Below are 72089 nucleotides of genomic sequence, written 5' to 3'. Positions count from 1 at the left end.
GCAGTTGGGTGACGACATACTAGATGGCGCTGTCCCATAGAGATAGAATAAATAAATAAATAAATAAATAAATAAATAAATAAATAAATAAATAAATAAATAAATAAATATAAATAAAAATATAAAAATTTAAAAGAAAAGAAAAATAAAACAAAGAAGGAAAAACGGAAAAGGGAAAAATAATCAAAGCGGCGTATCGCTTTGATTACTGCTGGGCGAAACCACTGAACATTTCACGGTGTACACATGATTGCTTCAGGAGTTTCGCCCAAGCTCTTCATCATTCACCCGTGGATATGCTGTAATTTTTTTTGTATTTCGCGGGCATCTGTAGTATGCATAAAAACAATAATACGTAATAGATAGAAAGTTCGAAAGTTTCTAATCGGACGTCTTGCAAACCGATCTACAACTTTCTAATTGGAATTTATTGCCCTGCTTTGTCGCTTCAAAATGTAATTAAAAATGCCTAATTAGGCAATCAAGAAGAAAACTAAAAGTACTGTGACTTACTCCATGCAATAGTCAGCAACACGCATTTGGTCGTGACATTATAGAGTGCGTCCGCATATTTTTAAAATCTGGCTAGAGATAGCTGGGGCACCCTGTATATGGCTGCCGTGTTTCGCTGCTGAGCTTGAATAACGGGTGCCGCATTTCCATGTGGACGTATAGTGCAAAAACGTTATTTAGCTTTGCATCAAGTCATGGAACCCAAAGTGGTGCGAACTAATCCAGAGCTCCCCACTGCGGCGTGCGTTGTACTCGGACTGTGGTTTTGGCGGCCAATTCCCTAGCGTCCGCATTCGCAAAAGCTTCATCTTAAATTGTTCGAAAAAGGGAGTTTCAAGCAATCGTTATGCTGGATATATGATTAGCAAAGCCTGCTGGCCAATGGCAGAGGGTACTTACGAACGAAAAGCTTTGTCAGTACGGCCTCGGAACCTTCTTTATACGGCAACAACGAGAACTCTACATTTTCTGATATCAGTCGTGGCCGCTTTTGAAACGCGTCTGACTGTATTTTATTTCTGCAGTTCGTTGTCTGCAGGTGACGTCAGGGTTGTATAAATGGTGTTCTCATTCGGGGCGATTTCAATGCTCTGCCCACGTATTGGGACTACGAGGATGACTCGAAGAGAATATGCAAATCTGCTACGTTTGCACTGAAATAACTTTCGCTTTTATGTATCACCCATAACGCATACCACTTACCAGGTCAGCTTGACGTCGCACACCGGAAGTTACATGATGCCCTATAACCCGGATCTCCTACGTGGGCAGTCGAGCCCGACGCATGGAAGTGTGGCCGCCATGCCGTACTTATTGACGTACCTACGAAATTTATCAACACAGTTAGTGTCAATCAATCTGTTCATTCGACAATAAGGGAGAGCAATATTATTTATCGTAACGACAGATAGGTCGGCTTGGGTCCTCTGGCATACTGCTTTGTCCTGGGCCAGATCAAAGGAGAGAAAACGTATGTTGACAGATGAGGATGGCGAGGAGGCAGGAAATGAAGGCGTATGTACGTACATTCCCCAGTAGCCACACTGAAGGCTCGCGTTCAGTGTTGTGGCATGCAGGAATTCCAATAACGCTATTGGTGTTGACCTCGAATAGGGCCCTGCAACAATCGTTCTGGGAAAAGAAAACCAGATAATTTGAGAAGGCCGGCTACGAAAGTACCAGCGCTTCCAATATCATGAAGTTATCAATGAATAGGGTTTTATTGGAAAGGAGATGGCTCTCCGCGCTGTATTGGGGTGCTTGAGGATGTACAGGGTAAGGAGAAGAGGAGGCGAGTATAACGTACACCAGCATGTATTCTTGCAGTATGTCCACCAGGCTTTGTCGACACATGAAGAATATGGCGTTTAATCAACGACAGTCATCTTTACCGTTTGTCGACACGGTGTATATGTACAATAACGGCATGAGACGCACTGAGGACGCTGTTGAGGTGCCATTCGATTACTTTGTTTCCACGTCAATGGGCTTCATATATTAACGCGATAGCGTTAAAGAGCTCGTATCGCAGAAATTCCGCCGTCGGCGTCGGCACCATTGGTTGTGAGCGAAAAATCATCATCTTGTCCGTGACCGAAAAATCGAAAAAGCTGCAAATAAAATAAATAATAAAAATGTTGGGTCCGAGTGAGAATCGAACCCAGGCCGTCTGCGTGGCAAGCAGGTGTTCTGCCACACAGCCACGCCTCTGCTTAGAGCCGCACTGAATGTCCCGAAAATACGCGTCCTGTATGCAGGTGTCACAGTACGAGATGTAATATCGCAGTAATATTGCGTGGTACAAGCGTACATTGCCATCGGGCGTCACACCAAGTCATTATCATAACGACTTTATGGTTTAAAGAGAGCCACCCATTACAGAAGGCACATTACTGCGCGTATTCCTTTAAGACCACGTAGTGGGTGCATCGCAACTTCGAAAAAGCTTCTCACGCATAATTGCCCCTGGTTTAAAGCATGCTACCCATTACATAAGGCACACACTTTAGTGCGCGCATTCTGTTAAACACTCGTAGTGTTCGAAGTGCGCACTAGGGGCAGGTTATCCCTATCGCGTTCAACTCTTAAAGGCGAAGCTTAAGCGTCCCCCCAATTTTTAATTTTCATCGCTAATAACACCTTAACTCGTGCTTTGTTCCTCAGCAAGCTATGATCCAGCTAAATCTAGCTGTTTATTTACATCACTGCTTATATATAAGCAGTGATGTAAATAAACAGCTATGTAGCAGACGCTATAGGATCTGCTACATGGAGTAACCATCACAACATCAGTTCGTGGGTGTTGTGTCTATACGTAGGCTTTAGGTGGGGAAGCAATACGTTATGGACGTATTGCTTCCACAGGCCTCCGCAACTCAGTCCGAGTTGCGGAGGCCTGTGTTTATCACGTATATCTGACTCGTACGCTCGCACTAAGCTACACGTGGGAGGCTTTTGGAAACAAAACACCGGTCATCTTTTTTCCTAAAAGCAACCTCCTGATACTTACCTTTCGACTCACTTAATACGAGTCAAATGGTGACGGCATATGGTGGGTAGCTAAAGTGTGCAATAATCGCGAGCACGCTACTACACTACAAAACATGCAAAACCACGCTTCTGTTTCGTGATATTCATTGAAAAAGTAGAGACGCAGTCAGTTAATTTTAGTGTGTAAAATTTGGCACAACTTCAAGCCTGAGGGTACGCTGTAGGGTGCGGGTAAGAGAAAAAAAAAACCGTTGTTTGTTTTTTCTCCAGCCGCGAGCAAGAGCGTAGCTGTTATCAGCTTCGTCGAAGCAGCTTGATGTCTCACATCCACTTAGCAACGTCACAACGATGCGCGCCGGTAGTCCAGCTGCTGTCGTACAGCGCTGCTAAGGTCCCACGGTGTTTTTTGATGGGGACGAAACGCGCTCGCGAGTTAAGTACGCGAGTTAAGTATATACTAGCATGAAAGAGTGTATGCTTGGGCATGTTGAAATATGTACTCGCATATATATAAGTGAGATATATACTCGCATGCTTAGCCTTAGTTGCACGTTAAAAGTTGGCAAAAAATAATCAGGAGTCCCTGCACTACGGCGTGCCCCACACTGTGATGCTGGTTTCGGCACGCGAAATCAAAGTACTTATTTTGGTTAAAGTCACAATGGCGGCTTGACGCTGCGTGAAAATTCATTCCCCTCAACGCGAAGCTACCTACGCGCCAAATTCGAGGCGGGATATTTCAGAACAGAAGCGCTCCATGACTGCGACAGAACAAAGATTAAGAAATTCGTATCTTTTTTTCATGACAATTCTGTCACTTACAACGCGCAAAAAACACTGGCGCCAGCAGCTTTGCACAGCTAGCATGATGGTTCTGCTGAAATCGTCGTTATCAGTTGAAGCATTCAAAACATACGAAGAAATCTGAAAAACGCGAAATATAATATGTATAATGTGCCTTTAAGTTTTAAAACTAGTTAAAACATTTTGCAGCCATATACCCTCATAATTTTTAAAGACTCGTCCCGCTCCCGTATACCGTATTGCGCCCGTCAGCTAATAATGCCGCTCCACATCTCTCCCCATGCAGTAAAAATGTTTTAAATTACCTGGCCACATAACATTCGCGAATATTATTAACTTTCTCGAAGACATTCTTTACGTCAGCCCAGCATATATTTACTAAAACATCTCCTATGAAAATAGCTAGCTATATATTTACGCAAAAATTTAACCCCACCCCCTATTATTCATCACTCCTTGACTGCATTTTGTGCACTTTTTGCAAAAGAATTTGACCAAGCATGCCATAAAATCTTACTTTACAACCTAAATCAACGAAGCTTCGACAGTGTTATCCTGATGTAGACTGAATTCTTTTACGCAAATTGTTGCTATAAGTGGCTATAACTCCCCGTTGATTACGAAATGGCGTGCCACATAGTTCAGTGCCAGGGCATTTATGAGCCTTTGTTTTTAATAGGATATAAATCTTCCTCGCTTCTGACCTTTCTGTCTTCCTCGGTCTTCAGCATTAATGTATTTTTGTTCATATTAGTGCGTTATCTTTCGGGAAAACATAACTGCCCGTGACTCCAAATTGCCTACAGCCTGGCCTCAAAACCATAGCTAACTAATGCTAAGACTGGTTAATTGGAACTGAACGTTAACAAGCGCAAATGACTGCGATCATCTTGAGCGAATAATATAATACGTATATATTATTCACTTATGTTGACTTGGAATTTAACAACGCTTATGAATCTAACTTATTGCAGAAGGTCCATGTCATCCAAGTAACTAACAATGTTAACCGCATGCTATAGGCTACCGACGTTACAACTTTTTAACCATCCTTTTGACTCAGAAAGTGTACTTATATGTTGGATACTAATATGTTTTAGCTGTAGTACGTAAGCGCTGTGTGGGATTCGGCACAGGTAAAGGAAGTTTGCTCAGTTTGCTCAGTTTGCTCAATTTCGTGGAAATACAGTATAACTGCGAGTACATCTGCTGTGAAAACAAACTTACGCTGCTATTATATCGTCGAATGGTCCCACGTTCACTGTTTTGAATACGCTATATGCGATGGTTAGTCTCTGCACGACGCATCTCCTGAAAATGATCATAGTTCTGAGGTACTACGTCTCGAACAATGTCCCTCCCATCACTTTTTCTTTTTGAGTCCTTTTTGTCGCGCTCATTATTCACTCGAACCATCTTGCAGAAAAAGAAGAATATGATGATGAGATGATGTTGTATAAAGAAGTGCTAAACGACTATTTGAAACCGCTTCAGGTAACGCTGTACAAGCAGAAACTTCTGTAACTTAATTTCTAGCTTAGTCCAATCTTTAATGAATTAGACCCTGAACTAATAAATAAATAAATAAATAAATAAATAAATAAATAAATAAATAAATAAATAAATAAAAAGGGCCCAGTTTACCATTCAGATGAAGACGCCCTGAATTTCCGTAATGTTAATTCTTTTCACTGAGCAACTCAGTGGAATGATGCGTCTCGTACAAGTCATGTGCCGTACATACGCTACGCGTAAGTGAACATATTCATCGTATTAATTACTGCGTCTGCACCAATTAGACACTGATGTCTACTTTCGAATTGTTACACTGGGGACGGGGCTTATTCAAGCCCGGCCTCTTGTCCAGTTTTTTTTTTTTTTTTCGACACCAACTTTCTCTTCTTGAGATGAAATAAAGTTCGGTTTGAATTGGTTTCGATTAAGGTCCACCAGCTGAAGGCGCATGGTTATAGGACCACTACGGTAATCATAGGGACCGCAATTTTTTTGCGCTTCAACCCCTAGAACTCCTCCACTCATATTGTCACGTGGTAGTCACGTAGACGAAGACAGCAGTCAGCACGTCCGAGATGAAACTGTTTATTTGGCCGAACTTGTGGCCGGGAAACTGAAATTCACAGTACAGCAATACGCTGATAGCGGCGAACAGAGCGTCGACCGTCGATCAACTAACTAGCGGTGAAGCGCGTCGGCATTTAAACATGTGCCGTCGAATATTCCAGCGTTATCGCTGGCTATCGTGCAATTTCTAGAATAAGCTCGAGTGTGCGCGTCTTGCGCGCAATCTTAACAAAACGATCTACAATGATCGTGAAGGTTCTCGAACAATGAGGCGCGGTTCGCGCTGAGCGTTGCTGGCAGTCTTTGTGGCCGAAAACCGAATATAGCAAAAGTGATAAAGAAACGCACGTGGCAATGCCCCCCTCTGAAAGAGCATCGTCCCGATGCTTAAAACATGACACGGGGAGGGGGGGGGGGGTGGCCAATACATGCAACAATAAATAACAAGAATAAAGCAAGAAAGAACAATAAACAATAAGCAAAAGTACAGTCCTCAGATTCACTAACGCGCGTAATATGGCTTGAGGCGCACGACATGGACGACTTCAGGTCGCGCACGGCGCCGCTGAGAGTTCGTAATGCCGTCATGGACAACCTCGTAGTCGAGTGCGCCGAGGCGTCGAAGTACCCTGTACGGTCCGAAGTATCGTCGCAGAAGCTTCTCACTAAGTCCCCGTCGGCGTATTGGCGTCCATACCCATACACGGTCACCGGGTTGGTATTCCATGTGGCGTCGTCGAAGGTTGTAGCGGCGGCTGTCAGTCGTCTGCTGGTTCTTAATCCGTAGGCGGGCGAGCTGTCGTGCTTCTTCGGCGCGCTGTAGGTAGGTGGTCACGTCGATGTTTTCCTCGTCGGTCACGTTTGGTAACATGGCGTCGAGCGTCGTTGCCGGGCTCCGTCCGTAGACCAACTTGTATGGCGTCATCTGTGTCGTTTCTTGTACGGCCGTGTTGTACGCGAAGGTCACGTACGGAAGGATGGCGCCCCATGTCTTGTGTTCGACGTCGACGTACATGGCCAGCATGTCGGCGATGGTCTTATTTAGACGCTCGGTGAGGCCATTGGTCTGCGGGTGGTAAGCGGTGGTGCGGCGGTGGCTCGTCTCGCTGTACTTGAAGATCGCCTGAGTTAGGTCCGCAGTAAAGGCGGTACCTCTGTCTGTTATGAGGACCTCTGGGGCGCCATGACGCAAGACGATGTGCTCCACGAAGAACTTGGCTACCTCGGCGGCACTGCTTTTGGGCAAGGCCTTTGTCTCGGCGTAGCGGGTGAGGTAGTCAGTCGCCACGACGATCCACTTGTTTCCGGTATTGGACGTCGGGAACGGGCCCAGTAAGTCCATCCCGATTTGCTGGAACGGCCGTCGAGGTGGCTCGATAGGCTGTAGAAGTCCGGCTGGCCTAGTGGGCGGTGTCTTGCGTCGCTGGCAGTCCCGGCAGGTCTTTACGTAACGGGTGACGTCGGCGGAAAGGCGCGGCCAGTAGTACTTCTCCTGTATTCTTGCTAGCGTGCGAGAAACACCCAGGTGTCCAGACGTCGGGTCGTCGTGTAGAGCCTGGAGGACTTCTGGCCGCAATGTCGAGGGTACCACGAGAAGGCAATCGGCTCGAAGCGGTGAGAAGTTCTTCTTTAGGAGAACACCGTTGCGCAAGAAAAACGACGTCCGTCCCCGCGTGAATACCTTCGGAACGACGCTGGTCCTGCCCTCGAGATAATCCACAAGGCCCTTCAGCTCCGGGTCGGCTCGCTGTCGTTCGGCGAGGTCGTCGGCACTTATGGCTCCCAAGAAGCTGTCCTCATCCGGGTCGTCGGGCGGTGGTGGGCCGACAGGGGCACGAGACAGGCAGTCGGCGTCGGAGTGTTTCCTTCCGGACTTGTACACGACGGTAATGTCAAACTCTTGAAGTCTTAGGCTCCACCGTGCGAGGCGACCTGAAGGGTCCTTCAAGTTAGCTAGCCAACACAAGGCGTGATGGTCGCTCACAACTTTGAAGGGCCTGCCGTAGAGGTAGGGGCGAAACTTTGACGTAGCCCAGATGATGGCGAGGCACTCCTTTTCTGTTGTGGAATAGTTCGCCTGTGCCTTAGACAGCGACCGGCTAGCATAACTGATAACCCTTTCCAGTCCACCCGTCCGCTGCACAAGGACGGCGCCGAGTCCTACGCTGCTTGTATCGGTGTGAATCTCCGTATCGGCGTATTCATCGAAATGCGCAAGTATCGGAGGTGTCTGCAGGCGTCGTTTGAGTTCATGAAATGCTTCGACTTGCGCTGTTTGCCACCTGAATTCGACGTTAGTCTTCGTGAGAAGCGTCAGTGGTTCGGCGATCCGTGAAAAGTTTTGACGAATCGTCTGTAATATGCACATAAGCCGAGAAATCGGCGCACGGCCTTCTTGTCGGTGGGTGAGGCGAAGTCGGCGATGGCAGCTGTTTTCCGCGGGTCTGGGCGCACTCCAGACTTGCTGATCACATGACCCAGAAACAGGAGCTCGTCGTACGCGAATCGGCACTTTTCTGGCTTCAGGGTCAGTCCAGAGGTCTTGATTGCTTGAAGTACTGCCTCAAGCCGCCGGAGATGCTCGTCGAAGGTCGAGGAGAACACGACGATGTCGTCCAAATACACAAGGCACGTCTGCCACTTTAATCCGGCCAGTACGGTGTCCATGACGCGCTGGAACGTCGCAGGTGCCGAGCAAAGACCGAAAGGCATGACCTTGAACTCAAAGAGGCCATCGGGTGTTATAAAAGCGGTCTTTTCTCGGTCTCTTTCGTCTACTTCGATCTGCCAATAACCGGTCTTGAGGTCCATCGACGAAAAGTACGTCGCGTTGTGAAGTCGATCCAGGGTGTCGTCTATCCGTGGGAGGGGGTACACGTCCTTCTTCGTGATTTTATTCAGGCGCCGATAATCAACGCAGAAGCGCAGTGTCCCGTCCTTCTTCTTCACTAACACCACGGGTGACGCCCACGGACTCTTTGAAGGCTGGATGATGTCGTCGCGTAGCATTTCGTCGACTTGTTTCTTTATGGCCTCACGTTCTCGCGTCGAAACTCTGTAGGGGCTCTGACGAAGTGGTCGAGAATTTTTTTCTGTTATAATGCGGTGCTTAGCAAGGGGCGTTTGTCGGACCCGCGATGACGACGAGAAACAGTCCTTGTATTGCAGGAGCAGGTTTTTGAGCTGGTCTTGCTTGACCTTCGGAATGCTCGGGTTGACGTCAAAATCCGGTTCGGGGCCTCTATTCGTCGAGGCAGGTTCGGCAGCATCGAAGAGGGCGAAAGCACTGCTGGCGGCTACACATTCGTCGATGTAGGCAACCGTCGTACCAATGTTGAGGTGCCGATATTCGTGGCTGAAGTTCGTCAGCACTGCCTTTGCTTTACCGTCACGCAGCTCGGCTATACCTCGTGCGACGCATATTTGACGGTTCAGGAGTAGGTGCTGATCGCCCTCGATGACGCCTTCAAGGTTCGCAGGTTTTTCGGTGCCGACGGAGATAATGACGCTGGAGCGTGGCGGAACGGTCACCTGCTCTTCTATCACATTCAATGCATGCTTCCCTGGCGTCGCATGGGGCGGGAGCGCTTTGTCTGAGGTTAGTGTTATCGACTCAGACCTCAGGTCGATGACGGCGCCATGGTCACTTAGGAAGTCCATTCCAAGTATCACATCCCTGGAGCAGTTCTGTAGGATTACAAAGCTCGCAGGATAAGTCCGGTTTTTGATGGTGACTCTCACCGTGCAGACACCAATCGGCGTTATCAGATGGCCTCCAGCGGTCCGGATCTCGGGGCCTTCCCAAGCAGTCCTAACTTTCTTCAACTTTGCTGCGAACGGCCCACTGATGACGGAATAGTCGGCTCCAGTGTCGACGAGAGCGGTGACGTTGTGGCCGTCGACCAGAACGTCGAGGTCGCTAGTCCGCCGTCTTGCGTTGCGGTTACGTCGTGGCGTCGGGTCCCGGCTACGTCGGTTTGCACCGCTGTTTCCGCGTTGCGTCGTCAGGTCTCCTTCCGGTCGCAAAGCTTCGTCTTCAGGACGTCGTTCGGCGTGCGGCGGGGGCTCGGAACTTCGTCGCGGCGTCGTCGTCGACGGCGGAGGATCTTCACCATTTCGTCGTTCAGCAACCGCACCTCCATCGGTTGCTGCCCTTAGTTTTCCGGATACGGGCTAGGCGACCGGCCCCGGTTTGGGCCAGTGTACTGCCGACGGTGCGGTGACATGTAGCGGTCGGGCGACGGCGAGCGGGAAGGTCGTCGTCCTTGCCACTGTGTTCCGGTGAGGTAGTCGTCGATGTCGCGAGGCCGTTCGCCTGGCTGCGGGCGCGGCGCGTTGACGGCGAATCCGCGTAGCCCCATATGTCGGTACTGGCAGCGGCGGTACGTGTGGCCGGCCTCCCCGCAGTGGTAGCAGAGCGGGCGGTTGTCAGGGGTACGCCAAACGTCGGTCTTTCGGGGGGCACAGCGTTGTCCTGTCGGCGGGCGGTATGGCGTCGGTTGTGGTGGCGGCGGTGCCTGGCGGCGAAACTCCTGCGGCGGCGCGGCGTCTTGACGTGGGCGAGGAGGAGGGGCGTTGCGTCGGGCTGCAGCAGCATAGTTCATGACTTCCGGCTGAGCCTGCGGTGCTTCGGGAATTCCAAGCGATTGCCGGACTTCCTCGCGGACAACGTCGGCGATTAAATCCACTTGATGCTGTGGCGAAGGTAACAGTTTGCGCAGCTCCTCCCGCACAATCGCTCTGATGGTTTCACGCAAATTGTCGGTGGCCAGCGAGTGCACTTCGGAATAGGTTGCAGACAGCGGAGAGCGGTTGTATTGTTTCGTCCGCATGTCAAGTGTCTTTTCGATAGTTGTGGCCTCGGTGAGGAATTCGGTGACTGTTTTCGGGGGGTTCCGCACCAATCCTGCGAAGAGGTCTTGTTTCACTCCCCGCATAAGGAAGCGGACCTTTTTTTCCTCAGGCATGGCAGCGTCGGCCAGGCGGAAAAGTCGCGTCATCTCTTCCGTGTAAATGGTTACGCTCTCATTCGGTAGCTGCGCTCTTGTCTCCAGCAAAGCAGCAGCCTTTTCTTTGCGGACGATGCTCGCGAATGTATTAAGGAACGTCGTCCGAAAGAGGTCCCAGGTTTGAAGGCTCGATTCACGGTTCTCGAACCACGTCTTCGCGGCATCTTCTAGGTAGAAGAAGACGTGGCGCAGCTTCTCTTCAGAGTCCCAGTGATTGAAGGTGGCGACTCGCTCGTACGTCTCCAGCCAGCTCTCCGGGTCTTCAAACGACGATCCACGGAAAGTCGGTGGCTCCTTTGGCTGTTGCATCACGACCGTTGTAGGCGGCATGGGGGCTGTCATCGTCTCGGCGGTCGATGTGACGGTCTTGGGCTGCCTGGTGTTTTCAGGAAGGAGCCCGTACTCTGGGTACAGTCCCTTCTGCCGGCGGCTGGTACGACGATCCGGGTTGTCTGTAGCGTCGTCTTCTCCGCGGCTTGGGCTTGGGTCAGCGCTCCGCGGTGGCGTCCGGATCATGAAGCAGCACCTCCACCAGATGTCACGTGGTAGTCACGTAGACGAAGACAGCAGTCAGCACGTCCGAGATGAAACTGTTTATTTGGCCGAACTTGTGGCCGGGAAACTGAAATTCACAGTACAGCAATACGCTGATAGCGGCGAACAGAGCGTCGACCGTCGATCAACTAACTAGCGGTGAAGCGCGTCGGCATTTAAACATGTGCCGTCGAATATTCCAGCGTTATCGCTGGCTATCGTGCAATTTCTAGAATAAGCTCGAGTGTGCGCGTCTTGCGCGCAATCTTAACAAAACGATCTACAATGATCGTGAAGGTTCTCGAACAATGAGGCGCGGTTCGCGCTGAGCGTTGCTGGCAGTCTTTGTGGCCGAAAACCGAATATAGCAAAAGTGATAAAGAAACGCACGTGGCAATATTCCTCGTCCTTCTGACGCATGCTTGTTGTCCACACAACCCTCCTGCTGAAGATGCGCAGTGTATGCACAGTCGTCGCTCTTCCATGAAGCTCCTGATTAGTTGATGTGGGAAACCGTGGGGCTTCACGGCCGTAACAAAGCAAAAAAAAAGTTACAAGATTTTTTTTTCAGCTATAGTAGTTTCCTGACTGTTACATGATCGCAGGGAATGACGCAGTCAGAGCTGCTAGAACATGCCTTACAGACGGCCGTGGAATGAGTTCCGTTTCCACTATTTAGGACAGACTCTGTGAGGCAGCTGCGCCATTTAACACGCTCCACTGATTAGCTGAGCTGAATACACCACAAACAAGACGCACCATAGGCAGGCACGAACTGATAAACCCTTTGTTGCGACTCCGACCTTCGTTCATACTAAACCGATGCGAGGTATGTATATTCTCCCGGTTATAGTTGCCCTTCGCCAGAGCTTATACGACTTTAATTGAAACGACTGACAGTATCATCCGCGGCGGCGAAGTAAGCATAGACCACTAGCCTAATGTACCGCTGCCTTCGATTTGATAATCAACAAAACTTAAGGCCTAATGCGTTATGGCGACTACGTTATCATCTAATACCATTGTAGCCCATATACCGGAACACCGGTCCCACTAATTTCGGTCTACGAGGCAGTGAAGGCTCTTTTGCGTTCTTTGAGAACAAACTGACATCAGCTGACCTAGAGCGTCTGACTGCGCGAAGCTGTCCGTGCTCGTGCAAGCATTCACCTCGCCTTTTCCTTCTCTCGCTCCCCGTTTCCCAAGGAACGTCTTCCCAACTTCCTCCCGGGCCCTGTATCTGCTCGCGTCCCCACAGTCTTTCTTTAGTGGTGGAAGTTCATGCCAGTTGACATTGTGCTGTCTATTGGTCGTTACATCTACCGTCACATTTACGAGTACAGTAATACAACAATGCAAAATCCATATCTGATCCATATCTGCTGTGGGAAGCGTTGGGGCCTTTTTGTATAGAGAATGCTCCTCATCTGCTTTGCGCATGCCCCTGCCCGCATGCTGTCCATGCGAAAGACAGTTAGCTGTCAGTTTATATGCTGGCTGGTTTGCGTAATTTAACGTCCCAAATCGACTCAGGCTATGAGAGACGCCGTAGTAAATGGCTCCGGATAATTTCGGCCATCCGGGGTTCTTCAACTTGCACTGATATCGCACACTACACGGGCCTTCAGCATTTCGCCTCCATATAAATGCGACAGCCACTGCCGGGATCGAACCAGCGTCTCCGGGGTCAGCAGCCGAGCACCGCAATCACTGGGCTGGGCCACCGTGGCCGAGTTTGTAAGCTGAATAACCTGAATGCTATAAACGTTGGCTAGCGGCCATCATTCGTAGGTGACACGAATTTGCATGACACCACACTAAAATGTACGCTATACGGTATAATGTGCGTCAATTAGGTGGAAAAAAAGACACCTCTAGAGCCATCCATAACGCTATCTGCTAAGAGGAATTGAAGAAGTCACGTTGAGCGCTTGTAAGCCGTAGGCCACGTGTTGGCTCAGAACGCCGTTAGGCATTTCAAATTGCACTGGGGATGATGTTGCAAGGCAAGGAGCACACAAAACGCACAAGTTTATGCATTTCTACGCTTAGGTCACTTCATTTGTAGCCCATTAAAATGCAGTAATACCTACAAGTTGTGTCACCTGACATGCACAGTCTTACAAAAAAAAAACAAAAAACAACTAATGGAAACGATGGGGACACCTTTCACTTGCGCCTGTGTCTGCACGTTCACTTTTTTCGATAACAAAAAAAAGCAAGCTGGGTAAGTTTGACGTGTATATCTGTCTTATTGTACAAACATGAAAGAAAAGCTAGCAACCATCTAAATATGCATGTGGTATTTTTATACCATTTTAAAGTGAGTAGTGGGAAGTAAATTTCTCATTAATTTTACAGCGAATATTAATATGACATAATTTTGAGCATATTTGAAAAAAAAAATCTCTTTACATTTTTTCTTGCACGCTGCCTTTGGCATGTTGTTTGTTTTTTCTAGCTTTTACAAAGAGCGGGCGTGGGGTTAAAGAACAAACAGAAATGTCCCAACGCTAGTTGGCCCAAAGCACTGTTTCTCTAAAAACGCTACGAACGAATGTCTTCCTTTCGATGGCTAGTATCCCTCATAAATACGATATGTCTCTTTCCTTCGAAGGTGGCCGCTGCATTAGTGCGACTGTTTGGGTTGGCCTGGCACAGCGAATCGATAGCCTGCGCTGTCTTTTGCGATAACATCGATTTTGTAGGATGTTTACCGGCTGTCTCGTACTGTCCTCCGCTAAGGATATAGCTGAAGCTCGCAGCTAATAGAAATTTAGCATGATAAATGCTTTATAAAACCGATGTAACCGATTGGTTAGAGTGGGGAGGCCATCTGTTTGGTTCAAAGCGTGTTTGAGTGTAACGATGTTGTGACACGGAAGTGGGAGCCAGCGTCAGTGTTGCTGCAAGTTTTGGAGGATTTTCTTCATCGCGGGCTGGGTGCGACAGCACGTCGCGCCAAGCTGAAATTGACGCTTTCGAACGAGCCCGAAAAAACCTCCACCCCTCCCCCCTTCCCCCCTCCTCCTCCCGTTTACATAGTGTCAGCTATACAAGAGGTAATACAAAACATAACATAACAAAGTACAAAACATACGAACATAACAGCGCAGAGTTGGCTTCATTAACGTTAACGGCCTCACTTTCGTTAAGAATTTAGTACTTGTTAGCTGGGTTACCTGTACTGCGCGACAGTAAAGTAGGGTATGTTTTTTTTTTAATTTTCAGTCATTTATATTTTATTTACATGGCCTCCTTCTCAAGTATACCTTGCCGACTATGTGGAAGCAGGAATTCTCTCATTGCTCCTACTATATTATTGCGAGCAGTCTTCCATTTTTTAGCGCAGACATTCCGTTGCCGCTTTTATATAGTGATTTCTTTTTATTACATCCTAGTAAGGCTTTCTGAGTGTCATTGTGAGATGGAGGAAAGAAGATGACTCTTAAGGGCTCGTTTTCTTTGTTAGACACAATAATAATGAGGGGATTCGTGTTTGAGTGATGTCATTGAAGTATTGGCCATTAAAGTATTGGCTTGGCTGACGGCATGGCTTGCAGCGAACTGGTGGCCAAAGCCTGATAAGCATGATTCATTCTAACACCTTGAACAATCTCAGCTTTGAAGTCATGTGTCTGTTACCTTTTGTGTTTGTTTCCAACACAACAGAGAGGGGAAGGAATGGAAAACCAATCTAAGGAAGCCTGTTTCCTCAGATAGATAACGCTTTATATGAGGTTACGGCGGAGCATCGAGACGCTTTGGAGGCCTCTATGATATTTGTTTATTTACCTCTTTACCTCACAAAACATCGCCATCACGCCACAGACGTGAACTCTCGTGAAAACTTCGTTTCGCGCCCTCGTGGTCCGTTAAGGTGGCCCTGGATACGCTCTTGGAGCGCAAGGGTTCGGTTGTCTATGCTATGCTCACGTTATAAAATGATACGTTGCCACTCCTTTTAAGTTATTTACCTGGATTTGCTCTTATTACTCGTACACAGCTTCGCTTGTAAAGTAAATCATGTCCTTGTATCGCTCTCGAGCGACGTCTATTTGTTGAGTACGCCTTGCGTAAACAATAAATGAAGAGCCATTTTAGCTTAGGCTTCCCAAGTTAAGTGTGTCACGCCTCTCACTGTCATTGATTTCCTTTTTCGCAGCTTGGATGCTTGGCTGGTTCATGTGCAAGACAGTGTCGTACCTTCAAGGCGTAGCAGTCAGTGCCTCCATCAACACGCTGGTAGCGATATCCATGGACAGGTAAGTGCCCTCGTTGTGAGGCGCTTTATTAAATAAAAAGGAAGGGCGGAGGGCAGTCACATGCTGTAGTGCTGCTCTTCCACATAGTTTTGTGCTCGTTAGACTTCTTAGGAAGACGCTAGAATGCAATTGCACTAAGTTCGAATTGGCAGTAACGCGTTTGTCTTGTGTCTCCCGTCAGCGACATATTTATGTACTTTTATTGCGATAGCAATGATATGGGCACTCTCGGCTCATTTTTGCCGTCGCCGTCGCCCTTGCCGTCGCCGTTATGCCCCGGATATGTATGTGTATGTATTATGGGAGCGTTCGGCGGCTGCGAGCGTTCATAGAAGAGAACGAGGATCACGTACGCACTCGCAGCTCGCACTCAGCAGCCTGCTGGCATTTAGCAGTTGCGGCCGGGCATCGGCGGAATAAAGATGGCCGCTGGTCTGTCTCGGTGTCTTCGCTGAGGGGTTCCGGGCTAGCCGCAGCCGAAACCCCTACATTAGGCGCCCAACGTGGGGCCTTTATTGCCCCAAGCGCCTTTATCTCCCATCTCTCCGGGACAATGACCCCCGACGAGCAGCGGCGTGTCATCATCGCCCTTGAGCACCTCTGTTCTTACTTCGGCGTCCCGCTGCTGCCCGCGCAGACCATGGAAGGCGTGGCGAGCTCGTGCGGCGGGCCGGCACCGCGGGACGACAAGCGACGCGGTGGCGACGCATCGTCCGCCAACGAGGGTGCAGAGAAGTGAACGGCGAGGAGTACACGGTGGTGGACGAGGAGATCGCCGAGGAAGAGGCCGAGAACCCCCAGAACGGCGAAAGAGAGTGCGACGGAAGAAACATAGAGGTCGGCGTCGAAGAGAACGCGCATGGCGCGTCCACTTCAGAGGGAGCGCGTCACGACACGGCACCGAAGGCGGACGAGGCGATTGATGAGGAAGGAGACCAGCAAGCTGACCACAAGGTGGGCGCTGGTTTTGTGCTGGTCGATTTCCGGGACGACGATGATGGCGTGAGGGAATTGGACGGTGGAAAACAGCAAGAGAAAAACTGCAGATGAACCGCCGCATGGTGACGAGGAAACCAGAGAGTACACGGACTGCGCAGAGGCCAAGGAGTCACGGCGCGGCCAGCGGAAGGTAGCCGGGGTCGTTAAGCAGGAGGAAGACGAGGAGAACGGGGGAGGCGAAGATTGCGCGGAGAGAGACGGCGCTGGAGGCTGGGGGGCAGCAGCCGGCGGCATGACCGGTGAAGCCGAACAGGATGTGGAGGACGTCGAGTATCACGCGGAGGGCGAAGGCACGGCCCAAGACGGCGAGTGGAACGAGAAGGTGGAGTGCGTGAACTCCGACGATGCAGAGGTCGTGGATGAAGTGAACGACGATACCGAACATGCTGAGGACGAGAAACCCGCCGAAGAAGCTTCGGACAAGAAGGCAGAGAAGCCCGAGAAAAGCGAGGGGGATAAACCTATAAAGCTCACTGAGAAACCCAGAAAGCTAGGGCTGGGACCGTCGGATACAGTGCTTTGGACCATCGCTGAGCCGACACCGGTGTACGCCGAGCGGTTCAACAACGGCAAGTACATGCACGAAGAGGAGGACCGAGACAACGTCCATGTGGAGATGCATCAAAGACGACCTGGTACCAACATCGGCGAGGGATGAGGAATGAGCGCCGGAGGGACAGGCAACCAAACCTTCTACGGGAACGTCGCGCCTCCATGGCTACCGAAGCCGCCAGCGTTCGAAGATTATACGCGGAGGAGTGGCCGCCACCTGGACGCGAATGGTCCGAGCGACTACTAGCGGCAAAACGCGACACAGCGGCACGTCTACTACGACAACAGCGCCATGCTACGACGTCCGCGCCAGGCGCCCTACTTTGACTACTCTGGGCCCGCTAGCTCGGTGGGACCGGCTCTGCACCAGAAGCGTCGGCGTCCCATCATGCTCCGACAACCCAGGAGGTCCCACAAGGAGTTGTGGATGGACAGCGCTGGCATGTGGTCGTGTGTGCTACGTGCGGTCCGCCGTGGCCAGGGCTAGTTGCTCCATCTCCGTGGCACCTCCTCCTCCCCTATTTCACCGGAGGGGAGGGGGCAGTATGGAATCGCTCGGCGGCTGCGAGCGCTCATAGAAGAGAACGAGGATCACGTGCGCGCTCGCAGCTCGCGCTCAGCAGCCGCTGGCAGCTAGCAGTTGCGGCTGAGCATAGGCGGAATAAAGATGGCCGCTGGTCTATCTCGGTGTCTTCCCTGAGGGGTTCCGGGCTAGCCGCAGCCGGAACCCCTACAGTATATATAAATAAACCAACAAAGAAAAATAAATATTCTCGAAGTGTGCCACCGGTATTCGAACTTGCGACCCCTCGCTCCTCAGCGCGCCGCTTTAAACAACTCGGCCACGTGACACCGGTTATGTGGAAAAATAACGGTGAGCTATTTATATGCACGATTTAACGCTGGCGGTATGCAGATGTCGGAGGTGCTTCCACGTGTGCAGTATCGCCCGCGAGATTGCCCGCAGGGTGCGCTTTAAAGCAATGATAGATCTTGCTTCTGTTTGAAAACTGCCCTTGAGACGTGCACTAAAAAGTGGCCCATTTCTGTACCAACACGCGATGTGGAACGCCGGGTAAACAATGCGTCGAACGCCACCGCGCGGCAGGAGGCGCGGAGGGGCCACTCCACGCACCTCAGTTTTTCAGAAAACTAAAATATCTAAGAGCGTTAGATCGTAGCGCGCCGCTCAAACACGAAGTAACTGGGACAATTGTTAGTTCGCGCTCGTCCTGTGTATACCTGTGCGTTCTTTTTGAGCGTCCTTCGTTGTGTTTGAGCAGCGTAGCGCGCTGAAAGTGTCGAGCTGTTACCGCTATTAGTTCGTGGTCATCCTGTGCGTGTTCTTTTCGTGAGTCCTTTGCGGTTGATGGGCGCGCTGAAAGTGCCGAGCTGCTTGGTGTTGTTCTTGTGAGTGTAATTTGTTGCTATCGCATTCATAGCTTCGGCTTTACGGTGAAACTGTGACTTTTCTATTATAAAGTGAAAACTGCGGTTGCAATGTGTCCGTGGACGTACAGTACTCACGGATGGAAACAGGACAATTTAGGGCTAAGTAACACACATACTTTCGTTCCCACCGTCGTCAGTTCGGCTAATATCAGCGTAACTTCGACTCGAACGTGTAGATCAGAGCCAACATTATCTTTAGAGACCAGATTCGTCGCCACATGACGTGCTTATCTCGAGTAATTGCGCATACCACTCGTTATACTGAAAAAGTTGATGTCCCGTTTGAATTCTTGAGTACTGTACATGTGCCCCTTCCACGGCATATGAGCGACGTTAGGATTCGGGAAAAATATTTGCCTAATTAAAAGTTCGCAGTGAAAACGTGCACGTCAGATGTACGCAATTACATGACTGTAAACGCAATACGCTTTCGAGGAGCACAGCTCTTATTTGTTTCACAGTATTCCTAAAGAGTATACCTTAACTTATACGTGAAACGAGTGTGGGCGTTCTGCAGCGAATGCAGTAGTTCCTGCAAAGCAGTACGGATAATTGTGAACGGACGCTAGGTAGCGGGGCATTCGAGCTCATTCATTCAGTTGCAATTGTGGTGAACGTAAATATCACGAATATGCTGTCAACATGAGCTTTCGGTATTCCGAAACATTAGGATATATCTAAACTATACAAAAAATGAGCTTTTTAAATGCCCTGTCGAAATTAACAGCATAGTAGCGTGCACTTTCTCTTGGGCGCCCGCTGTGATCGGGCGCCTAAGCTTGCACACAAAAGCACGGTGCATACCTCGGGACGCGGAAGATGTCCATTACGCGTAAATCCGACAGCTTTTCGAGGCAGAACAACGCTACTAATACTGCTCACAATTTTTCCTTACGCGTATGTGGCACGTGAAGATAAAATATTCTGGTATGGTGAACAAGGGCTTGCTAGGCCTGTATATGTGTACAAATGTTGGTGTAGACAACAATCTGCAACCGCAAGAAACATTCGCACATATTTAAACCTACTCGTACTTTATGTTTAGGCGATAACAGCTTTATATGTGGGGAAGGTAATAGCGCAGACTGCTCTCCTACTCTTCGCCAACCTTTGTCTCTATTATAGACTCTTTACGATATTATCACTGTGTACGCTGTTCCGCTGATTAACATAACTCGTAGAAGCAGTATGTCCAGTATCAAGTGTAAGCGACTGCCATCTTCACAACAAACCTTAGTGTTCCTGTCGCCGCGAGGCAAATATGAATCGCTCACTAATTTCGTCGAAGAATATATACGGTGGAATGTCCACCATATTGCTAGATTTAAGTCCTAGAATCACAAATTTTTTGTCATCTCGCCTTAGTAGTCAGGGTCACCATGAATAGGCTCGCTTCCACCTATGCACAAGCCTGACTACACACCGGTCGCCGTCTATATGCAACGCTGTTTTGATGATATGAAAATGAATGCTTCTCAATGCAGCTCGCACAAAAAGCTAGCGCAATAGTATTCCAAGATATATGAGGGGAGATAGACAATTGCTTTACGCGAAATATATGATATAGGCATAAAACTCCATCATGGGGGGACAGTGTAATTCCCGAGAAGCCAACGGGAAGCATCAAGGTGCGCGTCAGAAAGGAGCAAAATGGTGGGATCCGTTGGCGAAGGGAACTGTCAGAACCTCCGAGGAAAACGTCATCTTGCAGCTCCGACCACGCGGCACGGTTTCCTCCCGGGGCATCTCGTAACTGCCTTCCAGTCGACACAATGGACGCGCCTTATACGGGCCTCGTTTTCTTAGCTCTCCGCGGTGAAACTAAATTTGCTCCTTTATGTCTTTTATATCAGCTACTATAGCTGTCGCCTCCTTCCGCACGTTGAAGACCGTCTGTCGCTCCTCGATCGGCACCACGGCCCTGCTTCTTAAAAAAAAAGCGGTGGAAGGGAAAAAATCATTTCGCCATTATAGGTTTCCGTTTTTTCATTGGACAAGGCGTTGGGTCGAGCACGTTGGGAACCGGTCACACTGGCATGGTTTTCTTTGCCTTCTAGAGTTTGGTCGCGGACACTTTCCTCAACGTAAGCTTGACATCACTTTGATTTCTTTTTTCCCAGTTTTCTCGTTTATTTTCCATGCGACGTACGAGCAAGTTGCAATGCCGGCTTTTTCACACTCGACATCTAAACAACGTGCGTGATTACTTTATTCAGTCCTGGATGTACGCGCTATTGAAAAGTTGTAGATGTAGCTTTTCTCATAAGAAACGCGAAGCTTCTACTCATGCTGCTGTAGCTGGCTCCCAAGGATTTACATACATATCCGTTGCACTTTCCAGGAATAGAGTTCACCACCTTCCGCTGAATAACGCTGAGTAGGATGAACTCTGTTCCTGGAACTTTTTTAAAGCGCTTTTGAGTGCGGGTGAGACGCAATCCAAAACGGAGTCAAGACTCAGGAACAGCCACGACACGAAGATGCTATTGTGTACAATAAATTACAGCGTGAAATGTGCGTTTTCGTGCTTTCTATCTGCGCGTTCCATCTTTAAGGGCTTTTGCAATAATAAATATTATGGAACATGTAATTAACGAAGTCAAGAATCTGGGAACATGATAATCTTAAAGTAACAGTGTTTTTATAAACGATATCACGCTTATGAATTAGTACCCCTTCACAACGTTTACAGAAAAAATGTTTAGGTACACCTGCTCTATTTACAGTATATATAATACAAAAAAGACTATGTTGTCGCGAAAAGATATGTAATAGCAGCGCTAACTGCCTGCACTGCATCGCGAAAGACAACAAACGACAAGCAAAAAATACCGCGGCGGTGTCGTTTCTTTCCCCTAGTTTGCCCCCTACCTAAACTCACGCTTTCTAGTGTGCAATTTGCTAGAAGCAATTTCAACTCTGCGTGGAGTTTGCCTGTTAAGAATCAAACCCGTAGGTGCATCGTATGTCGTTCCTGCATATGGGTCGTAGCATAACAAAATGACCCTGGAATATAAGAACAGGTGGATATCTCAAACCCGATCCATACTGCTGCTCATTTACTCTCTGTATGCCTTTTTTTAGTTGATGGGTCTGTTCGGCTGGATGTCCTACTATAAACAGCGTGTTTATACAACAGTTTTTTTTTTGCGCTAACTAAATATTTTACCAGCGTAGGACGCAGCGCTTCTCAAGAATGTCGCTGATGGTTGCGAAATAACTCTAAACTCTTACTCGGTTTAGCGGGTCGCTTCCTTGTTCGAGTTATTATTTTTTTTTTTCACAATGGTATTGCGGAAAAAGACAAATCTGATGTTCGGAGGTATGCACTAATCTCACATCCGTTAAACTTCACAGCGGTAGCAAAAGTTGACGGCAAACGTGCACAACCACTTTCAATTGCTTTTGTTTCCACCTCATGTATTCTACGGGGTCGACAGATTTCACCTTGAGGAAGCTCCCTATTTTATTAGATAAGGACAAGGTCTTTATATACATAGGCCAGCTTAAATATTTAGGATGGGCCGTGGCCCTATCCACTTTGTCCTATATAAAACAGCGAAGGAGGAATCGAACTCTCTTTTGTCTTGCACGTGGCATTGCAGCGGAAGAAATGCTTGAATGAGTGCCTGCAGAAACATGAATTATGCGGGTGCACTTTCAACGCCTGCTAGAATAATGAATATCTCACAACGGACCATCACACCTTCTCGTATTGGGCGTCTGGTGAAGTGTCTTGGCGAAATATCGAAGGACGCACAGGCGTACCAATTCCTGACCTTGATCGCGAGGGTAACCACGCAGCCATCATCTGAGGTACGCCTAACGGAAGGGAAACTGAAACACTACCAAAATTAGGCGTATTCCACGGACGTCTTTTACAACATTCTATTTTTTAAAGTGAAGAGTAGTTTGCTTGGACGTAATATAGCGCGTTGAAACAAACAAAAAGTCATCACAACGAACCTACGAAATATGCAGTTTTTCAGGGCGCACTCGGATTCACGCTAGCAACTAATGTTATTCAGCCGGGCTCACTCGCACAGCGACTTGCGGAAGTTCAACTCATCCGTGAACAATCAGACTTATGCTCCCAACCAAGGACCCACTCGAGCTTACTCAGGTTCGCGAGTCGGTCTGAGTTGGTCTAAGTCAAAGACTGAGTGAGTTCTTAGTATTATTGGACCCGCGCTTAACGAAACCTGTTCGTGGAAAGGTGACGCTCCCTCATCAACGTAATTTTATGTGAGGTGTCATTGATCGTGTCAGATTAATACTATGATCCTCAACAAAAAAGTTTCTGACTTTTTGAGCTTCTCTTTAGAAGAGTTCAATCATATATACAGTGAAACCTCGGTGATACGATCACAGCTGATACGAATTTGGGGGTGATACGAATCTTTCGTTGGTCCCGGTCAAGGCCCATTGGCCTGCAATGTAATGGAGTACGGTTGTTGCGAACCGATTTTCACCCAGCGATGTTTGATACGAACTTACGCTACCGCCCAGGAACGAAGGGGGGCTGTCCGCGCTGTGGCGGAAGACGCGTCAAACATGTGCGAGCGCGGGAACGCACCGCCGAATTGTCATATTCACGGTGTAAGAAAAACACTTTTCTAAAGGTGGGCGAGGACCGAAAGAAGGCGAGGATGGTCTTGGCGAAGGAGTCAGGCCTCACAACGTCAGCATGCGCGACCGTTGAGGTCGCACTTGTGCGGGCACGGCCGTAAATCTCCAAAAAAACATCCCCAACACCTCAGCGGTAACAAAATCATAACACAGGACCGTGGTTCTGTAATTTTGTGGCCTTGATCCATCGTGTCAAAGCGCTTCTTTTGTTACTTTCGCTGCAGTACTCCGATGTCATGCAAAAAAGCGTACTAAAATTTCGAAGGGGCTACTGCTGTCACGGGTCAGAACGCACCTGGTTCATTAATTAAATACGCGCGTATGGACCATATATTTAACGAGTGCTGGTATGATTGCCGACACGTAAAAACTTAACTGAAAATTACTCAAGGTTCTTCCTGACGTTGCTGCGGCCCTGAAAAACAATAAATGAAAATGTACGCTAGCTTTCTTTTGTCGCATGCTAATTTTCCACGCTTTCTGGTGATACGAATTTCGGATGGTACGAATATTTTTGGCGGTCCCGTGAGATTCGTATCACCGAGGTTTCACTGTACTTCCCTTCTCGGCGCATAACCGTGTGACACAGTGGCAAGCGATTTATAACATCGTTCCCCGTGCTACAACATATAATATATCACAAGGTTTAGTTGACGAAAATCCTCCAGTTGGCTCTCAGAACGAAAAAATCAGTTTTTACACATTCATCGTAATAAAGTACAACCCACACGTTTTCAATCACGTATACACGTTGTTTTCAATGCGCACACAAAGGGTTAAACATTATGCTCTATAAAAACCAAGGCTGTTGTGCGAGAGCCATCAAGTGCTATGAGCATGCAGTGAAGTATGCCATGCCTGGAAAGTTGGACTATGAATAAGAAGTGACAAGGAACATTCGTCATATATATATATATATATATAATATATATATATATATATATATATATATATATATATATATATATATATATATATGTGTGTGTGTGTGTGTTTCTTTTAAGCATGAAGCATTCAAACGACTTGGACATTATTAATACATAACTAATATTAGTTCATAGGCAGTTACCTCCTTGTTTATTGGAATGCATCTTCTAGATATAAGCAAAACACAGGTTACCTCACCAAGTTACGGTTGGCAGATGATATTCCGCTTTTCATCAATAATGACCACAAATTACAACACATAAGTGAAGAGCTCAACTAAGAAAGTGCTTTAGTACGGTTGAAGGAAAATTAAAGAAAGAAGACAAAGATTACGCTCAACAGCCTGGCGAATTGACAAGAGTTCACGATAGGCAACCCGACCCTTGAATCTGTGCAAGATAATCTATACCTAGGTCAATTACTAACAGGGGACCCAAAAAAACTGCATCTAGGAATGAGGATTGGCTGGATCGCATACGGCAGGCATTCCCAAATCATGACTGGCAGTTTACTGTTTTCTCTACAGCGAAATGTGTACAACCATTGAATTTTGCGGCTACTACCATATGGGGTAGAAATTGCAAGGACAACAAGGCTTGGGATGCTTGGGACGAAGTTAAGGATTACGCAGAGTGCGAAGGTACAGAAAATGATAAGCGTAACATGAAGACAGAGGAGGACATCAACGTCGACCAGAGAATAAACAAGGGTAGCCGATACCCTAGTTTACATTGAGATAAGGAAATAGACCTGGGGTGCTATGCAGGATGGCCCGAGCTTCTCGGGCGCACGAGTTTGCTCCGAGCTCGCATTACGGCGGTCATGAAAGGAAGACAGTGCGGAGCACGCGCTAGCAGCGTTGATAAGAACGGCTACAAGAACGAGCATGGCGTCACAAACGCATGTGCGGCTTTTGCGGCAGTTTTCAAAAGGAACGCCGCGTGCGAACGTGTCAGCAGCGCCACTCAGTCAACATTTTGACAGGGCAGCGACGTCAGCGTGACTGTCGTGCTATCTTTTTGCCAACTGATCATCGCGCCTCCCAAGGGCTTCTTCGTGGGCGTTTGTCCTCTTTCAGAAAATTCTTTCGTTCCGCCTGCAGCATGGAAATTTCCACTCTCGAAGGCAACAAGGGCGCATACGCAGCACTCTGGTGCAGCTCGTTTCTCTTCTCTGGAATATTACGGATAAATAAATGGACAGGTTACTGCTATAATTACATTACACGTCTGAAGATTTTTCTCTGGTAACGAATCGGTAGAAAGAATGCCTCCACAAACAATTAAATATTAACATTTCTCGCCGCAAATCCCACCAGGGGCGCTTGCTTCGTGGCTGTGAGTGGTACGTCGTGAGCGCGATGAAATTGAATGCGAGACATCGTAGCCACGTGATGAGAGAGAGAACAAATTTATTGTGGTCCGTTGCAGACGTGGGGAAGATGATTTGGTTCTTCGTGCGTGTGTGCATAGTCTGTGCGATTAAGCTCATAGATGAATCGTGCCGCTCGCTGGCGTTTCGGCGTGAACGCTGCGCCTCGGCAAGAGGAAACGCGGTAGGCGTGCCCGATCCTTGCCGCGGACGTCTGTCAATCAAATTGATTGACCCGCGAACTCGGGCACAACCTCGTTGATTCTGAAAAGGCCCCAGTTCAACTCGTGACTGTCGTAATGCTGGTGTGCCTGTCAAGTGCTTCATGCGGTGGACGCTACTCAGCAGCTTCCTTGCATATAAAATAATTTGGTCAGCTTGCAGTACTTGTGCAAGGCTCGGGCCGTCGGAGGAGCTTGTGGTCACCTAGCTTCTTCCAGCTTATTACGTGGCTCGTCTATTCAGCATGCTTGGTCTGCTTCGGAGTAATGACCGTGTCAGTTCGGTCTCAATATTGGCGCCATTGATTAGCTAGGCGTTAAATAACATGGTAGTGAATAGCTATATCTTAATTGGTAATGATTTAATTAACACGCCATTAATTACTCAGACTGCATTACCAAGGGCCTAATTAGCACGAATGTACTTAACATAATGCTAATTAGCGCTATCCTGGTGTGAAAGTTGCTAATTAGCTTGGTCTGAATTAGCGTACTCCTAATTAGCGCCATGTTAATTAGCATGACCCTAATTAGCTCGGTCATAACTAACATGATATTGAATAGTCCTGTCTTGATTTTTAATGTTTTAATTACCACGACAATAATCACTCAGGTTCAATTCGCAAGGTCCTGAATAGTACAGAGGTAATTAGCGTAATCCTAATTAGCACTACCCTAATTAACATGATCTCTGTGAGTATGGTCTTGATTATCTCGGTTGTAATTACACATTCCTAATTAGTGCCATGTTAATTAGCATGATCTTAATTATTTGTTTCTTAACTTTACACGGCTTCATTAGCATGGTCTTAGTAAGACGTTGCTTAATTAGCTCGGCCTTATCATGATTTGGCTTAATCAGCTTCGTCATAGCATGTCCTGACTTAGCTAGGTATACCGCCCAGCCAGTTAGCTAATCAACGGGGCGCATGTGCTCGGGGTGCGAGCGGACGATGAAGAAGAGGACGAAGAGGGCGCGCGCCCGCCGAGCAACGCGCTAGAATGTACAAGCCGACCATGGTGATTGTACACGTGGCCACGGCGATTAGCTCCAGCCGCGGTGTTGTAAAGCGCTCGGTCGGAACCAATCTCAGATGCCACGTTGCTGATTATTCTAAATGATACTTAGTGCAGACATTAAACGCTTGAAAATGGATTCGAACGTCCCGCGCACACATAAAAAAATTACACCATCTCCCGCTAAAGGGGACCATGAGGCGATGCGAAGCCGGAGCACTTGCACGATCGCGTTCCGTTGGCGTTCGTTGGGCATGCTACCGACCTCGCGTCGTGGAACGCGAAGAGGAACACTACGCGCGTCATGCCTTCCCTCTAGCCTGGCCGTTAATTCTCACAGGGCGAGCGGGGAACGCGGTCGACAGGCGCGCGAGAGTGGGGCAGCGTAGGAGAGGAGAGAGAGGGGGAGGGGACGCGCATGCGCTGGCGCTCATCGCGGCGTTGCGCAGGAGAAAATTTCGGCATGTCGAGCCCGCATTTCAGAGGAGTCAACCGAAGCAATCGCTGGAGAACTCGCGCAGCGCTCTACCCGCTTTATATTCACACTTGAAGGAGAGGAGACTAGAGGAGGAGAGTAGCGCGTGCGCCGCGAGAGCAGAAGCGAGAACGCAGGAGAAGCGCAAGCAGGTGCTGGGAGAGAAGTGGAGAGAGTAACGCGCAGCTGTTGGAGAGAGGGAAGGAGGAGAGTCGCGTATGCGTAGTGTGAGTGCGGACGCCCAGGCCGACGCCGCGCGACATACCCCCGAGCAAGAGATGCTTCGCATCTAAAAATATAGTTAGTAGAACTTTCTGCCACTTTTCTTGCATGGGTGCACTTCTGCACTCAGTGGAACGACAAACAAATGAAAGAAGGTGCCTGTAGTTTGAAGACACCAACGAACCTTCTCGACCGCCCTTGACGTGACGCCGCGTTCCATCGTAACCAATGGAACGGAGCTCGCGCTGAGGGATGGATTTCCCCTTCTCGGACTGTCAGCTCGTTCAAAAGCGGGTGTCGCCAGAGCTCGGAAAGATCCCGAGTTTCGTCAAACTCGGGCCATCCTGCATAGCACCCCTGAGTGGGTTGCGTATTGCGCAGGGCAGATAAACGACGGAGTGGATATCAAGGGACGGGAAACGCAGCCTCGGATGATGAATTTTGAGAAATTTGCAGGCATACAAGGGAATCCGCTCACGCAGCAAAGGGCGAATTTTGACTTAGAAGTACTTGTTGCTGGGCTAGTTGGTTCATCGTAATGAAGGAAAAACTTAGTCGCCTAGTACACCGAGAGAAGGACGAAGAAGCACAGGGAACGAGCGTCACTCGCAACTGGTTTATTCTCAGAAGAAACGCAGAAAATATATATGCCGTGCCACACATGCGCACACCGCACTGCATCAGCTAGTCACTACACATAAAAAAATACACGAGGTCAATAGAAAGGCATATCTAATCAAGCAACGACGAGCAAAATTCGAACTCAGACATGCGCAAAACCACTGATGTGTCACTTACACACAAGTCGCCTTTCTTCTTTATCCAAAAAGCTTCCATTAATTCCCGGGCCAGATCATTTGAGCTTATGGCAAGAAAGGAAACGCTTCAAAACCTCGCCTCACAAGAACAGGAATGGCAATGTGCAGGCAAATGTGCTGCCGAATTATTTCGAAGTGACAGCTCACGTTCCCTGCTCTGACGGGCTAACACCGACCAGTTTGGCCGATGTAAACCCGACCACAACTAAGTGGGATTTCATACACCACGCCCACCGAGCAATCCACATACTTCGAAGCGTGTTTTTTTCCCACAAGTGGAGGCCCTCGGTGGTTTATAAATACGTGGACATAGGCCAGCCAACTTACGTGGCGCAGAAAAAACTACAGGCACATTGTACCTGTTAGCCACGTTCTTAAGGTTGTGCGCTACCTTGTGAACATAAGGTACCACCATAGGTCTCTTGACCATGGGCTGCCTGCTTTTCTTTGTTCCCTTCAACTTTTGAAGGAGGATTTCGGCAACGGATACAATGACAGAGTTAGGATAGCCAGCTGAATGCAGCCGCCTAACCTGATCCATGTAACTATCCTGCATACTGTGAGGACAAGATTTCACCAGCGCTCCCTCGAGACACATGGTCGCAATGGCCCTTTTAACAAGTTTAGAATGGGCCGCATTAAAAGATAACAGCTCTTTGCGCGAACGTGGGCGATAGGCCCAGTACACGTGTCGCTCCGAGAAAGTGATGCTCAAGTCTAAAAATTGCAATCTATTGTCAATGGGAAGCTCATGCGTGAACGAAAGGCCGTTAGCATGTTGTCTGAAAAGTGCTAGAATTTCATCCACTGAGCTAGTGGTGGTCAACAAAGGTTTAGTGTTTAAAGTAACTAAAAAATCGTCCACATACCGAAAGACCTTCAGCACCTTTGCATCGTCAAGTACTTGAGCTAATTCTGTGTCAAAGGAAGCTAAAAACATATTGCACAACACTGGAGCAACACAAGAGCCAATGCAAATTCCTTTTTGCTGAACATAAAGAAGGCCATCACGTACTGCAAAATTCGAGGTGAGATAAAATTCTTACAACGTCACGAAGTTATCTAAAGATATGCCTGCGGCCCTCTCATACGCTACAACTCCGTTCGCTTCAATACAGGTTCTAACAATTACAAATAGCTCACAGTGCGGCACAGAATAGAATAGGTCTTCTACATCGACTGAGAAGCCATACGCACCACCCTGGAAGCGCTGTAAGGTCTGCGTAACGTCATTCGAGTTCTTAACTGCGAACGGAATTTGCATTGGCCCTTGTGTCGCTCCAGTGTTGTGCAATATGTTTTTAGCTTTCTTTGACACACAATTAGCTCAAGTACTTGACGAGGCGAATTTTGAGTTAATTGGGAGAGGCCTTCCTACTGCAGTATAAATAAAATAGGCTAATAATAATAATTTCTGGGGTTTTACGTGCCGAAGCCACGACATGATTGCGAGGCACGCCGTAATGGAGGGCTCCGGAAATTTTGACCCATCTGGTCTTCTTGAACGTGCACTGACATCGGACAGTACACGGGCCTCTATAGCATATCGCCTCCATCGCAATGTGACCGCCACGGCTGGAATCGAGCTCGCGACTTTCGGACAGAATAGGCTGATTATGATTGGTATCCTACGCACTCTTTACTACAGGCCACGGAAGCTTTGCACTACCTTTTCACTCAGTGTGTATATGTATATGCATACGCACTAAGTTCATGTTTAGTGAATAGCTCTTGGCGCCTTCATGAACTTGCAGTGTGCTCGACGAAAGAATGAATGCAGCGAGCTTTCTTTGAGGCATGTATTTTTTAGGGGCGAAGCTCCTTAAGGCGGCACCCGTTCGTCCCTCGTAGTCGTCGTCGTCGTCGTAGTATTAGTAGTCGTAGTCCGTAACAAGTCTTACGCTTTGACCTCCAAGGTGGTGCCGGTGGGAGATTTTTCCTGTGCGTTGTTGAACAATAAAAAATTCGCAGCGTGCGCGTTAACTAAAAGCCGAATTCTTCTGTCTCTCATTCCCCATTAGCAGCCATTGGCATGTTCCACTAGGAAACGTTAGTAGAAGTAGAAGTGTAAGTGTTAGCTAAAAGCCGACTTCTTCTGTCTCTCATTCCCATTAGCAGCCATTGTTTACCTCCAAGGTAGTGCCTGGTGAGATTTCTCCTGTGCGTGATTAAACAATAAAAATTTTGTTCAAAACGCCGTTGATTGATGAAATAAACCAACGAAAGACGCCAGATGTTTTGTAAAAGGAAAACGAAAGAACGCCAGATGTTTCTAAAGCAAAACGAAAAGACGCCAGCTGCTTAACGAAAGACGCCAGATTTTTCTAAAGCAATGGTTTTCTAAACAATGAAAATTCACAGCGTACATGTAAAATTAAAGTGAGCTGCAAGTCGTCATAACTCATCGAACCTTTAGTATAAACGCGCCCGATCTCACGTCGGTGATGATGTACTGGGCAGAATTCACGGAAGATTCACGGTTTACCGATGAACCTCCGCAGCTTCGCCCACTCATCATCATTCACTCCGTGAATATGCTGTGATTTTTTAACCTATCTCTATCGTACTGCAAAACCGAAAACGCGGAAAAGATGACACCACGCATTTGGATTTTTGGATTCTACGGGCGTAATTTGAATGTCGCGTTCAGCCGGATAGAAGACATTTTGATAGCATCCTCGAGGACTTCTACATAGATATGGTAACGACGCAATCGAAAAGAACATCCCCAATCGTCTCCGAGCTGCCGCAGAAACGACACTCGCTGCCCCAGCAGTGGAAACATCTTTTATTCACCCGTTCTTGAATTTGCAAGCGACGTGGCCAAATCTAGCTGAACAAAAAAAATTCCGTGTATTTTTGTACTATACCTGGGAAGCAGGGATGATATATAGACAGTTGGAACGTTCTTTTTTTTTTTATGGAGGGTTAGTTCAATTATGCTCCCGAGCCCATATGATTTCTTTCCGGTTTCGTTTTTCTGTTGGCAAATTTCCGCGCGAACGTCATGCAAGTGCTTAGAACAAGCGCGCTCGCGTCATCTTTATTGTAAACACGTAATCATTATGACGCAAAGTCAGTCGCGGTTGCCTCGTAGTGCTTCCACACGCCCTGAATACATTCTTACCGGCCGTGCGTCGTGCCGACATGCCCGTTTTTGTGTCCCTCCACTCAGGGAGTGGAGCTCTGCGTGCCGTGCGCATATGTCATAGATGCGTTACGAGAGAATATAGCGTTGTTAGGGATATGGGTTTTTGTCAACGTGGGAGGACGCTTGTAAATTTTAGTTGAGACAAACAATTCCTCTAATCAGCCTGAGCTCACCATTTCATCTTCACGGCGGTTCGATTGCTGATCTCGCATAATTTTTTCAGCGCTAGCGTAAAGCAAAGATTTTGCACCGAAGCTGCGTAGACTAAACAGGAAGGCGTGGTGGTTGCACTCAGGGTAAATAAATGCGGCGACATTTTCTTGACCTGTAAATGCACACCTGCAAGCTAATTAATTCACGTGACGCGTTTCACTCTTCACAATACGCGATGAGAAAATAACGTGTGTTGGTTTCTCTTCGAGCGTTAATATAGTATACATTTCTAGTTATGTTTTCTTTGTTTCGATTGAATACTTTTCAGCTACTTTTTTGTGATAGTCGGCTCTTCGGTAGCGAGAGTAGCTATAGCGTTGAATACAGCTATTAAACAACAAGCGCTACATATATTGCCGTTGGACAAACTCGCAAACTTTTATTTCGTAAAAGTAATCATTTAGGCGGCTGCATGACTGGTGTTATGTTGACTGCCACTGTGTCTCGGCATACTCGGGCTGCGAACAAGCCTAACACAAGGACTGTCTCGTTAAAAGCAACACTTAAGTCGAAAGCTACATGTTCTCGCAGGTTTTTTGGTTCTGCCTATTAAGCAGTATAAACCTTCCAAAATAAACATTAAGCGCGACCCTGCTTAATACATATTGTGCTGTTATCAGAAGAGGAAAGCCATAGAATAAGCTTTTCCATGTCTCGTGAAAGCTCGGGAGTTCATACTCGCAACATTCTTGGTACCTTCGCAAAGTTGGAGAAGTAACTTAAATCTTTGTGGCTCTAAAATACGTACGCAACAATCTTTCACATTTATTTACACATACTGACAAACACGCAGCACAAGAGCTGATTTCCGCTTGTCTACGTTTCTCTTGCGTAGCCGGCTGTCCGGCGCCTTATAGTCTGTGAGTAAACGCGTTTCGTTAAACTCGTGTGCTGGATCTGTCTTTCCTTACCCTATGGTCGGGAAACAAAAAGTGGCACCCACCGATTTTTTTAGTCGTTCTGCATAATATAGCCACTGCTGCCTCAACATCGCAACGTCGGCCAGGTTAGCAATCGTGTACTCGCTCTTTCCTTAAAGGTTCATTCCCACTAGTCGCGGTAGATATCGTCGACAGATCTGCAAGATTTGCTTTTCACTTATTACACCCAAAAGCGAATGACAATGCATACGCAGTTCTTGCTTTCCGTATGCAGCATTCGCTTTCTTTATCTGCATTAGTAATGTAATAATTGTTTGGGTTTTACGTCCCAAAACCACGATACAATTACGAGAGACGCCGTGGTGGAAGGCTCCGGAAATTTCCACAAGCTGGGGTTCTTTAACGTGCACCTAAATCTAAGCACGCGGGCCTCCAGCATTTTCGCCTCCACCGAAAGTGCGGCCTCCGCGGCCGGGATTCGATCGCGCGACCTGCGGGTCAGCAGTAAAGCACCATAACCACTAGAACACCGTGGCGGGTTATCTGCAGTATAGTACTCCGGCTTTTGTCGGGGGCACAGATACCACCTGCCCCTCTCATTAAGGGGATCCAAAAAGCCAGGTTCAGGGCAAGATGGAAACTCGAAGAGCTGGAGCCAACGTTTCTACAAGCGGGCTTGTCCTTTTCTAGGCTGCGAATGCAGCTCTGTCTTGAAGAAGAGCCTTGAAGAAGACAAGTCCGCCTGTCGGAACGTTGGCTCCAGCTTCTCCCCGCGTTCACTAATTTTTCATGTCATTCGGAGGGCCGCACAGGACGCGTTTTCCGTTCTAATAGGGGTTTAAAGCTCAGTTGACAGACAGCATACTTTACACTCTTTGGACTAGACGCCATTGTGCCATGAAAAATTATGAATCAATCAAGACAGCATTCTCTATATACGCATAAATGGGCGGTGTCTGGAGCAGTGCGATGCCGCTCTTGCTGTCCTCGCAGGTGCCTGGCGATCTGCTATCCGCTCAAGTGCCAGTTGTCGACGCGCAGCGTGCGCAAGATACTGCTGGTCATCTGGACGTTCTCGGTGGCCATCACGTTTCCCTGGGCTCTTTACTTCACGCTGCAACCCATCCACCCGAGCATACCGGGCGTCACCCTCTGCGTCGAGCAGTGGCCGGACGAGCGCTCCTCGACGCTGTACTTCATCCTCGCGCACCTCGTGCTCTGTTACATCTTCCCACTGCTGCTCATCGTCGTCTGCTACGGCTGCATTTGGGTCAAGGTAAACCCATTCTTCTTGCTCTGACATCGCAAAGTTTAAAATCTTCCTCGTATGTTCGGCTCGAATTCAATTTTTCTCTCTCTCATATTCTTTTTCCATCATCGCACCCCTCTAAGACACCTAGCGCAGAAGCCTGTGTTCGTCCTACTCTTGCGCTAATCATTTGAGATATTCATCGTCGAATTTTAATGGCGATATCGAAACTGACCGCGCCCGGCGTGCAGGGAATGCTGCCGCTCGGTTGCGTCAGACCGGAACTACCCGTGACAAGGAAGGGACGAAATTTGAATGAAGGCGCGTCGTGGCAGTGTTTTGTCGTGGAAAACGGAAAGTCGTCTCAACTGCACCAGCGTATCGCCTAGCCTTTGTGTGCGATGTTCGGTACTTATCTGTAATTCTTTCGCGCGGTGGGCAGAGAAACCGCAATATCCACCTTTTTACGCAATAGCGTTAAAGAGCTCGTATCGCAGAAATTCCGCCGTTGGCGTCGGCGTCGGTGTCAGCGTCGGCGCCGTTGGTTGTGAGCGAAAAATCACCATCTTGTCCGTGACCGAAAAATCGAAACAGCTGCGAATAAAATAAATAATAAAAATGTTGGGTCTGAGTGAGAATGGAACCCAGGCCGTCTGCGTGGCAAGCAGGTGTTCTACCACAGCCACGCCTCTGCTTGGAGCTGCACAGAAAGTAACTTTCATACTTCCCAAAAACGCGTGTCCTGTATACAGGTGTCACAGTACGTGATGTAATATCGCAGTAATATTGCGTGGTGCAAGCGTACATTGCCATTGGGCGTCACACCATGTCAATATCATAAGACTTGGTTGTTTAAAGACAGCCACCCATTACAAAAGGCACACACATTACTACCCGTATTCCCTTAAGACCACGTAGTGGGTGCATCGCAACTTCGAAAAATTTCTCGCGCATAATTGCTCCTGGTTTAAAGCATGCAACCCATTACATAAGGCACACATCTTAGTGCGCGCATTCTGTTAAACACTCGTATTGTTCGAAGTGCGCACAAGGGGCAGGATATCACTATCGCGTTGAACTCTTAAAGGCGAATCTTAAGCGGCCCCCAATTTTCTTTCTCTGTGCAGCATAACACTCTGGGGCAGCCACTGCGGCGCTTCTTGCATACAAGCGAAATAACTTTTGGGCCTGTTTATAATTTAAGAAAGTAACGGTTAAGCAAGACACATCGCACGCAAATAATAAGCGGTCTACTTGTGTACTTCAGACGACTTCCCGTTTTTCCTGACCAGTTTCTGCTGCTACGCGCCTTTTTTTTTCAAAGTTCGTCACTTTCTTGTCACGTGTAGTTTCGGCCTGACGTAAGAGAGCGGCCGCGCTTCCTGCGCGCCGGCTGCGGTCAGTTTCGATATCGCCATTAAGATTCGATGATGAATACCTCAAATTACTTGCAATTTTCCGATTTCTGAAAATGGGTATGCCATACATTCCGACCCCCTACAACTTTACCATATAAACAAGTGCCCTCAAGTGAATAATTAAAAAATTAATTGCAAAGATTTTTTGTTAATTCACCACTTCAATGTCACTTTAGCTGCGGCAATGTATTTCCGCCTCGACGCAGACTTCGTATGCGAAAACGACAGGAGTCCAACTGTCATACGATTTATTTTTTAAATGTGTGTTGTCTAAAAGAAAACACCCTGTGTATAATAACATGGCTGCAACTTTAAGCAATTAGTATGGTGGACTAAGCAACTGTAGACTGAATTCATTTGTCCGGATTCCTTAATCGCGTCGTACCAAAACTTCTCGGCAAGTCTGCGCGGCACACAGTTTTTTGCGACTTTCTCTTACCGTTTAAAATTACAATTCTTACTTATATCGCCAACACCGCGCTCGATTATAGCAATGTTATTTATGATCTTTTAAATTCCACCAACAACACTTAGCATATACTTGGCGGCTGTCGGTCTCTGCAAATAATTGTTTACGGATATTTATTTCATGTGTAAATGAGGTCAACTCCTGCAAGTAATACAGCTCGGTGAATGTACTTGCGCTATATACTGCCACAGGTTTTTGGTCTCTGGAATTTTTATTTATGCTAAAAAAGAAAACATCCCATATATTCGCTTCACTCACGCAGTGCTCACGGATGGGGTCGAAACTAAAACAAATCGTAGCAGTAGCAATGATCGAAAGACAACACGCATCGATTAGGGCTGAGACGCGGGTATAGACCCTTTCGCTGTTTACAAACACAGCTGCTGGATGGCTTCCGGTTTTGTACGCCGGCGTAGCCTAGTAGCATTGGCGGGGAACAAAAGCCTTAGCGAGTAGCCCACTCATTTTCAACACCTTTCTCCCTGTGTCTGGTCGAATATTTTATATAAATATTCTTCTAAGCTGCACACATAGCATTATAAGAGTTAGTCCTTCACTTTAAGCGCCTTCCTTTTACCTGAAAGCGGAAAAAGAGTATTTCCTTATTCTGGCACAACTTAAAAAAACACGCTTTCTGCTTCGGCGTTAGAGAGTGAAAACTGAAGTGACCGGACGTTTCTTGGAGTGCAACACGTGCTGCTGCTATCGCAATCTTGAAACTAACCGAAAAGGCGAATATACCTGCTCACTTGAGTTAAACGGAAACGAAGGAGCTCCGCAAGGACGAGATTATATAAATCATCAGGTCTAATGTTACGCGACCATCTTAACGCCGCGCGAAGACAAAAAAAAAAACAAAAAAACGCCACTATGACATATAACACAATGTTACACAACATGTGCCAAGAGAAATGACATAGGCCGCAGAGAATTCGATCGACAGACATGGCGCACTTGAGATGTCCTTTGAATGCGCCCAATGCTTAGGATTGATTTCATGCGATTCGTACACAAATGTGGCCGCCAATTGGTATAGGACACTTATAATTAGTGCAGATGCTTAGCTAATGACTCAACCATATTCTGAAAGGTAATATTTCAATGCGGAAACTATCTGTATTCGGCGTGTGCCTTGGCGAACTGCTATTCCATGGTAAATCTTTCTAATAACGTGCACTACTTGCGTAGTTGTATCATCTAAGGGTGCGTGCTTTTCTGGGCGCTATTAACCACAGCGTGCGTAACATTGATGTGTTTCTGCTTGAGTTGAAAGGCCTCTGAAGCTCGCCCGCGTGAACCAAGGCTAAGGCGGAATTTCCCGAGAGCACACATAAAGATACCAAAAACAGAGGGAGAAAGAAATCTCAGATTTCACGAGCCAAAACCATGATATCATTACGAGGCACACCGTAAAGGGGCGGCACCGGATTAATTTTGGCCACCAGGGGTTAAAAAACCCCAGCACCTGACCGATGTAACGAGGTGTCTTTTCGCGTGTTGCCCCCACAAAAATTTGGCCTCAGTGGCCGCGAATCAAATCTGCGCCCTCATGCTTAGCAGAGTAATACCTTAGCCGCTAAGCCACAGGGGCGGATGCAATAATAAAGCAATATCTCTGCACAATTAACAGAGCCACACAAAAAAAAAAATTAAGCACACATCGCTGGACATCTTGGCCGCGCACGTATGGCAGAGAGCCACTGTCTTTTTCAGGGTGTTGCAGTCGGCGTTCCTCTGATGTCGTAAATTCCGCCCTGCATGGTGAGGGTGCCCAGTCTGCCGCTTCTTTCGCGTAGACCCGTCAAACGGGACGGAACATGCAATATTTCTTTCAGTACGACGGCAGAACCCCGTGGTTATACGAGCCGCGGCTCAGCGACGCGGTTCGTTGCAGCGCGTTATTTGTTTCGTGCAGCATAAGTAAGCATCGGCGAACGAAGCGTGCGAACGATCGAGCTTGCAAGCTACACCGCAGACTGCTGTCACGCGCCTGTCGTGGAGCTGACAGCGCGTAACTGCTGCGCTTAGCTCGCGATACTGTTGCCCCCCTGCGGCTGATCGGCGCTTGACGATCGTTCAGCTCGTTATACCTCTGCGACTGCGTCGCGTGCGCCACGCGCGATAACGTTTAGCGCGTTTTTTTTTTTAGTGTGCTTACTCGGGCTTGAAGATTACGTTTATGTGTGCCTGTTTTTTTTGGGCGTACGCCTGTTTTCATCTTAGCGCTCCACCGTTACAGACGCGGCTGCTAACTGCGGCTCTCGTCAAATGAATAAAATAAAATAAAGCATAAAAAATGCGGCCTCGCCGCAGCCACTTTATCTTGCGCTGCTTGAGCATAGGATGTGCCTAATGACTGGAAATTATCGTGAATTTAAAAATAAATACACACACCTGGGCTTACAAAGCATTCGCCTATAGGTTTTGCATTCTGCGCGACATGCTCATATTTTTGCGTCGGATGCAGTAATAGGAAAATAAGCGGTGTGGGGCGATAATGGTGGCAAGTGAATCGCGGTTAACATTGAAACTCTTTGAAAATGATGTTCAGTGGGCCGCGTTTTTATATTTTGTGAGCTGCAATGTGTAGAGGAAGGCGGTCCATTTATTGGAACATCGTAACACTGACTTGTAGTCGATACCAATCTGCCCACATGGGTGACGTTCCACGCTGTTGAGTAATTTTTATTTTCTGCACACTGTTCTGTATTGGACAACGTTTGACCAAAATCTGTATAGGTAGCTTCACTGCTATAGCAACAAAAGCTGCGACACTATAATCTGCAGTAGAACACTAACCACTGGGCCACCAGTGTTGGTTATGTTAAGCTTTCATTAGAAGCCGAGTACAAAGGAAGCCAACATTAGCTTTATGCAAAATTAAGAGAAGCTGCAAAGTACACTTTATGTGCAATAACCCCTCATTATTTTCGTTGATATTTAACGTGAATATAAGGCAAATGAAAGAGCAGAATGAATAAAGCGGAACGCACCAGAAGTTGCTTGTTAACAAAAACAATCACGCGAGTTGCGTGGCGCTCTACCAAAAAGACTACAGAAGTGGCTCCTCTGCCATCTGTATTGGATGCCATAGTTATGCGTATATGTGTGAGATTCTTGTGTGCTAGCAACGGCAGTAGCGCTTTTCCTTCTTTGTTCATGGCTCTTTCCTTTTCTTGAAAGGACTCCCTGATTACTGTATGTCCCCTTTGCACGGAAAATAAATGAGTCACCACCAGAATTGATTAAAATGTAAGATAGATTTTTGTACCATTTGCAGGAACGCAATAGCACGTACTGGCAGAAAACCAGCGACCTAGCTTGCGTCCGCCTCGACTGTCATTGGACGTATTGTCACGTGGTAGTCACGTAGACGAAGACAGCAGTCAGCACGTCCGAGATGAAACTGTTTATTTGGCCGAACTTGTGGCCGGGAAACTGAAATTCACAGTACAGCAATACGCTGATAGCGGCGAACAGAGCGTCGACCGTCGATAAACTAACTAGCGGTGAAGCGCGTCGGCATTTAAACATGTGCCGTCGAATATTCCAGCGTTATCGCTGGCTATCGTGCAATTTCTAGAATAAGCTCGAGTGTGCGCGTCTTGCGCGCAATCTTAACAAAACGATCTACAATGATCGTGAAGGTTCTCGAACAATGAGGCGCGGTTCGCGCTGAGCGTTGCTGGCAGTCTTTGTGGCCGAAAACCGAATATAGCAAAAGTGATAAAGAAACGCACGTGGCAATGCCCCCCTCTGAAAGAGCATCGTCCCGATGCTTAAAACATGACACGGGGAGGGGGGGGGTGGCCAATACATGCAACAATAAATAACAAGAATAAAGCAAGAAAGAACAATAAACAATAAGCAAAAGTACAGTTCTCAGATTCACTAACGCGCGTAATATGGCTTGAGGCGCACGACATGGACGACTTCAGGTCGCGCACGGCGCTGCTGAGAGTTCGTAATGCCGTCAGGGACAACTTCGTAGTCGAGTGCGCCGAGGCGTCGAAGTACCCTGTACGGTCCGAAGTATCGTCGCAGAAGCTTCTCACTAAGTCCCCGTCGGCGTATTGGCGTCCATACCCATACACGGTCACCGGGTTGGTATTCCATGTGGCGTCGTCGAAGGTTGTAGCGGCGGCTGTCAGTCGTCTGCTGGTTCTTAATCCGTAGGCGGGCGAGCTGTCGTGCTTCTTCAGCGCGCTGTAGGTAGGTGGTCACGTCGATGTTTTCCTCGTCGGTCACGTTTGGTAACATGGCGTCGAGCGTCGTTGCCGGGCTCCGTCCGTAGACCAACTTGTATGGCGTCATCTGTGTCGTTTCTTGTACGGCCGTGTTGTACGCGAAGGTCACGTACGGAAGGATGGCGTCCCATGTCTTGTGTTCGACGTCGACGTACATGGCCAGCATGTCGGCGATGGTCTTATTTAGACGCTCGGTGAGGCCATTGGTCTGCGGGTGGTAAGCGGTGGTGCGGCGGTGGCTCGTCTCGATGTAGTTGAAGATCGCCTGAGTTAGGTCCGCAGTAAAGGCGGTACCTCTGTCTGTCATAAGGACCTCTGGGGCACCATGACGCAAGACGATGTGCTCCACGAAGAACTTGGCTACCTCGGCGGCACTGCCTTTGGGCAAGGCCTTTGTCTCGGCGTAGCGGGTGAGGTAGTCAGTCGCCACGACGATCCACTTGTTTCCGGTATTGGACGTCGGGAACGGGCCCAGTAAGTCCATCCCGATTTGCTGGAACGGCCGTCGAGGTGGCTCGATAGGCTGTAGAAGTCCGGCTGGCCTAGTGGGCGGTGTCTTGCGTCGCTGGCAGTCCCGGCAGGTCTTTACGTAACGGGTGACGTCGGCGGAAAGGCGCGGCCAGTAGTACTTCTGTATTCTTGCTAGCGTGCGAGAAACACCCAGGTGTCCAGACGTCGGGTCGTCGTGCAGAGCCTGGAGGACCTCTGGCCGCAATGTCGAGGGTACCACGAGAAGGCAATCGGCTCGAAGGGGTGAGAAGTTCTTCTTTAGGAGAACACCGTTGCGCAAGAAAAACGACGTCCGTCCCCGCGTGAATACCTTTGGAACGACGGTGGTCCTGCCCTCGAGATAATCCACAAGGCCCTTCAGTTCCGGGTCGGCTCGCTGTCGTTCGGCGAGGTCGTCGGCATTTATGGCTCCCAAGAAGCTGTCCTCATCCGGGTCGTCGGGCGGTGGTGGGTCGACAGGGGCACGAGACAGGCAGTCGGCGTCGGAGTGTTTCCTTCCGGACTTGTACACGACGGTAATGTCAAACTCTTGAAGTCTTAGGCTCCACCGTGCGAGGCGACCTGAAGGGTCCTTCAAGTTAGCTAGCCAACACAAGGCGTGATGGTCGCTCACAACTTTGAAGGGCCTGCCGTAGAGGTAGGGGCGAAACTTTGACGTAGCCCAGATGATGGCGAGGCACTCCTTTTCTGTTGTGGAATAGTTCGCCTCTGCCTTAGACAGCGACCGGCTAGCATAACTGATAACCCTTTCCAGTCCACCCGTCCGCTGCACAAGGACGGCGCCGAGTCCTACGCTGCTTGCATCGGTGTGAATCTCCGTATCGGCGTATTCGTCGAAATGCGCAAGTATCGGAGGTGTCTGCAGGCGTCGTTTGAGTTCATGAAATGCTTCGACTTGCGCTGTTTGCCACCTGAATTCGACGTTAGTCTTCGTGAGAAGCGTCAGTGGTTCGGCGATCCGTGAAAAGTTTTTGACGAATCGTCTGTAATATGCGCATAAGCCGAGAAATCGGCGCACGGCCTTCTTGTCGGTGGGTGAGGCGAAGTCGGCGATGGCAGCTGTTTTCCGCGGGTCTGGGCGCACTCCAGACTTGCTGATCACATGACCTAGAAACAGGAGCTCGTCGTACGCGAATCGGCACTTTTCTGGCTTCAGGGTCAGTCCAGAGGTCTTGATTGCCTGAAGTACTGCCTCAAGCCGCCGGAGATGCTCGTCGAAGGTCGAGGAGAACACGACGACGTCGTCCAAATACACAAGGCACGTCTGCCACTTTAATCCGGCCAGTACGGTGTCCATGACGCGCTGGAACGTCGCAGGTGCCGAGCAAAGACCGAAAGGCATGACCTTGAACTCAAAGAGGCCATCGGGTGTTATAAAAGCGGTCTTTTCTCGGTCTCTTTCGTCTACTTCGATCTGCCAATAACCGGTCTTGAGGTCCATCGACGAAAAGTACGTCGCGTTGTGAAGTCGATCCAGGGTGTCGTCTATCCGTGGGAGGGGGTACACGTCCTTCTTCGTGATTTTATTCAGGCGCCGATAATCAACGCAGAAGCGCAGCGTCCCGTCCTTCTTCTTCACTAACACCACGGGTGACGCCCACGGACTCTTTGAAGGCTGGATGATGTCGTCGCGTAGCATTTCGTCGACTTGTTTCTTTATTGCCTCACGTTCTCGCGTCGAAACTCTGTAGGGGCTCTGACGAAGTGGTCGAGAATTTTCTTCTGTTATAATGCGGTGCTTAGCAAGGGGCGTTTGTCGGACGCGCGATGACGACGAGAAACAGTCCTTGTATTGCAGGAGCAGGTTTTTGAGCTGGTCTTGCTTGACCTTCGGAATGCTCGGGTTGACGTCAAAATCCGGTTCGGGGCCTCTATTCGTCGAAGCAGGTTCGGCAGCATCGAAGAGGGCGAAAGCACTGCTGGCGGCTACACATTCGTCGATGTAGGCAACCGCCGTACCAATGTTGAGGTGCCGATATTCGTGGCTGAAGTTCGTCAGCACTGCCTTTGCTTTACCGTCACGCAGCTCGGCTATACCTCGTGCGACGCATATTTGACGGTTCAGGAGTAGGTGCTGATCGCCCTCGATGACGCCTTCAAGGTTCGCAGGTTTTTCGGTGCCGACGGAGATAATGACGCTGGAGCGTGGCGGAACGGTCACCTGCTCTTCTATCACATTCAATGCATGCTTCCCTGGCGTCGCATGGGGCGGGAGCGCTTTGTCTGAGGTTAGTGTTATCGACTCAGACCTCAGGTCGATGACGGCGCCATGGTCACTTAGGAAGTCCATTCCAAGTATCACATCCCTGGAGCAGTTCTGTAGGATTACAAAGCTCGCAGGATAAGTCCGGTTTTTGATGGTGACTCTCGCCGTGCAGACACCAATCGGCGTTATCAGATGGCCTCCAGCGGTCCGGATCTCGGGGCCTTCCCAAGCAGTCCTAACTTTCTTCAACTTTGCTGCGAACGGCCCACTGATGACGGAATAGTCGGCTCCAGTGTCGATGAGAGCGGTGACGTTGTGGCCGTCGACCAGAACGTCGAGGCCGCTAGTCCGCCGTCTTGCGTTGCGGTTACGTCGTGGCGTCGGGTCACGGCTACGTCGGTTTGCACCGCCCGCTGTTTCCGCGTTGCGTCGTCAGGTCTCCTTCCGGTCGCAAAGCTTCGTCTTCAGGACGTCGTTCGGCGTGCGGCGGGGGCTCGGAACTTCGTCGCGGCGTCGTCGTCGACGGCGGAGGATCTTCACCATTTCGTCGTTCAGCAACCGCACCTCCATCGGTTGCTGCCCTTAGTTTTCCGGATACGGGCTAGGCGACCGGCCCCGGTTTGGGCCAGTGTACTGCCGGCGGTGCGGTTACATGTAGCGGCCGGGCGACGGCGAGCGGGAAGGTCGTCGTCCTTGCCACTGTGTTCCGGTGAGGTAGTCGTCGATGTCGCGAGGCCGTTCGCCTGGCTGTGGGCGCGGCGCGTTGACGGCGAATCCGCGTAGCCCCATCTGTCGGTACTGGCAGCGGCGGTACGTGTGGCCGGCCTCCCCGCAGTGGTAGCAGAGCGGGCGGTTGTCAGGGGCACGCCAAACGTCGGTCTTTCGGGCGGCACAGCGTTGTCCTGTCGGCGGGCGGTATGGCGTCGGTTGTGGTGGCGGCGGTGCCTGGCGGCGAAACTGCTGTGGCGGCGCGGCGTCTTGACGTGGGCGAGGAGGAGGGGCGTTGCGTCGGGCGGCAGCAGCATAGTTCATGACTTCCGGCTGAGCCTGCGGTGCTTCGGGAATTCCAAGCGATTGCCGGACTTCCTCACGGACAACGTCGGCGATTGAATCCACTTGATGCTGTGGCGAAGGTAACAGTTTGCGCAGCTCCTCCCGCACAATCGCTCTGATGGTTTCGCGCAAATCGTCGGTGGCCAGCGAGTGCACTTCGGAATAGGTTGCAGACAGCGGAGAGCGGTTGTATTGTTTCGTCCGCATGTCAAGTGTCTTTTCGATAGTTGTGGCCTCGGTGAGGAATTCGGTGACTGTTTTCGGGGGGTTCCGCACCAATCCTGCGAAGAGGTCTTGTTTCACTCCCCGCATAAGGAAGCGGACCTTTTTTTTCCTCAGGCATGGCAGCGTCGGCCAGGCGGAAAAGTCGCGTCATCTCTTCCGTGTAAATGGTTACGCTCTCATTCGGTAGCTGCGCTCTTGTCTCCAGCAAAGCAGCAGCCTCTTCTTTGCGGACGATGCTCGCGAATGTATTAAGGAACGTCGTCCGAAAGAGGTCCCAGGTTTGAAGGCTCGATTCACGGTTCTCGAACCACGTCTTCGCGGCGTCTTCTAGGTAGAAGAAGACGTGGCGCAGCTTCTCTTCAGAGTCCCAGTGATTGAAGGTGGCGACTCGCTCGTACGTCTCCAGCCAGCTCTCCGGGTCTTCAAACGACGATCCACGGAAAGTCGGTGGCTCCTTTGACTGTTGCATCACGACCGTTGTAGGCGGCATGGGGGCTGTCATCGTCTCGGCGGTCGATGTGACGGTCTTGGGCTGCCTGGTGTTTTCAGGAAGGAGCCCGTACTCTGGGTGCAGTCCCTTCTGCCGGCGGCTGGTACGACGATCCGGGTTGTCTGTAGCGTCGTCTTCTCCGCGGCTTGGGCTTGGGTCAGCGCTCCGCGGTGGCGTCCGGATCATGAAGCAGCACCTCCACCAGATGTCACGTGGTAGTCACGTAGACGAAGACAGCACTCAGCACGTCCGAGATGAAACTGTTTATTTGGCCGAACTTGTGGCCGGGAAACTGAAATTCACAGTACAGCAATACGCTGATAGCGGCGAACAGAGCGTCGACCGTCGATCAACTAACTAGCGGTGAAGCGCGTCGGCATTTAAACATGTGCCGTCGAATATTCCAGCGTTATCGCTGGCTATCGTGCAATTTCTAGAATAAGCTCGAGTGTGCGCGTCTTGCGCGCAATCTTAACAAAACGATCTACAATGATCGTGAAGGTTCTCGAACAATGAGGCGCGGTTCGCGCTGAGCGTTGCTGGCATTCTTTGTGGCCGAAAACCGAATATAGCAAAAGTGATAAAGAAACGCACGTGGCAGTATTATACGGAGTGTTTCAAGAAATGTGTCCAAAATCCTCAAAAATCAGGAAAATGCGATATTTACTCGCTGCCTTCACAAGTGCTTTTTCTGTAGCGGCAGGCATCTTCAGATGGTTAAAACATCATTTGGGACACTAAACTAAGAAAGTTAAAATAACTTTTTAATCAGCGAAGCACATGGTCATGCCAAACAGGATAATTGAATTTCCTCATGGGAAGAACCCATTGCAGCTTTGAGATATAGAAAAAGCGGCCTCTAGTAATTATTGTGGCGTAATGAAATTCAGCCAAATTCAACGGCGAAACCGAAACTGAAGTACCGATGGGCGCAACAAGCAGACGACCAGAATGGCGTCACCGTTCAAGACAACGATTACAGAGGTGTAGTTCTTTCTCGTTCGTTGACGTATGTGCGCCATGCAAGCGCAGCCCGCGCACCTCCACAACAAAGTCGGTAGATGGTTGATATAACGACGCTGACTCATTTTGCACGTTTAAAAAAACATGCAGTTGCGTTCTTCCGCGTTTTGGTTTCGGTTTCGCCGCTGAATTTGGCTGAATTTCATTGCTTCGCAATTATTACTAGAGGCCGCTTTTTCGAAATATCAAAGCTCCAGTGGGTTTTTTTTTTGCACGAAGGACTTCAATTCCCCCATTTGACATAACCACCTAATTCCACTAATGAAAATGTTAATTAATTTAACTTTGCCAATTACTGTCCCAAATGATGTCTTCAGCCATCTTAGGATGGCTGCGGCTACAGAAGAAGTGGAATAAATATTGCACTTCCCTGATTTTTGAGTATTTTGAACAAATTTCTTGAAACACCTTGTATATTACAAATATGACTCCCCTGATCATCTAAAAGTGCTACTCAACAGGCATAGACGAGTCACATGCTCTGCAATATAGTGGTGCTTACTAAAGGGACAATGCGTATAACGGAATCATTTACGAGCGCTTGATTTATTCAACTTGAGACCTCCAGCATTTCCTTGTTTGCTTCTAGTCATGTAATGTTCTATTATGCTGTCAGTGCACAGCAGTGAAACTTCGGTGCTGCAGATAAGCCGAAGATAGGTGTTCTAACAAGGGCTACTCTGACTCGGAGCTCAAAGTGGCGCAGCGAGGTGCCCTCTAGGTCTCCACTTGGGATCCTCAATGCGATAAATTAATGACTCTGTGCCACCGCGAACAATCAGCGTCAGTATATATACCTGATAAAGCTGTTGCTCATTCTTCCTCGCAGGTTTGGCGACGCAGCATTCCGGGCGAGACCAAGCAGACGGACCTGATGATACAGAAGTCCAAGCTCAAGGTGGTCAAAATGATGCTCGTGGTGGTGGTGATCTTCGTGCTCTCCTGGCTGCCGCTCTACATCATCTTCACGAGGCTCAAGCTGGGAAGCGCCCCCGAAGAAGGCAGCGTCGACTGGAACCTCATGCTCATCTTGACGCCCGTCGCGCAGTGGCTGGGCGCCTCAAACAGCTGCATCAACCCGGTGCTATACGCGTACTTCAACCGCAAGTTCCGCCGCGGGTTCGTGGCCATCATCAAAAGCCGTAGCTGCTGCGGTACCCTGCGCGAGCCAAGCTCGATGCGGGGAACCACTATCCGCTCGGCCGCTGGAGGGGGTGGAGCTGCCACCCACAGGGGACTCTCCAGGTACGATACGCAGTGCGAGTACCTCTCCACTTCGGCCGTCTGAGGCCATCAAGGACTTGAAGCGTTCGGCGCCGCGGGTTTACGCATGGCAGGGCCGGGAGCGTTTAAAGTATCTCGGCGCATGGTGAAATGAGATCGCAAGTCTGTAAGCAGTGCACAGTGAACGTCGCCAGTTCACCATGCCACGCCACAAACATTATCTTTCCCTGGGCATTGCCCTCTACTCGACAGATTTCGTGAGTGTGACCATAAATACGAGCCTGTTGCATCACTGGAAATATTCTAGGACGTTTTGACAGTTGAAATACCTTGTGGCAAGTTAGTTTTGCTGCACTGCTTGCACCTTAGGCCGTCATTGACTATGAGTACGTGGCCTAGCACACTATGTTTCGTTTCATTGACCAAATGGCTATGGTGTTTGCGTAACGAAAGGCTGATATCGCTGTTAAGAACATAGAAGAGCATTATGGAAGACACAAATTTTCTCAGATACGCTAATGACATTCCTGGTCTACCAAGTTGAACAGGAACAACTGACTTTGAATTGCTGTTGCCATACTTGTTTACTACTTTGTGCTGTGCTGATGCTGGAACAGGCGGCGTTTGTTGCATTTAAAGCAAGTTGACACAGTTGTATGGCTTGTATGTATTAAATAATTACAATTAAATGGTGTGTTCGAAACGCAGTATTCATTAACATTACGTCTGCAAACTTACAAGCTGCATAGGTCATTCTTTTCTCTCGTGACATTTAGACCTGTAGTGAATTAGGATACAATTTCAAAAGCTAGGAGGTACGATTATAACAGAAAAAAAGTATAGCGCAAGGTAAGCAGAACGTTGATGTAACGAATAGACTTTTTAATGTGAATGGGAGGCCAAAAACTTAGAGGACGCTTCTTCGCTTTCAAGAGTAGAACGCGATAGCGTAATCGGACCGTGCTCGTATCGCCTTCCCAATCGCTAGGCTGGCTTCGCTTCTCGGTAGGCACCTAAAGCATGCCGCAAAGAAAGCCGAAGTGTGGACGCCCTCCAGGCTCCTATGCTGTGCATGCGGTGCAGCGAAACACGGCGTTGCGATGCCGTTTAAAAGTGCGCCAGTGGGCCCTTTGCGCCATCTCGTGGGTGGCAGTCAAGCCTCTGGCACGCTGAAGAACCTTCGAGACTTGCGTACCGCCAACGGCAAATGGTGTATACAAATAGCTCGTTAGTTTGCCAGAGGATGTATGCTTGGTGGCCGAGCGACCAAACGCACCTCGCCGCGGAGCGAAGAATACAGGTTCGAACCCCCGATCATGCTCGAACCAAATATTTTTTGTTATTTCTTTATTTGTACCCACCTCGAATTTTCGCTCACAGAAAACGCTTATTTTTCCCTCACAACCAACGAAGCCGACGCCGACACCGGAACCTCTGCGAAACGAGCTATTTAATGCTATCACGTTAATACGAGAAAGTAGTTGGGTGGGTCAGAAGATGGTGCTCATGAAGATATGGCAACCACAAAAAAGGTTCGAACCACACGCCTTACGCCCCTGGAACAATGTGAATGCTGATTTAGTAATTCATAGGTACTGTTGTGTGAGTATTTACGCCAGTAAATATGTGAGAATTATCGGCGAAACAATACTTATATCTTAATTTATCGTACTGCAAATAATTTCACACTGTGAGGGGGGAGGGGGGTTCTGCAAATGAGTGTAATTAAAATAATCTCGTAATCGTCACTATGATTCATGAAGACGACAGACTCTGATGCACTTGACATATACTTAATGTGAAGCATTGCGCGAATCGTTGCAGCACGAGACCCCGACGCATGTTTAGCTGATGGAACCCATGCGTGTGTGGCGAAATCGAAACGCGTCGAACATCTCTACGCGCTAGTTTTGACCCGGGAAGTCGAAATCACAAGAGTTCGTGAGCGGACGAGCTAAGTGATTTAATACACGTGATGTTATGCCTGGGTATTTGCGTCTTAGCGGGAATTTTGAATGATTGAGGTGACTCTGCGCCAGGCCTTCGCAGTGGAGAGCCGCGCTCACATGTCGCAATTCATGGGCGTGCAGAAATCAGAGAAAAGAAAAAAAAAAGATTCAGCAAAAGACCCATACAGCCTTTATGCGACGTCACGAGAGAACGGAACGGACAAAAAATCAGTTTACAGAACGTGACTCCAGTTTTTTTTCTTTTTTTTTTCTTTCTTCCTGGAACATCTTGGTGCCGTCGTCACGCCTTACTTCCTCTTGGCATTCTCGTGATGCTCATGTGACGTGTCGAGATGTGTATTCCTGTGACGTGTTGAGAAATGATCAAACTGTTTCACCCCAATTCAATAAAGTGTTTATGTTTTCACATTCGTTTGCTAAATATTAGCGCTGCTTTCGCCAATGCGGTTGCTCCTGCCTGTTGCTCTACCTGTGACACGCATGCTTAAACGTTTACACTGCACATAGCGCACTGGCCGGTCAGCCTTTTCAATTATGCCGTTCTCCTAAGCATTTGCTTCCGCCTGCGTCTTGTGGTGGAAATGTGCAAACCTACAGTCTAAACTGCCATTTCTGTCGTTTGTCTGTCCCCACATTAAAGGCGATGGGAAATTAATGCATGCAGGCTTGCCAGTGCATCTAACATAGGTGATGCATGGAAACACGACTCGTCGCAAATGCGATTACTGCTGGGTCATTCCAGGAGAGATCGACACGGGTTCGAAAATTGATGTTTTAGATTTGATCGAGTATTTAATATTTTATGCACCTCTTTCCAGGTAGCCTGAAAGTAAACTTCGTTTTATGATTAACGGCATAACTTACGAGAAAAAAAAAATATCGAACTTATCCAACACGGAGGGACCAATTTTGTCACCTGTCATTCTCGAAAGTTTGAGATGCTATAAAAACACTAATATTATTGTTACAAGGGAAATATCTTTTTTCCTGAAATTTATGCCTAATGAAGAATAAATTCATACGGTTTCAAGTTTGTAGACCGAAGGAAAATAGTTTTTAAAAATGTCTAATTATGTGACATTTTATAAAAGGTTATGTATTCCCCATTTTTTTCCTCTGAAGGCAATGCCAGCAGCGCTTCGAAACTTGACGATTGTGGCAATATAGTGTGTGTTTAATAAGTGCACAAAATATTGTTGCCGTAGGGCAAATATATATTTTTATATATTGCCTCAAACATCTCACATCGGCGAAAGCGAACCTTACTGAAATGCGAATATTAAAAAAATCCCATCTTTGATTTTTCTTAAAATCCCGTAAAGAGACAACCGAAGGCCATCGAAAAGTAATATAGAAAAACATGTTGCATTATTTTGTTTTTAGCAACAATGTTCGCGGTACAAATCAGAGCTTTTCCAGAATGCGCTGAGGTACTGAGAAATCTAGAAATCAGAACAGAAAAGCGGCACTCAGCTTCAAACGCGAGTAAAGGTGACCGCATTTGGAGAAGAAAGGCTGTTTTAGCACTGTGACAAATACATACCTATGAAGGCGCATTTATGCTGCTGATTACACAGCTCTAATGGAGGAAACCTTCTACACTGTAACTCATTTGCAAAACATCTGCGTATATTTGTAGATAAACTTATGCATGAAAATGTTCCAACGAAAGTGTTGGGTCTCGCAAGATAAAACATATGCGCTTGAAGTACCCACACTCTGCTCTTTTGGTGATGAATGCGTGAAACAAGAAATGCGCTCAAAAGGGCTGCATCTTTTGCAGATCACCTTTAGCAGTACGTGACACTAACAAAACACGACCACGATGAGTGCCTTCAGATGTGCTTAGCCAAACATGCCAAGAACGTATGCCTGGAACACGTGGCAACAATTTCCACTGGCTCTTCTTAAACTGACGGAAGGTTTCTAGCTCGTCTGCATTTGCACACAGCAGCTTGACATTCTTGAGCTTCGCGCTCATTTGCGCCACCATTTCAGATCCCGACTTAATCACAGCTGAGCTTGCCGCTCTCAGGTTGTAGAGCGTGGCCTGAAGCTTTACTAGGCCACCAACACCGTCACAAGAGTTCTTGTCATGCCCTGTGGCCGAAAAAATCCACTTTGTTGATATGTGATCTTTCTGAAACAACTCGAACAACTGGTACTTGTTTTTGAAGTGACTGCTGGCGCCATCAGAAACATAGAGAACATGCGTGTCAGGCTTAAGTTGTTCCTTCATTTAGTTGTGGATTATTTGTAGTGAAAAACAGGCTCATGTGCAGCATCATGGCAAGTGTCATCACTGATGACGGCAAAACTTTGGGTTGAATGCTTGCTTGTGACGACACACGTAAATATAGATACCTGTCTTTTGTGCCAGTGATACGACTGTACCTCATTCGGTAAAATGGTTGTCCAATTTTTGGCGAAATCAAAGGGAAAAACGCAAGATTTCTTTTCTTGGTTCTCTTTGGCCTGGCGTATTGCTGATTCTTGAATGTGTCTTATGTAATCATGGGTAATCCACTTGACAAACTATGGACTTAGCTCTCGCAGAAAAGCACTTTCCTGTGCTGTTTTTTTTTACTAGACCTCCATTTTCCCATGCTGCATAGGCTACCTCAATTTCTTCAGGGATTCCCAAACATGTAGCTGCCAGAGCGTCCTCCTTTGCACAATAATCACAATTGCCTAAAAAACAATCACTTGTAGGAGAGCTGCAAAGACACAGTTCTTTCAAGAAGTCGGCCGTGTAGGCACCATCGGTGACGTCTTGTAGGGCAGAATCACATTCCGTGGCATTAGCACAGTATATGCAAAGGCACACTTCTTGCTGTGGTGCAAGAAGAACTAACTTCGGCCTCAGAGAATAAAACTTTGAGAGCCCATTAGACGTGTTCGGATCAGCTTCTTTAAAGAGACGGTAAGCCTCTCGCACCGAAGGGGTCATAAACCTTTTGGAAACATGCTCCTTTTTTCCGTCCATCAAAACAGATACTACATCTTTTTTGTTGGGACTCTGCCGAGAGCAGCCACACTCATCTTTGGAGTAGTAGGCAATAGCTGCCTGGACGTCCATTGGGTTCAGCCGTCTCTTTTTGAGCGCACCTGGTGCTGACCATATCCCGTGTTTTTCGCGCCAGCGTCGGGATCTGTATATCATGTAGGCTGACAAGTTTGCTATAAGCTCTTGGAGTTTTTGGCGCTCCAATTCGCTCGGCAACAGTGTCAACAAACGCATTCGCTCTTGATAAGAAGAGCACGCTTCATACGCTTGTTTGAAGTTCTTGAACCACTGGGCACACACATTGCATTTTAGATCTGATGGTTCTAAATGGCGGTTACACACACTACGGTGGCATTTCACGACCACCGTGGAAATGTTGCTAGGTTGGACTTGCTCTGGATGAACGTTGCTATTTTGCGCATGCAGCTTCTCCAGTCACATATGTGGCATATGAGCGGTGCGTAAATACGCTTCAGGCGTATTTACGCACCGCTCTTGACTTCTGGCTTCCTCTTCTTCCGGCAAAAACTCAACTGTCAGCTGAGGAGCCATCAGATGAAGACAGCATATCTCTGAGGCGTGTGAAGCAGTTCTGGCAGACGTGGTCGTTGTCATGTGCATGGCGGGCAGCTTTCGGCAAAAGCTTCTCGAGGGCAAACAGGCCGATGTCTTCGACCTCGCGGTTGAAGCTGATTGCCACTTTTCTGTTCCGATTTCTAGATTTCTCAGTACTTCAGCGCATCCTGGAAAAGCTCTGATTTGTACCGCGAATATTGTCGCTAAAAACAAAATAATGACACATGTTTTTCTATATTACTTTTCGATGGCCTTCGGTCGTCTCTTTACGGGATTTTAATAAAAATCGAAGATGGGTTTTTTTTAATAATCGCATTTCAGTAAGGTTCACTTTCACCGATATGAGAAGTTTGAGGCAATATATAAAAATATATATTTGCCCTACGGCAACAATATTTTATGCACTTATTGAACACACTATATTCCCACAACTCGTCAAGTTTCGAAGCGCTGCTTGCATTGCCTTCAGAGAAAAAAAAATGGGGAATACATAACCTTTTATAAAATGTCACATAATTAGACATTTTTAAAAACTATTTTCCTTCGTTCTACATACTTGAAACCGTATGACTTTACTCTTAATTACGCATAAATTTCAGGAAAAAAGATATTTCCCTTGTAGCAATAATAATTGTGTTTTTATAGCATCTCAAACTTTCGAGAATGACAGGTGACAAAATTGGTCCTTCCGTGTTGGATAAGTTCGATACTTTTTTTCTCGTAAGTTATGCCGTTAATCATAAAACAAAGTTTACTTTCAGGCTACCTGAAAAGTGGTGCATAAAATATTAAATACTCAATCAAATCTAAAATATCAATTTTCGGACCCGTGTCGATCTCTCGTGGAATGACCCTGCTAACAAACGATGACCTTTACTGACCAACAGATCATTAAAATATGAACACAAAGGCAGAACAATCTAGAGCCATTCAGGGGGTCTATCAATGCTCCTCGATTTAGCAAACAAGAGAAAAACAAGAGAGCCCTGTTGCTTTGTTTTTTTTTTCTGACTAAGAGATACCCTGACTGCACTTGTCAAACTGCACACTTCCGCAAATTTCATTTATTAAAATTGTGAAGTCACCACAGCGCAAGCACGATTGCTGCGATACCATGCGTGTAGCAGTTATATAAATTAAGGAGAGTGAAGACCACTCTCGTTCTCAATTTCTATCGAACCAGAAGAACAAAATTTACACAGTGGTCTGACAGGTCGTTTCATGCGTGCACTTTTCTCCAAACTCACGACAACTAATGAAAAACTGCATGCATACCTATAATCATACCGAAGCCAACAAACTGCGGAGGATGTAGGGCAAACCTCGTATAAAGTAACAATGCACAGCTTCGGAGGAAGTGATTAAGGGTGTGTCGCAAGAAAAAAATGACAAAGCATGCTCGATAGTCGGTTACCGGCCTCACTGCTCGTTCAAGCTCGTTTCCAGAAAGCATTAACAACGCGCAACACGCCAGAGTGATTTGCTCATTCGAGCTTGTTGACGCAGCTGCGATCGCGTGGTTCTACCCACAGATGCTTTCAATCACCGGGTTTTTTCGTTCAAGCCCGGAAATATCCTGCGCAATCCATTGTCTTACATCTTGCGGTCCAGCCGCGTATATCGGGCACGTTTAACCCGACAAGCTCAGACCGCGTCACTGCGGAGATGTTGATGGGACGTTGTTGCTAAGCGGATATACCTTTCTGCAGATTGAGCGATAAGTTACTCTCGAACATCATTCTAAAAACTGTTTATTTGCCAACGTTTCAATGGGAGACCTATCTTTATCGAGAACGGTCTCCAATCGAAACGTTGCCAAATAAACAAAAATTAGCGCACTTTTAGTATATATATATCATATATCTATATATATATATATATATATATATATATATATATATATATATATATTATATATATATATATAGAGAGAGAGATAGAGAGAGAGAGAGAGAGAGAGAGAGAGAGAAAGAGAAATTGCTTGCAGGTGCGAGCAAGATGTGTTAATCTGACAAGAGTGGTAAATGCTGCACCTAGTCAACTACAACGTATGCGCCAACAAAGCGGCAGAGCCCTTTTCATGTAAGCACCTAAGTACGACGTACGACAGTTTGCCTAGCTCTTAAGGCCTTACTGGACACCGTGTGATCATACCCTTTTTGTTTTGAATATGTGCATTTTATTTTAGTTTGTAAAGAAGGGGAACATCTTTACGACTGAGTTCGAGTGCAGTCCATTGAGTATAATTCCATTACTTATTAAACAGGGACTATATCGCAGATATTGTGCAGAGGTTAGAAATCTGTCTTGTGTAGAGAATATAGCTTTTTTTGTTGATTTCTTTCAAAAACATTGTTTATCTCGCCTTTGTATAAGCCTGACTAGCGAGGGGCATACAATAGTGGTTGAATATAACCCGAACGAAAGAAACGTCAGTTAGACAAAGAATATTACAAGGTCGTGGCGGAGTTGGATGTACTATTAGCGCACTTAAATAAATTTTGACGCACCAAACGCCATTCCTGGTAATGGTAAGCGAAGCACGATCATTTCAAGGAACTTCAGTGGCTGCCGTAGTTTGTAAAGTTATTTTCATTTCTCATTTATTTCCCAGTTTCTCAAAGGCTCACACGAATGGGCAACCTGCTACGGTCGGTGGGATGGACCATAATACATGATTTTTTTCTGAAAAAAAAAACGACAAAAAAGTTTTGCAAGACACTCCCACGTCGTAGTTGCAAGTGTGCTCTTTTGTGATTTGTTTAATTTATTTACGCATTTTTTACACAGGCCATTCAGCAAGATGCACTGCCACTACGCTTAAATTGAAAGCCTAAATTCTAGACTCTCGAAACACCGATTTTTTATTAGTTTTTTTTTTTTTTTCACGTGCCCACTATACACTGCAGCAACGACGAGGGCACTTGCGCTCCGCGAGAGTGTCCGTTTGTCGTTTGCAACGCGCGCATGCGTAGTCTTATCTCTACCTGTGTGCACTGCTGCTCATTGCCCTAACAGATCCTGCGTTGTTTGTGATCCCAGGTCTGAGATTCCGGAGTGCGTAGTGCACCCTCGAGCCAGCGCGAAAAAAGATACGTTGCTAACCAACGGCCGGACGGATGCCGAAGAAAAGCACGCGAAGGCGTCCCTGGTAGCCTAACCCATTCCGTGCCCTAGAGCCCTCGCACCCCACCCACACACCCCCACCGCCGCCGCCAACACCGCCGCTCTCCTCCCGCTGTGCTTCCGCCGCACGGCCTGTTGCGCCTGCCAGTGTACAAAAGTGTACAGAAGTGCATCGGTGGAACCTTGTCTCACCGGAGTGCGGTGGTTCTCGAGACCGCTATGGCAGCGGTCAGCGCGCCGCTGACAGCAGCGAGCCCCTGAGCGAGTCTCAGGGACTCTGCCCATCTCTGTATGCCTTCTCCTCCTCCGAATTTGTGCAATTGCCTGTTTCTTTTCTTTTTCTTTTCTCCTATTGTAAATATTTAAACCATTTTTATGCTACAATTCACCCTCGCAAGCGGGATTCGCGCTCGTTTACGTTACGCAATGAGTTCTCGTCGGTGTATACGACCGACAGGAATTCGCGTGACTCTCCTGGGAGGCCCTAATCCAAGCAGCGTTTGCGGAACAAGAACCATTCGTAAGATGGGGTGGAATCCATTCCTGCCGCCGGACGAAATAATAACGGAAGCGCGGTCGGTGGCAAATTGATCTTATGGGAAAGAAAAAAAAAAAAAAAGAGCGGCGCGAATTCCGGTACTTAATTTTGTGAAACTCAGTGCCCCTTCGAAAGCACTGACTAAAAGAAAGAAAGAAGGAAGCCACGAAACGGCTAGCTCGGTATCTCACAAAATACGCTTCCGGAGCGAGCTGATCTCTTCGTTTCTGGAACTATAGGGTACGAAGCATTTAGGGTCGCTAATGATGCTTCCTCTTCGGTGATACCTTCTCGACTGCATGAAGAAATCGACGCACGAAACTGTTTACAACAATGTTAAAGCAAAGAAGAAAGAAACACTCGCACCGATTTCATTCCGCAGCTGCCCTCTCTATTTGCTCCCGACTGTTTAGTGACACGCGAAGAAAAAAAGAAAAAAAAAGTGCGGGGGTGAGGGGGGGGGAGTATGAAAACGATCTGGGTGATAATATGTGACAGCGGCCGACAGATTTATTGTCTTCTCTCAGACGTAAGCTTACACCCTTTCAAAACGGTAACGAAACTGAGTTCACGTTCCACATATCACATTGCCAACTGTGTGCTTCTGCGGAGTATGTCAAAGCTATACCAGTAATTCAAATAAAACAAATTAAGTGCGGCAGGAAAACGTCGCTGTACTCTATTTGTTAAGCGTGAGCGGCTATAGTGAACTTCCGCCTGCTGTGTTCTTTGTTGGTGTTTTTGGTACACCATTCATCTGTAAGATGCCACTCCATGCATTATTTAATTTTAATTTTTTTTTGCTTCATTCTCTCTCGCACTATCCCGTGTACTGTAATATAACGTTGTAAATCAGTGTCGGGTTTAACGCAAAACCGTATATAGTTGTCTAATACCGCTTGTGAAAATGGTTGTTCATTGTGGTCACCTTCCTTTTTTTTCCCTTGAGGTTGTCAACCCATAAATAATGTTTAGATAAACTTTCTATAATGTGTAGCTCGTTGCTGTCAGCAGTTGCTCGACTGCACAGGTCGACGTATATTTCGAAACCTGTCAGCCTATAATCTGATCGAATGAAGGGCCCCCTCTGCGTTTGTGTACAGGGCGCCGCAGGCGCCACGAGAGAAAGAAAACAACAAAAAAAATCATGCTCTATTGTTTTGTACTTGGTTATGACATGTATGTATTGTACGTAAGTATGTGTGTGTGTTTGCGTGCGTGAAGTAAAAATAAAGACTTTGCTCAACACTGTGTATCCAGTTTTTATTTCGCAAACAAGGTAATACTTCCGATTGCTTTGGAGGTTTTGCTCCAGCGCGTCAAGCAACGAAGTGCTCTAGGACGACACCAAGCGATTGCATATCCGTAGGTATGAATAGCGCTGCGTATAAATTCTTACGCAACCGGCGGCTGCTTATACGTGAAAGTGTTTGGAAAAACAACGCTTTGTTTATCAAGTAAATTCAATATTTATTTCTCCCTAGCAGTTTTGAAAACATAGATATTGACTTGTTTATCAAATAAGTAAAACGAAGTTGAGAGAACAAGTTCCACGGCTAGAGGATATACGAACTCCCATGTGTGTTGTGGGACGTATATGGGCGTCTTAGGTAATACGAAAAAAAAAATTGAAAACGTTCTCTGTGTATACGAAAAGAGACAAGCATAACACATTTAGTCTTACTTGGAAAGTGAACCTTCAAAAACTTTTGTTTTACTCTCGCAACGCAAAGGACAGTAGAGAGAGTTTCTCACCACGACCTGCAAGCCTTTCTCTTATGAAAAGTCTTGTTCACAGCTCGATAGAAGATAGTTTCGTCGCGAATGTATTCCCATCAGATCGAACGGATGAGTATGCCCAAAGCGATGACGCGCATTCCACTCACATTTTGAGGGAGACTGAACTCATAGATTTGTGGTGACAGAGGTTTGCGAGTCGGAACAAGACACGCGCCGACTACCGGCATTACCTACCCCCTTCACCAGTGATGCTTGCTGCAAGCTCTCACACGTGAAAACGCCAAAAGAAAACAGAACATACTGTGCGTTGTTGCATATGGTAAGTACAAACTCATCAGCCTAACAGTTTACGAGCCGAGCAACGCTGAAAAAGAAAAAAAAACACAATTTATCCGCGCATGCTTCTCTGTCTTACATAGGTCGGCAAAAAAGTTGGAGCTCACTCAGACTCACTCAGCAAATGTAGTCTGATCTGAGGGCTCACTCGGACTCAGATTCACCAAAATGTTCCTCAAATCGGACTCACTCGGACTCAAACTCACTGAACATTTTCTCAACCAGACTCACTGGAACTCAAGCTCACCAACATATTACTCATAGGACTCACTCAGACTCATACTCACGGCTTGACTTCAGTCTGAGTGAGCCTGATCGAGTGAGTCAACTCACGAGTCCGTGAGAGTAAAACTACCTTTTTTCGATCTTGGTGTCAGTTTTCTTTAATGATAATATCTCACATAATCGCTGCTCTTCGATACACCTTTTGATCTTATACCTTCCAATACGAGTTATCAGTAATACAGTAATCCAGCAAGGACATTTTCATGAAATACCTCACTCAAACGAGATATTTTTATCAAGAACTTTCCGTGAAAGAGTTTGCGGGAGGGAGGTCATGGCACCCCTCCCAATTTTCGTCTCAGACCAATAAATGTTGAGGTGGTCATGAACGAGAGTGCGTTGCATGATATATGTGTGAATAGACTTGAGTATAAGCTCAAGCTGATATAAAGCTGACAGTAACGCTGAAGGTAAGTAGATAGGATAATGGGTCGGCAGTAAAAGGTGGAGCTCACTGAGACTCACTCAAGAAATATATTTTGCGCTTAGGGCTCACTAGGACTCAGACTCACCAACATTATCCTCAAACGGACTCACTCAGAATCAGACTAAATGCAAATTTCTTCAACCCGACTCACTCGGACTTAAACTCACTAAAATATTACTCACCCGGACTCACTCAGACTCACGGGCCAATCTGAGTCTGAGTGAGTCTGAGTGAGTCGACTCATGAGTGAGTTTGCCGACCTGGGCTGTCTGATGACGACATTCGCCACTGATCTCAGCAGCCAAGGTTTCCCAGGAGCTGAAAAAAAAAAATGCGGGCAGTTTTGCACTAAGTCACGCAAAGCTTGGCACAGCGAAGCACGGACCCGTCGCCGCTTGTACTCCCCGCCGACCGACACGTCTAGCTTCGTGCAGTGAGGGTTCTTTAGATGGCTGCTAGCACAACAGGAGGTTAAGAAACGTTAACATTTAACGTATCTTCTATATACACAGAGCCATCGCGGTCAGGATCATGCCACCGAGTTCGTAGTGTCACTCATTGGGCTGGATGGCATTGAAATAGCTTACGTGAAAGCGAGAACGTCCCGCCAAGCGAGGTAGAGTCTACGCTGCTTTGAAAGCGAAGCGCGATCAATTTTACGGCTTATTCGCAAAAGTTAGCGTTATGTAAACAGACTTGAACGAAAGTTCACACTCCACTCCCAATTGTAGTCACGTACAAAAAACGTTTGCCGACAAAATAAAATTGATAACTTCATCGACCAGCGGGTTATTGCGGACAACTAGCGTAGATTTTGTGAGTTGGATGCCCATTAAAACTTGTTACACGTACTATCGGCACCGAATGAAACGCCAGCAGTGGTGCGCGTGGTGCAGTTCGCGCCCTTATGATTAGAGATAGATACGCTCTTGAGCGCGGTTTGCCGCTCGTGAGCCAGATTCATGCTTTCGATTGCGCAGTGCTGCCTAATCGGGTGTGCGTGCATGTCAATGGTGATGACAGGACGGTGCGCATTATACAGTTCTAAATGCTTGGGGAACGTGCTCCGCTGCTCGTGTTTCATTTGTCACCGATAATATAGCTTGGTAAACAGTGGGAAAAATCGGAGACTATGTCCAAGAAGAGGAGAAAGAAAGCTCTTTCCCACCATTCTTTTACCGCGCTGTAACAAGATTGAATATTTTACAGTGAAAACTTTGCATTCCTGATCAAACGCGCAAATTCACCGTCGGCGTCCCTAGTCGGCGGCGTCAACACGAGTGATGCAAAAAATCATCACACGATGACGTCACCTTATGAAGTCCTCAGGACATCAGAGACCGCCAATATTCATGACGTCATAACGTCACATGATGATGTCCTCACATGACATTGTCGGTTTGCATTGCCTCCGTGATCGGTGGGTCGATCACGGAGGCAATGCAAAACCAGGCGATGTGTAAAAAGCTTCCAATGCCTCCGATCCTCGAGGCAGTGCAAAATCACGTTATGTCCAAAAAGCATTCGGAAGGAGGCGGGAACTGAACATCCATGAGCAAAAAAGATGGATTTCGCCTTCGAGTCATCTTAGGCAAATGCATAAGGGACCCTGCGAGTCTTTTTAAAAAGTACAGTGACCGCATGACGCCCTATCAGGAGTCGACCATTGAGAGTGATTTACACTATTTTATTGTAAATACATGTTACTACGACTTTTTATGCGAAAGCTTTGTATCTACCTTAGTATGATTACACTTATTCTGTTCAGCATACTTTCAAACGACCGGGAATCAGTGAGCAAACGTTTATTTATTAACGCATGGGTTAAAATATGCTGCAAAAAACAAAAACAAAAAGAACTCCGCACAACGTACGAAATATTTCCATTACCGTCGTGCATCCCTTTTTGACACGTGCTCTCAACCTTTTTATTTCTTGTTTAAACTTCAAGTACTTACGGCGCGCTTACACGGCAGCTGCTGAAAAGTTGGATTTAATCAAAGGTTGTTGCCTGTAACGACCATTAAATTTATTTGAATGACATCACACGTGGCTTGTCATGCGCTGAAAACCCCGAACAAAGGAATTTAGTCGAAGGAGCAGGCTTGGAAACCGAACACATGCAGCACGCGGTATACGTATATTGCGCCTTAACGCAGATACGGTAGCCGAAGCCCGAACTCTGAAATCAGTGATCGAAAATGGGCCCGAAATTCATTTTCAGTGCGGCACAACCATAGGACAGTCGCGAAAAGAAATCGTCGCCATACGTCGACAGTGAACGCGCTCCTGATGGCAACTCCGCTCGATTTCACTGGGCATTTTGCTTGAACATTCAGTACAAATTGCTTTATGGACTTGCCCACTAATGTTTCAATAACTCGAGCAGGTAGGACTGGCAGGTAGCGTCGAGCAGCCTTCACGTAGAGAACACGCGCGCGAAGAGCGGTACCCGAGTCCCCTCTCTGACGTCACATGCGAGAGGGCGCCACTCAAAGATCTCGAGGCCAATATGGCCTGGTGTGCGACCGATGGCGGCGCTGCGAACGGCGCCTGTATGACGTCAGAGCGGGGATTCACGCGCTTTCGTCTGTTACGTAGGCCCAGCGCCGTGTTGAAACCACCGTTGTGGTAAATCTCAACAAAAAAGCAGTTGAATTGGTTATCTTGCGTATGGTGGCTACCGTGGGTCTGCTTTTAACGTTCATTTAGAACTACAGCTCTTTGTTTCTTAGAACTGCGGCTGCTTGTCTCCGCGGCGAGTGCTGCGCAATGGTGAAGTACTGCCCTGTGCCTCAGTGTACTTCGTCCGCTCGTGAAAAAGGCGTTAGCTTTCATAACTATCCTAAGGACCCGAAGCTGAAGAAGAAGTGGATAGTCAAGCTCAGAATGGGAAAGCGTCCCACACCTTCATCGACAGTGTGCAGCAAGCACTTGGTGGGCAGTGACTTCTGCTACGCACCGTACGCGCCACTCTTAGGTAAGCTTGTGACCGCGTTTAAGCGCCTCGCCGGCCAATACTTAAGCCGTTTATTGCACGCAGGCTATAAGCATAGGCGACTTACACCAGGTGCGGTGCCGTCCCACAACCTGCCGCGAAGGCCCCTATAGACAATAAGGAGCCGACGACGCGGCCTCCGAATCGCCTCGCTGGAAAGCGCGCCTCGTGAGCTTAGCTGAGCGGCGCAGGATATCTGAGACTACGGCTGCATTTGGATGGTGTACAAGTACATAAGTATTTTACTTATAAAGGCAAGCGCGCGCCTAGCGGACTGCTTATCATAAATTCATAAGCGAAACCTGTTGCCGCTGTTTAGTGCACATTCTCTAAAAATTTTCACCTGAGGCAGTGCAGGCACATTTTTAAAAGCGTAGCTCTTTAAGCTGCGTGGCGTGAGACTCGACCAAGCTTGCCTTTGCCACGTTAATCTCTGTGGTCCTGTGCGTGGTATAATCAGCGATTAACTATTTGTTATATTCTAATACCCATGCGACGGCCCTGTGCGGTGTTAATATGAACGACGTAATATCGTTCTCACTGAACCAACATTACGGGACAAACTGCGATCATGGGCATCGGCAGGGGGTGTGCAACAAGGCGGCACTTGCGCACTTGTTTGCAGGACGAGAGCTGCGACGGTGACGCGATCTCCGTTGACGGCCTCGACCGCGCATTCAACAACGTGGCGTGCGTCGTACACCGCCTGGCCCTGGATGAGGCACCGCGACCTTTCACAAGCTTTATCCTCACACTTGTAGATGCTGCAGAACGGCACGCTTACTGTAATATCGAAAGAACACCCAAGCTAATTAGTATCGTACGGCGGAAACAAGATAACCAGCGAGAACACTCACACATAGTTTCAATTTCTTACCAGCAATACGGTCGGTGGCATCGGCGCACTCGTCGGCCATCCGGGGGATTTCTTGGCCCTGTCGATTGGGCCGCAACTAAAACAAGTTCAAGATTACACTCGAAAACATTCGTTGCAGGCGTTAGTTGACCGTCGCGAGGCTGTTTGTTCGACAAGGTTCCCGCCTGAAGCATACGATCCGCATACAGGAGCAGCGGCTGCTGCAGCGCGGTTGAGAGCGGAGTCCCCGCTTTGACGTCACACGCGAGAGGGCGCCACTCCAAGATCTCGAGGCCAATAACGAAAATGTTGCTGTTTTAGCCAGAGCCTAGCAGATGACAAAAGCCGAATCTCCGCTTTTGCGTCACCGGAGCGCCGTTCGTAGCGCCGCCATCGGTGGCGCACCAGGCGAATAGAGCGGAGGATATGCACTGTGGAGGTTGCGCGCGATGCCTCCGTCGGTGGGCGGCGCTTAGCTACTGCGCATGCAGGGCTTGGCCAGGCAATGTCGTATCTGGTCGCTAGACAACGCGATGCTTGCTTCCTCTTTCTTTTCTATCTTTTTTTCTCTCTATTTTTTTTCTCTCTCTGGCGTTTTTCTTTCTGCATTTCTTACTCTCTATTTCTCTCCTTCTCATTCCTTTCTGTGCTACACTTCCTCTTTTCCCGCCTCCTTACCATCACATCTCTCCTCCTCACGCTCACTTTCCTTTCCCACCCCCTTGCTACACTATGCTATACAAGGCTATGCTGAGCTCTGCTAGCGTGCCTGGATAGCCGAGTGGTTAGGACGCTTGCCTTCGGATTGAGGGTACGTGGGTTTGAATCCCCCCCTCGTGACAAACGTTTTTCCGGCAAAAATATTTCTTTTCTCTTTCTTTATAGCTCTCTTTCTGTCTCTCTGTTTCTTTCTCTCTCTCTCTCTGCACGTTCCCTCACCCATCAAGGTTATTACAGGCCACGCCGTAGCGGTGAGTAGTGGGATTTGTCCAAATTTGTCCTTATTGATGATGATAGTTTTCGGGCACGAGCACACATATTATGCCGAGCTAGAACAGTTTCGCTGTTAAAATAATTCTTAATTGCATTCATCACCGCGAAGGAGCGGTGGCTCGAACCCTGTACTGGTGTACTGCGCAGTGAATGCGAAGGTAACAGAAACTTCGAGAAAGCTTACCATTCCTCAGCCCAAACATTTGTTTGTCCCTTAAATTAAAAATAAGAAATCTCTTTAAAACATTTTGTATCATGTATTGGCGCTCTTTGGCCACAACCGGCCTATGCGCCACAAAGCACCACTCATCGTCATTAAAACATTTCGTAGGAATCACCATCAAAGCGTACTACAGGATATATTCTTGCTTTGAGCACTGCACTGCGAAAACGATGCCGTAATATGGGTCAGGGCGCTATTTTCCCCAACTTCGTCGCAACTGCCAGAACTTTTATGTTTCATGTGTTCCATATATATTATATATATGATAGCGGGATGATAAATAATCGTGGCAGGATTAGCTTCGAGTTCGAGAAGGACGACATCGATTTTTTGGAGCGACGACCAGTAGGCCTGAATCGTGATACGACGTAAGTAACGTCACTAACACGTGACAACGCGACTAAGGGGCCTGTATAGCTGACCAAGAACGTTTGGTACAAGGCACGCTTGCGGTGATGAGTCCACAGCAGCACCATATCACCTTTGGCGAACGAGACATATCCATGCCGCCTATCATTGTGAGCCTTTGAGTGGTCTTGGGAAGCGAAAGTCCCGAGACGTGCGATGTGGCGCGCCCCTGCGCAGCAGAGTGCGTCCCCAAGAGGTGGCTTTTCATGCTCGGAAAACGGGAGAATGGTGTCAAGGGTACGACGATAAGCACACATGTAGAGGAGGTAAATGGGGCTGAAACCAGTGGTCTCGGGCAGCGCGGTATTGTAGGCGCAGGTCGTAAAAGGTAAGATGGCGTCCCAATTTCTGTGCTTAGAGTAAACCTACATAGAGTCATGTTTATGAGCGTCCTGTTAACGCCTTAGTCAGTTCGTCTGTGGATGGTACGGTGTGGCGTGAAGAAATTGGGAAGCGAACAGGCAGAGCAGCTCTTCTACGACATCGGCTACGAATTGGCGGCCGCGATCGCGAATAATGACACGAGGGGAGCCATGCCGGAGGATGATGTAGCGTAGCATAAAGTCCAAAACGCGATCGGCCGTAGCGGCAGAGATCGGTGCTGTTCCAGCATAAACGGCCGACAATGACGATAATCCAGCAGTTTCCACTAATGGATCCTGAAAAAGGGCCTTAGATGTAAGCACCCACAATCTCAAAGCGAGAGCACGGAGGCGTGATGGGATGGATCAGCCCCGGCGGCGCATTAGTTGGACGTGTGCACCTTTGGCAGTGCTCACAACTGGCGACGTACGTAGCCGTAGCTTGACGCATCCGTGGCCAATAGAGTCGTTCGAGCGTGCGGTGCAAGGTCCTGGCAAAACCCATATTGCCGGATGTTGGGTCGCCATGCATAGCTTGCAGCACGTTGGGTCGCAAGATCTCAGAAACAACCAAGAGTAGGCGGGCCCCTTTTCCAGAAGAATGTTCCGCTTGTAAAGAATGGCATCCCGTATAACGATCGAAAAACCATGAGCGCGGCTTCTCAGCAGCAGATACATACGTACATACTCCCTCAATAACATTCACTTACCATCTGTTGACAATTATAATTATCTTGCTGTTCATATATCTTCTAATCTTTTATGGAACATGCACGTAGAATATGTGAGTAACAACGCTAACCGCATGCTTGGTTATCTGCGTCGAAACTTTTCCTCTGCCCCATCGTCAATCAAGTTAACACTCTACAAAACATTGGTAAGATCAAAATTACAGTACGCATGCGCCATATGGGATACAACTCATGCCATTCTCATTCACACTCTCGAAGCCATTCAGAATCGCGCAGCGCGTTTCATCTCATAGAATTATTCACGTCATTCCAGTGTCACATCCATCAAGAATACCCTAAACTTGTCTGACCTTCCGTTGCGCCGCAAATTGACTCGTTTTAAGCTTTTTCACAAAATCTATCATTATAACAGCTATTTGAAGGACGCCTTGTTTCATCCAACCTCGTTCAATATCACCGAGGACCGATCATCGCTATAAGGTGGGCCTACCATCCTGTCACACCAGATTGTGCAATTACTCGTTTGTTCCTAGGACAAGCGCCGCCTGGAACCACCTTCACGCCTCCATCGCCTGCATAATGAAACAACAAGATTTCAAGCTCGCCGCACAGGATGCCCTGTAACTTTTTTTCTTTAACTGCACTTGTAATTATTGTTTTCGCCACTTTTTTGTGTAGTGCCTTCGGGCCTTGAAAGTATCTTTAATAAATAATAAATAAATAAATTAGAAGGGGGCCAGACTGCAGTCTTCACGTTGTTCAGCACAGAAGATGGCAAGACCTGGAAACGGTAAGTCAAGCTGCCAAACAGTCGCCGAAATTGTCGGCGGCACGTCGTTGGAAGGGGAAGTCGCGACAGGCAGTCAGCGTCCGCGTGACGGCGGCCACTCTCCAATCACATCTTGAAGTGATACTCTTGCAAACGTAAGGCACAATGCGCAAGATGACCGGAAGGAACACGTAGACCTGAGGGCTACCAGAGTAAGTGGTGGTCTGTGACGATAGAGAATCGACGGCTATAGATGTACGGTCGAAACTTGTGCACGGCAAAGACGACCGCGAGGCACTCTTGCTCTGTAACAGTGTGATTGCGTTCCGTTTTACTCAAACAACGGCTTTCGTAGGCAACGACACGTTCGGCAGCTCCGTGACGCTGAACTAAGGCGGCGCCGATACCAATTCCACTAGCGCCACTGTGGACCTCAGTTGAGGCTGATGCGTTAAAATGGCGAGGAATACTCCCGGACTTGCTTCAACTGGAAAACCCACAACTCGCATGATTTCGTCCACCGGAAAGGCACGTCTTTGTTGAACAGATAATTAAGGGGCTGAGCCACATCAGCGAATTTAGGGTCAAAACGCCATAAATAGGAACAGAGATCCAAGAAGCTTTGTAGTTCTCGTAGTGGAGGCGGTTGCTTGAAACTGCTGACCGTGACGAATATATATGGGTCAGGTCGAACGCCATGCTTATTTAGATTTGGCCAAGAGCTAGAATTTCACGATCACCGAAATGGCATGTTTTTTTTTTTTTTTTTTTTCTAATTCAAAGGAGGTGCGGCCCTCTCAAGGCAAGTGAGTGAAAAAAAATTGACGCACCGGAAGCGCAGTGATAGCAAGAATTACGCAAAAGATACATCAATACTGAAAAGAAGGGGAATTTTTTCGAGGTTCTCGTTTCTTTGTTAAACACAGTCAAATGAAGCCAACGGACAGCAAGGCCAAGGAACGCATAAGGGACATCAACTGTTGTCTTTAACTGTGTTGTAGCAATTATGACTTAAATTAAGATGAATTAAAGTAGAAGAGAAACCCCTCTTTTCCGTCGGTGGTATCCGGACCCACAACCTTTGAATTACCCATCCGACACTCTGCCAGTATTGATGACACTCTACGAATTGAGCTAAAATAGAAGGCGATTCCCTGGCCGTCCACTTCGTTGAGCATTTATGTGCGTGTAATCCCTGGGAGTGTTAGCCAGCGCCACTCGCACCCAAGGAGGCGAGTGTGGACCACTCTTTCAGCCAAAGGGCGTCACGTCGCACGTGATCTTTGCATGCAGAGCCAGCTGACCAATAAACCCTCGCATGACAATCTAAGGCATTAGGTCTGCCGGGACGAGGCCCTCGCTGTCAGTGAACGAAAGGGGGGGGGGGGGATTTTCGGTAGGGGCTCGTTGCGTTTTAAGACACAGCCAAGTCTATCCAGCAGAGAATTAAGCCAAGGAAAGCATATAGGGGACATTAATTGTTGTCTTTAACTGCAGAGTAGTAGTTATGAAGTAAAACATTAAATTAATTAAAGTGCAGGGGAAAAATACCTTTTCTTCGGTGGGATCCGAACCCACAGCCTTCGAATCAACACTGCGCAGTTTTTTTTTTTAAATTAGTTATTGCATAAGCGAAGAAAAAATAACATTTATTTGCCGAACAGATCTAAGAATAAGGTTGCGCATGTTATTTCAGCGCGGTTGCTGCTTGACGGATATGCATATTTCCCGTTCCCGGACTATTCCTCTGCTTTGAGCTGACGTTGGCCCGTTTATTCGTTAGTTTTTCGACGGCACTTCGTGATTGCCTTATTGCGTAACCTTGGAGTTTCATCGTAATAAGGTTTTGCGAAAACGCTTTCATATTACGCCATAACTTCCCACTTACTGGACACTTGCTCAAGTGAGCTGACATCGCGGGAAAGGAATGTATTGCATCACTGTGTATGTAAGCTGAATCACACTCGCTGTGGCATAGCGCTGTTGAGCGGTTCACTTTCGTTCAGCGCGGCTGCCTTTAGGTGGGGACGAAATTAAAAAAAAAAAACGAATAAAGAGAAAATGCCCGTTTACGTTCATGCCAGTCGAAAACTCCAGGAGGCAAAAATCAAGGTCGACACTACGCCGCGCCTGATATTATATTTTGATTTTGGCGTAGAAACACATAAATAAACAATTAATTATTCATATTGATTATGAGTATTTTCCTCATCTGTATATCTTTCACGAGCAACACTGCTTCTTGCGAAACATTCCGCTGTCGGCCCGTCTAGGAAAATAAGAAGAAAACAAACATTATTGGCATCAAAAGATATCTGCTATCGTTTTCTGCTTACATTAAACGTTAGAAGAAAGAAAACCAACTGCCCGGCCGCTACCCAACAAGTTAACAAGCGATTCTATAAAAATCTCTCATTTATATGCGACTCGAAAGCAGAAATAACAATAACTACACACGTGCTACGTCTTTGGTACTTTATATTATTGCCATATTTTAGTCATTTCTTAATCTCTAAGGCGTTATTTCATGCATGTCTTTTGCGAAAGCGCGGCCGCGATAGACAAAAAGAGAAAGATTATTCATGCGAATGTATATGTATTTGTTATATCTGTTACATTATGTTTCTGGTATTGAGAAGGTTGCCTTCTGCCTTTTTTGAGTGTGAATTAGGGCGAACACCATTTTGAAGAAAACTACATCACTAAAGGGTCTCTCGAGGAAGAGCTTGGCCTATCTGCCAGCAGTGGGCACAGTTCAAGCGCTTACATGAACGGGAACCGCAGCGCTGTAGGCTTCCAGATAGGGCATATATGTATAATGAGGCGCAAAGAAAATGAAAAAAATAAAAAAGAAGGAAGCTAAGAATTAGGATGCAGCGTTCCTTTTCTGCTGCAGGAAGATAAGCAGTCTGCGCGAATAAGCCACGAAGAGCGGAACCATATTGGTGTTCCTAAGGAAAGCTTTCAATGATTGTTAAAGAAACAGTTTCTCAGGAGGTCAGTGGGATTAGGGTGGTATTATATGTTAGTCAGGGCAGGTCTATTAGTACAGTGGCGTCGGACGTGGAAAAATGGTTTGAGGCGCGAAAAGGCTTCTCATCATGAGAAAATGGGACGGTATACATTCTTGTATTCGTCCACGGCGTCAAATGCAGTGCCTTCATTCCGATACGGTCGCATCCGAGGCCATAGGCTGCTGAAACTGTATAGTAACACGGACGACTGGTGTTAACCTGATAAAAATATCCCGGATTTCCAAAACTCTTGTGGATCTGAATCTCTTAGATTTGCTATAGCCCGAGTATCAATGGCAGGATATAATTTGGTTAGGGAATGGTTAAATATAAAGCAACGATTATATGTGGGGTATCATCAGCGCCTTGAAACACTGTCACCGAGGCAGGTGCTGCGCATATAAAAAACAATATAAGTCGTTCACAGACGCATGTTAGATGGGACTGGAGGCCCTACTGGGTGCATGGTGAAAATAGATCTGATCACACGAGGTGTCTTTGGCGTACACCTATGCTTCGACTCAAATTCAACGCGTACGCTACGGGGCGCGTGAGCCAATCATAGGAGACAATGTGCAGTTTGTGCCAGTCCACGAACCACATCTATTCACGTCCGTACCATTTTTTTTTCTTAGGATAACGGCAACCAATTGGTGCACCTGACTATTCGCAATCGCGCATCACGACAGACGCGTACGAATAATTGTCGCATATGCAGCCTCGTTAGCTGCAAAAAGGACATCTGTCCTTTTTGCAGCTAATCTCTATCCTTTTTGCATCTGTCCTTTTAGGCTAGCTGAAAGAATATCTAAAGTGGTCCGACATCAAGCAAGGAGCTTATTTAGCCGTCCAGACATGAAGGCTGTGCACTTTAAAGAATGGAAATGCCGGTGTAGCAGGGCAGCTCGAAACATTCCAAACAAAACACGATCAAGGACAAATTGAGGAAGGTGGACTTGGTCGATATGTGTCCAAGGCTTCAACAGCGAATGCAAAAAAGTTCAAGATTCTGCGGGCGCAAAAAAATGCAGAAGACAATATTTACAAAGGCCAGAAGAATCCCTAGGTCTGGAACAACCGTTACGCACATCGCAGTAAATACCACTTCATGGCATCAGTGTCGCAACTTTGTAAGCGCAGAGGAACCGGAAAGTGTCGGGTGTGCCGGAAAAGCCGCTACAATATAAGTTATCTCCCTAGAGAAAAGAAAGGGCCCAGCGTGTAAAAATACAGACGGCCCGCGGTTTCGTGAATGTGCCGCTGTCCGAATACTTGAAAGGCTGAGGGTCGAAGTCGGGGCAACTAGCGATGCTTCAGGCAAGTTTTATTCCTGTTTTCGCGACCGCACCTTGCACTAACCCGAAAAATGGGGGAGCCCCACGATCGAGGTTGTGTTGCGGACTCCCGACAATAAGGAATGTTGTTCTAAGACACCTTCCGGGACTTCTCATACTTAGTTTTTATATACTTAGTTGTTGCGCTTAGTTGTGAGAACCTTTTTCTACAGGCACGTTTTCCAGCCCCCCCCCCCCTTTTTTTTTGCCCTAAGAATATTCTTGAAAGACTCTCGCTTATGCCTGCATTGTGAGACTCTGCATGGTGCTTATGATTAAATAGAGAGTTTGAGTGAGCATGATGTTTGTTTTATAGACCTTATGCAAAATTTCTGCCATCTAACGGCCGTCATGTTCAAGGCTAAGCGCGCTCCGCATGCGCACACACGGAGCATGCGTATCAACGTGTGGCGGCTGATAGTAGCGGCAATGCCACCATATTTTCTTGTGTCGTGTTGCTCAGATTGAGGAAATTGCGATGCTGAAAAAAAGGTTTGCAGGAAACTAACCTTCATGTTATTAGACTGCCTCACGGCCGACGAGAATCAGCAGATCGTTTCGTTGCTCCGGCTACTGCTTATGACTAAAGCCGTGTTTACGCTCGCCGTTCTTAATATATGCGGTATGTGACATCATCGGCACTCATCATAGAACACTCTTTCATGTCATGCCGGAACGAGACAGTTTTCGCGCCGTGTGCTTACAGGCACGGACAAACCCGCTTCGTGTACGAGCTTCAAAGCTGCATCGCGGCTACTCGCGCATGTCTGCGCTGCTGTTGACATTACCTTGTTTATTGCATTGCGATATCAAATACATGTTAGACGGGTAGCTCGTGCGCGTCATTGATTCTCAGCGAACGGACCGATTGTGCTGCAGCGTGTTGGTTGTAGTTTGTTTTCGATTGTGGAGTTTAACAAGGTAGCTTTTGGTGGGATGCTTTGCGCGTGTATTGCTTCACTATGCGTATTTTTCAAGCATTTCATGTGGTATCACAGCAAGATTCAGACGGGTGGCCCGGATATCCTGACCGCCCCCCATCCCTTACTTTTTTTGTTTAATTTATACCCCCAGAAGAGCACATCTGTTGCACCCAAAAGCTGATCACCCTTCGGAAAAGTCCTGTATCCACCTCTGTATGCTAGGAAATTTTAACAGGTGCTTCAAGTACGTGGCACTTTTCTTATGAAACTAAAAAAATGCTATTCCGGGAAATGTGCTGCATTCGACCGTGGGTGCGCTACCCCTGGTGGTTTCGCAGGCGTTCAGTCGGCGACCCAAAACTGCCTTGCCGCTACGGGTCGATATTGTAAGGCACCAGTAGGCCCCGAAAGCGACGATGTGCACGTGATTTTGACGTATCGTGTTATATAGGAACACATGTCGGAAGGATATTCCATAAAACACCAGCTGATCGGCATCTACTGCTTCGGTCCAACACTTTTCATGTTCACTTTTCACGTGCGTGAGATGCGCAAAATCTTACATTTTAATCGTGCAGTAATTTTATACAAAACATACGTCGGTGACTAAAGCTGCGAAATATTTTTTATTTAAAAAATAAAAACGAGGACAACGCCTTTAATTTAAAATTAGATGCACAATACTGTAGCCCGACATAGGCTGTCCTTTATGAAATACGTTTTAAATTGGGTCTACAGCACTTTCTTTCCGTCATCGCTGTGCCTAGACGTGT

General features: G+C 47.6%; 1 protein-coding gene across 1 annotated transcript; it reads left to right on the top strand.

Moving 5' to 3' along the window:
- Positions 1-15596: 15596 nt before the first annotated feature.
- On the top strand, positions 15597-56396 carry LOC119396475 (neuropeptide SIFamide receptor). The gene is made up of 4 exons (XM_037663720.2): positions 15597-15697; positions 33619-33901; positions 46345-46760; positions 55335-56396. Exons 1-4 carry the CDS (start codon positions 15603-15605, stop codon positions 55450-55452), a joined length of 912 nt encoding a protein of 303 aa, XP_037519648.1. The 5' UTR covers positions 15597-15602; the 3' UTR covers positions 55453-56396.
- Positions 56397-72089: the final 15693 nt, after the last annotated feature.

Source organism: Rhipicephalus sanguineus, chromosome 1, assembly GCF_013339695.2.
Source record: "Rhipicephalus sanguineus isolate Rsan-2018 chromosome 1, BIME_Rsan_1.4, whole genome shotgun sequence".
NCBI lineage: Eukaryota > Metazoa > Arthropoda > Arachnida > Ixodida > Ixodidae > Rhipicephalus > Rhipicephalus sanguineus.
This window is presented reverse-complemented; position numbering and strand designations above follow the sequence as displayed.

Excerpts from the sequence above, each read along its gene's own strand:
- LOC119396475 (XM_037663720.2), top strand. The coding sequence starts at position 15,603 with ATGCTTGGCTGGTTCATGTGCAAGACAGTGTCGTACCTTCAAGGCGTA. Across the intron at positions 15,698-33,618 it reads GTAGCGATATCCATGGACAG|GTGCCTGGCGATCTGCTATC; the intron begins GTAAGTGCCCTC and ends CTGTCCTCGCAG. Across the intron at positions 46,761-55,334 it reads ACCCACAGGGGACTCTCCAG|GTCTGAGATTCCGGAGTGCG; the intron begins GTACGATACGCA and ends TTGTGATCCCAG.